This window comes from Hibiscus syriacus, unplaced genomic scaffold (genome assembly GCF_006381635.1).
Source record: "Hibiscus syriacus cultivar Baekdansim isolate YM2019G1 unplaced genomic scaffold, ASM638163v2 tig00110065_pilon, whole genome shotgun sequence".
Taxonomy (NCBI): domain Eukaryota; kingdom Viridiplantae; phylum Streptophyta; class Magnoliopsida; order Malvales; family Malvaceae; genus Hibiscus; species Hibiscus syriacus.
Window position 1 is genome coordinate 2,158,056 of NW_024062585.1, and position 72,089 is coordinate 2,230,144.

Below are 72,089 nucleotides of genomic sequence, written 5' to 3' on the forward strand. Positions count from 1 at the left end.
CTCTCTACCCCAACGAGAGAGTTTGAAAACTCTCTCTCTTTCCTCGGTTTGAAAGTGAAACAAAATGAAAATTGTGACCGGTTTAGGCCTTTAATTTGTTATATATATTGAACGCGAAACGACGTTGTTCTTGGGGGTCTTCAGCGTCTTTTCAGCGCATGGGCTAATTGTTGTTCAGGTCCCTCATCGTCTGTAACATTTTTTTAGCCATTAATGAAATTTGTGATGTTTTACTTTGAGCCTCTATTTTTCAATGTTTTCATTTAAGTCGCTAGTTTATATACTATGTTATATTTGCTGATATTCTAATCTGACCCTGTGATTTATGCATCTTTTATTTTGGTCACAATTTCATATGGTTACATTTTGGTATAATTTCAACGGATCCTTTCATATTTTCTTGTTTAGTTTATTTTGGTCCCTGGTATTATATATGGATTATTTTCATTTCCAATACCTTATTTGTTTAATATTTGCAATTGTGACTTTGGTTTATTTGAAATTTTATTTTGATCCTTCAAGTTTCAGTTAGTACCAGTTTGGTCCCTTAAATTTTCAAATATGTTTATTTGGTTATTTATATTTTGATGTGTAATGATTTATTGTTTTGTTTTAGTCCTTAATGGATATACGTATTTTGTATATTATGTATTTATTAAATAAATTTTGTTAATCCCATTTGTAATAAATATTTTGTTCTATATGTATATTATGTAAAAATATTCTAGTTCGTATTTATATTTATTTAGACTCCTTTGATGTGTTACTCGAAACCATTTTACAGTATGTTTATCATAGAATGGGTGTGAAAAGTGCCACCTTACAAAGGAGGTGCGATTTAATACAACATTCAAACGAAATGGAAACTTGAAATATATCTCGCTTATTTTACTAATTAAATCTTTTTTTACTCAAATAATGCAATGCATTTTTCTTTAAATGGAAATTTATGTTATTTTTGCAAATGTCGATTTTCAGTTTATATTCGATACGCATTTTTATCAAGGAGGGAATATTCTTCACAGATAAAAAATAGGCGATATAGCTTTTCCGATTGAGGATTGCTAATCTCGAGATTTCTTTTCAAGTTAAAGAATTTTCTCTAATTAAATAATTTGAAACAAATTAATTGACTTTAATAAATGGATCATATTCTAACTTTATATTCGATTTATATTTTCCACCATTTACGACGATGTGTAAGTGACTAAGTACCAATTTTTGGCGTTGTGGGGGTGCTAATCCTTCCCCACGAGTAATCGACTATCGAACCTGTAAAATTGAGATTTTGGTAAACGCATACAACTTTTGTCTTAAAAAATGATTTTCCTTAAAATTGTTTTAAAAGACGTTTTAGGTATTCAACCTACCTAACCAATAGGCCGATGGCGACTCCTATTCAATTTAATTCAAATTAATATAAAATCACCAATTTTTCAAGTAATAAAGTCATAATTGTTTTTTAAAACTAAATTTTTTTTCAAAAAAAATGGTTATAACAGCTTGGCAATTCCACAAGGACCTTTTTTTAGAGAGTTAGGCTGTAAGTCGCTTATACATTGTCGTTGTGGTGGAAATTATGAGTTCGAGTCTATAGTTAGCTTATGATCCATTTATTGAAATTTTGTATTCCTACATGTTTATCGTACTAACGTTTTAATGTATTTTCAGCTTTGTTGAGGTTTTTATCAAGTTTTTTCCTTTTTCCTTTTGAGTCAAAGGTTTGTACACTCCTCCTCATGCACATCACGTGCATTTGCATGACATAAGCTCTAGACCCGAGCTTTGATCCAAGTAAGTCGGGGTGAATGCTTTACTCTCGTAAGAATTTATTCTTCATATGAGTTTTAGCAAATAACCCATGGGATAGATGCCTTATACTTTCGTAGGGATTTATTCCTCGTATGGGTGGGTGAGGATCGAGGTTTTGGTAGCCCAAGGGGGCACCGACATCAAGGACAATTTGAGTACCCTTTTTCTCATAGAGCCGAAACCATGCATATAGTGAACCGTAGAACGGTCACCCTAGTTATACTCATACTGAACCTCTACCTATCAGTAGGTACCCAAAATAAGTATGCACAAATGAGGAGCGTTTCTGAACCTTTCCTTTTGGCTTTAAATCTTTTCAAATAAAAGTCTGCGAACCATATACCATGTGGTTAGGATTATTTCTTGAAAAATCATTATGGGTAGAAATCATGTATGGGTAGGAATACTATTTAATAAAAGCATGTTCGGGTAGATATAATGATGGAGTAGGTGTTATATTCATCTGTGAATAATATTTTTATCCGTATCAATTATTTTACTAACTTATTTCTTTTCTTTTGTTCGTGTCATTTTTCATCCTTCTTTGCATTGCATTGCATCGTCATAATGCAAAAGTGTTGATCCGCAAGGGGATATTTAAGAGAAAATTTTCACAAGAAGAGGTAAAAATTTTCAATCAAGCAGTCGCATATGCAAACATGCACCGAGGGCTAAAAGAAGTTCAGAGTACAAGAATAAGACTTGCTCGAAGATCGTGCAACATTCGAAACTAAAATGATGATCAACTGATCTGAGGAGTAATCCAGCATTAGAGTCTTATCTACGATCATTTCATCACTAACCATCAAGGAACGATGCACTGATTTCAACATTGTCAGGGCATTAACGGAGTTAGGTTACAGAACGCTTGAGGGGTATCATTTTCAAGGACGAAGGTCCGAGACGAAGCAGTGATTCATTTTAGACTCAACATTTAAGAGAAAGCATGTCTGTAAAATGGGCTATCTTGTAATGTGAAGGTTTTTATCTCTGGTGAAAATTGTTCTATGATATTCACTGTTGGGATTAACATTTTTTGCATCTGCATTTGCATCATTTCATTCTGTATAGCATTCATTTAAGTATTTTTACATGCATTAATCATGGATACATGGGCTTATCTCGTAGATGACTCTGAGGAAGTGTTTTTAACTATGCAACTGCATTCACACGGTATGAAGAATAGAAGCAAAATTTGAGAAATTAAAAAAAGAACTGGAAGAGAATTTGCAAAAGATACAAATAGAGTGGGAAGCTAAAATGGAGCAAGAGCAAAAGACCACCTTGGATCGTATCTTGCAAAACCAAGACCACCTAGTAGACCAAATTATAGCAAAACTAAATGGGATCAACGAAGAAAGAGACAAAGAGAAGATTTCCTCGACCAGAGTAACCTCCGAATGTGTGATGACCCATACTAATCCACCAATACTCATTTTGCCTGATAAGCTTCCAAGTCACTAAGTAGGATTCTCCGCCACTAAAACTCATGCAACTATGTTATATCCTCGGGATAATTCTACTGATCACAATATGTCTACTCCCAATGGAATGAAAAGAGCCAAGAATGAGATCTCTGAGAGCTTAAAAAATGGTGTAGAGAAACATTCAAGGGAATGAGAGGACAAAGCTCTCATAATGAAATGGATGCAAGAGAACTAGTCTTAGTTCCTGACTTGGTGCTCCCGCCCAAATTCAAAATCCCCAATTTTAAAAAGTACAATGGAACCAATTGCCCTAATGCCCATCTCACGATGTTTATTCAAGGGATGACTGGGTACACCAACAATGATCAGATGGTGATCAACTATTTTCAAGACAGTTTGACTAGACCCACTTCTAAGTGGTAAAATCAACTGAGTCATACTCAAATCCGCTCTTGGAATGATTTGGCTCATGCCTTTTTGGGCCAATACAAGCATATGACTTATATGGACCCTGATCGAATAATACTGTAAAATATGAAGATGGAGATTAATGAGAGCTTCCGACAATATGCACAACGATGGAGGGATATTGCATCTCAAGTGCATCCACCAATGATTAAAAGAGAGTTCATCACTTTATTCATCGATACATTACCCCATGATAGGAGTTGCCACTAAGAGTTTCTCTAACATCATCATGTGTGGAGAAATGATCAAAAGAACTGTCAAGAATAGAAAGATAAAAGGCACTAGTGGTACTAACATTGAGGAAAGAGCTGAGATTAACATAGTGGGATCTTATATAGCTAATCAGGGGACCAAACCTCATAAGGTGTTCCGTGAAAAGACTCACATCAATCCGATTCCAATGACGTAGGAGGAATTGCTCCTAACACTAGTTGAGAAGAACCTTGTGACTCTAGTTCAATCCAAACCAAGATAGACCCCAGTTCAACATTGAGAATTGTAAGGCCTTGAAGTGCAATGTCTAATATTTGATTGATTAAGGGGTATTGTCGTTCGATAAATGATAGGGCATTATGATCGAGAGTAGGTTGGGGCATCCATCAGAAGTTTTGTTGCATTCTCATGAAAGACATTTCATCTTCTTTAAACTTTTTTGTTCTTTCTATGTTTGAATGTTTGTAAGTCATCTGACGTTCGAACATTTAAAACAAAATGCTTCATTCTGAGGAAATGAGCAATAAGAAATTTTAATCTTGAAATTCTTTGAATATCAACTCAATTAAAAGCTCTTTAATAATTGAGGTTGTAAATCTTTGACAAATGACAAGATTGAACCCCTGTAAAATGAAAACCCTAATCATACTCCATAATTACGCCAGAATACATACCCTTCTCTTGCAGGGAACAAGCTAGCTTTCTCTTCACATGTAGAGTTAATAAAGGGCTTGGTATTCAGGAATATGTCAGAGCGGACAAAATGGGGCATCTTGCACATGAGATTGCAAAGCTAATTGGTTCTTACTTCTGTTGACGACATTTAATAATGATCTTGATCTTTACAGATAGAATGGTTGAATAGATGAATCTAGTTTAGGTTAGTTGGTTAACATATAATCATGTAAATACTTTTTATATCTTTTATAAGCCCATTTACATTACTGAGAACTTTAGGTATACGACTACTTGGAGGTTGTGCACACATATGTTGTCACCATAGCTCATATATCCACTGAGTGGCATGTGAAATCTATGTCCTGAAGAACTTAATCTATGTCCCGAATGACCTATGCAACCCTCTACTCTTGGCATGTCAACTATACCTATAGCTCTCATATCACATAACATGGGCACTATCATTATGCTTCATATATTCATGTATTCATATCATTTCTTATCTTCTGTCACATATCACATGTACGTGTAACCATCAATCTCATATCATATAACATATGTTATTTAAGTATATTCACATGAATCAAATAGCATGTATCGAATCATATATACATATATATAACTCATACATGTATCTAAAATGATCATAGCATATTCATGTTCATAACTATTGGACCATAAAAACTAGTATAGGAAATAAACTTATCTCAAGACTTATTTCCATTGAACTACACCTATAGTATGCACTCACCTTAGCCTCACTTAATTCCAAATCCACCTCTATGATTTTATCTATTTGGATCGATTCTAACTATGTGTTCATTCCGGAACTTGCTTGTGCTCGATATCTACACAATCATACATATATACATATCATCACAAATATCATGATTCGATCCTTAATTCCTTAAGCTAGAAGAAAGGTTTAATTTTATTTTTCATTTGAAGTAGTATCGGTACCCAAGGTATGATTCTGATACTTCCCTCGTTGTAGTATCGATACCAATCCAGGTATCGATACTCATTTTTCATTCGAAGTTTTTGTTTCAAAAATGGTATTGATACTGTCCTTATGGTATCGGTACCCCAGGTATCAATACTACCTTTCAAGTATCGATACCTCATGAATACGTTTGTCAAATTCAGACTTATTGTATAGATACTTTTCAACCAGTATCGATACCCCTATACCAAATATCACTATTTTACTCTTGAAGTATTGGTACTGGATAAAGCAGTATCGATATTCAAAGCTCATATTTCACTTTTAAACCTGAAAAATTCATTCTTATCAGCTCCAACGCTTTATCTCTTAATCTCTTTCATACTCTTAACTCAAGTATACATACTTAAACCAATTTCTATTCATTTAACACATCCTTCAAAATCCCCTCCATTGGAAATCAAGAATCACATCAAATTTTCAACATGTTCTAATTTCAATTCTATCACTTCCTATTTCTTAATTTAACTGATGACAAGTCAAATTTAGTTTCAAATTCCACTTATCAACGCTTTGCTAATATTTTGTTTAAAGACTCCTTATCTTTAATCCCTCCTAATTCCTCCATCTTATAGTTTTAAGATAACTTAAGCTTAAGTATCACCTAAGGATCATAAACCAAACTTAAATTCAATGAATAATCAACTAACAATAAAACTCACCTTTCCAACGGCTTTCACGTATGAAGAAGGAAGAAGAAGAAAAGCTCTTTGGATGTTTCCTTTCCCTTTTCTTTCTATCTCCACGTGTATATATCTCAATTTTTAATTCAATAATTGGTCAAATGACCATTTTTCCATTCCATTCATCATTCTATGCTATATAGTCCTACACAAAAATTTTCATATAAGTCCTTGAACTTTTCAATTTATCTACTTTAGTCAATCATTTATGAAGTTTTTTAATTTACTCACTAACTCGGTATTGAGGATGTTACAAATCTTCCCCCTAAACAAAATTCATCCTCGAATTTTCATTACACAAAGAGATGGGGGTATTGATTCCTCATGTCATCTTCATGTTCCCATGTTGCTTTCTCTATCTTGTGATTCCTCCACAATACTTTGACCAATGGAATAGTCTTATTCCTTAGTTGTTTTACCTCGTGAGCTAATATTTGGAGAATCATCTCCATTTCATGTGGCAAAGCTGATTGGTATGCCACTGGTCCTACTCTTTTAATGATATCATAGGGTCCAATGAATCGAGGACTAAGTTTTCATTTTCGTCCAAACCTCAACACCTTCTTACATGGAGACACCTTTAAGAATACTTTATCTCTAACTTGAAATTCAATTTATTTCCTCTTTAGGTCAACATATGATTTTTGTATATCAGCTGTCGCTTTCAAATTATTCTGAATCACTTGAACTTTCTCTTCTACTTCCTGAATCAAATCAGGATCAAGAACTTCACGGTCTTTAAGCTCATACCAATTCAAGGGCGTACGACACTTTCTCCCATATAGAGCCTCATAAGGAGCCATTTTGATACTTGACTGGTAACTATTGTTGTAAGCAAATTCAGCAAGTGGTAAAATATTTTTCCCATGATTCTTTGAACTCTATCACACAGGCTCTCAACATATCTTCTATAATTTGAATACTCCACTTGGATTTTCCATCGGTCTGAGTTCCTAATGCTCTATGCAAAGTCTTCCAAAACCTCGATGTAAATCTAAGATCTCGATCAGAAATAATTAAAACTGATACCCCATGCAATCTAATAATCTCCCTAATGTACAATTCATCATACTTATCTATGGAGAAATAAGTTTTTAATGGAATAAAATGAGTTGATTTAGTCAATCTATCCACTATCACCCAGATTGAATCTTTTTTGTTTGTAGTTAAAGGCAACTCCATCACAAAATCCATAGTCATGTTCTCCCACTTCCATTGAGGAATACACATTGGTTACAATAGTCCTGATGGAACTTGATGTTCAGCTTTGACTTGCTGACAAGTCAAGCACTTGGACACAAATTCTGTAATTCTTCTTTTCATTTCTGGCCACCAATATCGACTCTTAAGATCCATATACATCTTGTTTCCACCCGGGTGCATCGTCAATGGACTATAGTGAGCTTCGGTTAAAAGTTCATTCTTCAACTCATCATCATCCGGAATCACTAATCTCCATCAGTAATACAGATTCCCATCAGCTTTTATCTCATAATCATTAAGCTCTCCATTCTTTACTTGTTGTAACCGCTTTAGACAATTTTCATCTTTAGCTTGTAATTCTTTAATTCTATTTAACCTTGTTGGCTTAAGAGTCAATTCCGCACATATGGCACCATCATCATCCAATGATAACTTGGCATATAAAGCTCGTAAGGATGAAAACGTCTTCCGACTTAAAGCATCTGCCACCACGTTTGCTTTACCGGGATGGAAATCGATTACCACATCATAATCTTTTAAAAATTCCACCTATCTCATTTGTCTTAAATTTAACTCTTTCTGGGTCATTAAATATTTCAAGCTTTTATGATCGGTATATAAATAGCATCATTCACCATATAGGTAATGACGCCAAATCTTAAGAGCAAACACTACTGCAACCAATTCCAGATCGTGTGTTGGATAGTTCTTCTCATGCGATTTCAATTGTCTCGACGCATAAGCCACCACTTTTCCCTCTTGCATCAGCATACATCCCAAGCCATTATGGGACGCGTCGCTATAAACCACGTAGTTCTTGCCAGACTATGGTTGAACCAATACTGGAGCTTCTGTCAAAATCTTTTTCAACATTTCAAAAATTTCTTGACATTCAGGAGTCCAAGCAAATACTAGATCTATCACCGAAAAGTTCTTAACGAACCTTCGATAATAACATGCAACTCCCAAAAAACTTCGAATTTTAGATACATTCTTTGGAACCTCTCATTCTAGAATGACTTTTATCTTTTGAAGAGCAACGCGAATTCCTTCAGCAGAAATTACATGTCCAAGAAATGTCACCTCTTTCAACCAGAACTCACATTTCGATAGTTTGGCATATAACTTGTTATCTCTTAGAATCTGTAAAACTATCCTCAGGTAAGTACTATGTTCTTCATTCATTTTCGAATACACCAATACGTCATCGATAAACACCACAACGAATTGGTCCAGATAATGTTGAAATATTCTATTCATTAGGTCCATATAGGCAGTCGGTGCATTCGTAACTCCAAAAGGCATCACGATGAATTCATAATGTCATACCTTGTTCTAAATGTTGTCTTTGGAATATCTTTCTCCTGAATCCTCAGCTGATGATATTCGTATCGCAAATCAATTTTAGAGAAAACTCAAGCTCCTTTCAACTGATCAAACAAATCATCAATTCTAGGTAGGTGATATTTATTATTAATAGTCACCTTGTTGGGTTTCCTATAATCAATGCAGAGATGCATCGACCTATCATTCTTTCGAACAAACAATTCTGGAGCTCCCCAGGGCGGTACACTTGGTCTAATGAATCCTTTATCCAATAATTCTTGTAACTGAATCTTTACTCCTGCAATTCCTTTGGAGCCATTCTATATGGTGCCATTGCAATGGGCGCATTTCCAGGCATTATCTCAATATGAAATTCCACTTCTCTATCTGGAGGTAACCACGCAACTCTGCAAGAAATACATCAGGAAATTCTCTGACTATAGGAATTTTCTTCTAGCCATTTCTCCTTGGTTTTAATATCTAGTACATTGACCATGAAACCCTAACATTATTATAGTAATAACTTCTTTGCAGATATTACTGATATAATGTTTGTCAATGGATTCCAACTTTCACTGAACACTATAACTTCCAATTTATTTGAACTGATTAGTGTTACCCTCTTCAATCTACAATCAACATTCGTATGATAACGATATAACCAATCCATTCCTAGTATCACTTCAAATTCGTCAAATGGTAATTTCATAAGATTAGCAGGGAATTCAATTCCCTGAATTTGTATGGGACACCCTCGACACACTCTATTAACCCGAGCATTGTTCCCTAATGGATTTGTCACTATCACATCATTGCTAGTGGCTTCTAATTGAATTCCCCTCACAAATTTACTACTAATATATGAGTATGTAGACCCCGGATAAATCAATACAATAACACATTTATCATACAGTATAAAGGTACCTGTAATTATCTCAGGATCATTACGATCTTCATTGGTCTTGAGATTATACACTCGAGCAGTGGAGTGTACTTCCTATTTAGTAGAGGACTTTGGATGACTTCTTCCTTTACCTCTACCTCGTCCTCTCTGAGACATCGAAGTAGATCGCTTCGACTATGCAGGCTCTCCGGTTGGGCAATCTCTCAGGAAATGTCATGTTTCCCCACATCAGAAACAAGCTCCAAATTTTATTCTACATATCCCAATATGGTATCTTCCACAAGTCTGACATTGTCTCTACTGTGTTCTTCCTTCACCAAACCCCATTGACTAAGTGTTCCTAGCTCTCATCTGATTTGATCCTCTAGCAGAGGATGCCACCGATTCAGACCTCGTTTGAGATTGAAAACCAGAATATCTACCTCTCTTGGGTGGTGCAAAACTTGATGAAGCTCCAATTATTTTAGATGGTTGAGTTCTTGGTTCCCCAAACCGTTCATTTTGAGCTCTATCTAGAGCTTTATCACGATTTACTACTTTTTGAAACGAGGACAAATTCAACACTATCAACATTTCTTTTAACCTAAGGTGCAAGACCTCCACAAACCATTCACACACCTCATTCTCTGTTGGAATCAACTCAGTCGTAAAATGACTCAACTTGTTGAACCTGCACTCGTAGTCATACACAGTGTGTTTCATTTTCTTCAGGTTCAAGAATTCTTGCTTCATTTGGTTAATTAATTGATCTCCAATATACTTTGCTTAAACTCTTCGAGAAATAAACACCATGTTACTTAGTCACTTGTTATCCTCAAGGTGATATTCGTGTTGAAAACATTTTGATGTTTCGATATAACAAATAAAGTAATATTGAATTTTAAGATTTTATTCGATTTAAAATTATATATTTGATTAAATTATTCAAATATCAAAAATATTAGTCCAAGTTCTCAAATGAAAATTTTAATCCTTACTTGAGTTTAAAATTGTGTATGGGTCTTAAAATATTTTTGAAACAATTTTTACAAAGTATTTTGAACCATAATCATGCCAAAAATAATTTTTATTAAGGGATGTACTGATACACTCTTGGATATATCGATACACACAAACATCGAATGTATCAATACACATAAACATCGAATGTATTTTGTGTATCAATACACAGCTAATGTATCGATACACTCCTGGCTCTGAGAAACATCGAATGTAATTAGTGTACCGATACACCCCAAGTGTACTGATACACTAGGTCAACCAACGGTTGAAATATTTGAATTTTACACTGAGTGTATAGATACGCCTTGAGAGTGTACCGATACACCTACACTCCCAACTGAATTTTTAAATTATAATTACACCATAAAGACTCTATTGGCTTCATCAATGATCCCCTGTACTGATACACTAGGTCAACCAACGGTTGAAATATTTGAATTTTACACTGAGTGTATAGATACGCCTTGAGAGTGTACCGATACACCTACACTCCCAACTGAATTTTTAAATTATAATTACACCATAACGACTCTATTGGCTTCATCAATGATCCCCAACATTCAGAAGTGATCCAAGGTGTATTTAAATAAGCTCAGGAGCCATTAATCAATAACAAGAAACAAGAATTGATAGAGAATCAAAGAGAAAGCCTTGAACTTATCTTTTGAGCATTTTCAAGCCTATTTTCATTCAATATTCATTTTGCTTTAAAGAACACCATTGTGCTCAATTGTATTCATTCTTGAGTGTTCTTTCTTTGTTCTAGGATTGTGCAAACATCTTACCTTGTGTGGTTTTCTATAAGTTTGCGAAATTTGTAATTTTCTCTTTGGGAGAAATTGTTCTTAAGAATTTGGGGTATAATTCTTGAGGGAGTTGTAAGGTTACTCTTTGTTGTCAAAAGAAAGACAAATTAGTGAATTTGTGGAAAATCCTTAGTGTGGATAGCTAAGAGACTTGGTTGAGAAGTCAAACCACTCTAAATTTTTATTGCCAATTTACCCCCTCTTGGCCGATTCGTCAATCGATTAACTCAACAATTGGTATCAGATCCACACTCATTTGAAGGTTTAACCACCTCTTGATTCGATTCAGGAAGAGTTATATCGATATTCAAGTCATCAATGGCCTCCACTTTAAACTTCAACTTCGCTCTTGATTCATTGTCAGTCAACAAGCCTCTTTTCTTTAATGGAGCTAATTATGATTACTGGAAGACTAGAATGAGGTACTTCATTCAAGCATGTGACATGGTAGCATGGAATATCGTGGAAGACGGATACATCATACCATCCACTCATTCAAGATTGTGCAGTGAAGAAGAGACAAGAATGTTCCAGCTCAACTCAAAGGCTATCCATATTATATTTTGTTCTCTTGTACCAGATGAATACGGGAGAGTTTCATCTTGTACAACTTCCAAGGAAATATGGGATAAACTACAAGTCACTCATGAAGGCACATACGAGGTAAAAGAATTTGAAACTAGTCTTCTAACTCATAGTTATGAAAATTTCAAGATGAAACCGGATGAAGATATAAAAGCTATGACGGATAGATTTTTCATGATTGTCAATGGTCTCAAATCATATGGAGAGATCATTCCAAATCTAAAGCTTGTGAGGAGGTTAATATACTCTCTTCCTAAAGCTTGGTAATTGACGAAGATGGCGATCCTCAAAGCTAAAAACCTAAGGAATTTAACTCTCGATGAACTCATCGATTCTCTCAACACGCATGAAATGAAGATTCAAGATGCGATAGACCTCGAGAAAAAATACGATCCAAAGTAGGAGACGGAGAAGAAGAAGAAAACTGGAGTTGCTCTCAAATCCACAAAAGTTTAGAGTGATTTTGATGATGACGACGATGATGAAGAAATGACATTATTTGCCAAACGGTTTAGAAAATTAATGAAGCCCAATAAAGGATGAAAATTCAAAAGAAATGAAGGCTTCAAAAATGAACCAAAAGAGAAGGACCCGATCATTTGCTACGAATGCAAAAAGTTCGGGCATGTCAAATACGATTACCCGCAATTAAAGAAAAATTGTCAATCCAAGAACAAGCACAAGGCACACGTGGTTACTTCGAGTGACGATGATGAGTCATCAAATGAAGAGGAACAAGAAGTAGTTAACATGTGTTTGATGGCCACCGAGGAAGATTCTCAGGTAACCTCTAACTCATTTGATTTCGAAGATTATTCTTTTTGATGAGTTAGTAGAGAAATACAAAATGACGTTTTAAAATTGAAAAACAAAAATGATCTCATATCCAAGACCAAAAATGATCTTGAAAGTAAAATTTTAAAAAATTGCAAATCAAAATCGAAGATTTTGAAAAGAAAAATACTGATTTGTATAACTTACTTTCAAGAGTTCATGATGATCATCAAAAGAAATTGATGATCTTAAAGCTTCTTTCAATAAAGTTAGAACAAAACGTTTTGAAAATGAAGAAAGTTCAAAATCCAACTTTGTTAGAAAAAGTTTAAAAACTACAATCATAGAGGTCCCCAAAGAACCTCTAATGGTAAAATCATTAGAAGTATATGGGTTCCTAAAGAACTCATTACTACTAAAGATAAGGATATCCTACACAAATGGATACCCAAGCGGACTAGGATTTTAGGGACTAATGAATATAGACCCAAAAGAATTTGGGTACCAAAAATAAAAAATAAATCTATGTTTGTAAGAAATTGAGCATTGCTACAAGGCGCAAAACAAAAGTTCAAATTCATGGTTCCTTGATAGTGGATGCTCAAGACACATGACGGAGACCAGAGTCAGTTTATAGAGCTTAACGACAAAAATAGAGGAGTGGTAACTTTTGGTGGCAATTCAAAAGGTTACATTGAAGGTATAGGTACTATAGGTAATACATCTTCCATAAAAATAGAAAAAGCATTATATGTGAATGGGTTAAAGCATAATCTATTGAGTATTAGTCAATTATGCGATAAAGGATACAATGTCTTATTTGAAACAAATGGTTGTAAAATTGTTGACATTGCATCTAATCGGATTATGCTTGTTGGACATAAAATAGGAAACATTTACATGGTGCATTTAGATACAATAAAATATGACTAAATTGTTCCTAGTTTCTAAGGATGAACATGATAGTTGGTTATGGCATAGGAGACTAGGACACACTAGCATGAGTGTTTTACAAAGACTAATTCAAGGAGATTTAGTAAGAGGATTGCCAACGCTAAAATTTGATAAAGATAAAATCTGTGATGCTTGTGCTAAAGAAAAACATCAAAGAGCTTCCTTTAAATCCATTAATGATGTATCAACTAGTAGAGTATTACAATTGATCCATATAGATCTTTTTGGGCCAATTAGAATTGTTAGCTTGGGTGGAAAAAAATAATGTTTTGTATTTGTAGATGACTATTTTAGATATACTTGGGTTCTATTCTTAAGTATTAAAGATAAAAACATTAGAAAAATTCATCACATTTTCAAAAGTAATCCAAAACGAAAAAGGTTACTCCATAACTAGTGTTAGGAGTGATCATGGTACTGAATTTGAAAATCTTGGATTTACTCATTTCTGTAACTCTAATGGTATTAGCCATAATTTTTCAGTAACTAGAACCCCTCAACAAAATGGAGTTGTTGAGAGGAAAAATCAAACATTAGAAGAAATTGTTAGAACCATGCTTTGTGAAAAAAATTGCCAAAATATTTTTGGGCAAAAGCCACAAATATCGCTTGTAATGTTATAAACCGAGTAATGATTAAGCCAATTTTAAAGAAAAATCCATTTGAACTTTTCAAAAATTAAAAGCCTAATATTAGTTATTTTCTTCCTTTTGGATGTCAATGTTTTGTTTTAAACAACAGTAAAGAAAATCTTGGCAAATTTGATGCTAAAAGTGATGAAGGAATTTTTCTGGGTTATTCCTTAAATTCTAAAGCTTATCGAGTATCTAATAAAAGAACTTTAGTGGTAGAAGAGTCTATACATGTTGTTTTCGATGATAATCCCCTTCCAAAGAAGGATTCATGTGTTGATGATGACGTTATTGTAAATACAAATGACTTTAGACATGACATTGGAGAACCATCATAAAAAAAGAATTGAAAGATGAGGAAACTCAAGATGTTCTCGAGAATCCAACCATTAAAGAAAGGGAAGCCCAAGAGAATACAACTATGTCAAGGATGGTGAAATTATAGGTGATCCATCCAAAGGGGCAACAACTCGATCTTCTCTTAGAAATATATGTAATTATGTGCATTTATTTCATACATAGAGCCTAAGAATATCCAAGAAGCATTAAAAGATGAAAATTGGATTATGGCTATGCAAGAAGAGTTAAATCAAATTAAGAGAAGTAAAGTATGGACATTAGTCAAAAGGCCTAGTAATAAATCTACTGTAGGTACTAGATGGGTATTTAGGAATGAGCTTGATGAAAGTGGTAATATAGTGAGGAACAAGGCTAGACTTGTTGCTCAATGCTATACTCAAGAAGAGGGCATAGACTATGACAAAACATACGCTCCCGTAGCTAGGATGGAAGCAATAAGAATGTTATTAGCATTTGCATGTTTCAATGAATTTAAATTATATCAAATGGATGTTAAAAGTGCATTTTTAAATGGTTTTATAAAAGAAGAAGTGTATGTGGAACAACCTCCTGGTTTTGAAGATTCAAAATTTCCAGATCATGTTTTTAAATTGACAAAAGCACTTTATGGTTTAAAACAAGCTCCTAGAACTTGGTATGAAAGATTGTCAAATTTTTTAATCGAAAAAGGTTTTCAAAGGGAAGTTTGACACTACATTGTTTTTAAAACGAAAATGTAAAGATTTATTAGTAGTTCAAATTTATGTTGACGATATAATATTTGGTTCTACTAATGATGCTCTTTGCCAAGAATTTTCTAAGCTAATGCAGAGTGAATTCAAGATGAGCATGATGGGGGAGCTCTCATTTTTCTTGGGACTCCAAATCAAGCAAAGAAAAGATGGCATCTTCATCAATCAAGCAGAATATGTCAAGCATATGCTCAAAAAGTTTGGATTGGAAGATGGAAAACCCCATGTCACTCCAATGAGCTCATCTACAAAGCTTGACAAAGATGAATGAGGTAAATGTGTAGATGTTAAATTATAGGTCTATGATTGGCTCTTTGCTTTATCTAACCGCAAGTAGACCAGACCTAAAGAATCACATCTAAAAGCCATTAAGAGAATCTTTAGATACCTTAAGGACACTCCTAGTTTAGGACTTTGGTATCCTAGAGACTCTACCTTTAGCTTGCATGCCTTCTCTGATGCAGATTATGGAGGATGCAAAATATATAGGAAAAGCACCTCTGGTAATTGTCAATTCCTAGGAAATATGTTGATTTCATGGTTTTCATAGAAACAAAATGTGTTGCATTATCTACCACTGAAGCGGAATACATTTTAGCCGGTAGTTGTTGCGCACAAGTTTTATGGATGAAACAACTTTTAGATAATGGAATTGAAGTTAGTACTATACGTATCAAGTGTGACAATACTAGTGCTATTTGTCTCACTAAAAATGTCATCCAACACTCTAGAACTAAACACATTGAAATTAGACATCATTTCATTAAAGATCATGTCACTAAAGGAGATGTAGTTCTAGAATATGTTCATACTTTGCATCAATTAGCATATATTTTTACAAAACCTTTAGATAAAGAAGAAGTTTGGACACTTAGGAGAGAATTAAGTTTAACCAACCTACTTTGAGTTAGTGTTTAAAATAATTTTAGCACTTTTAATTAGAAATGAAAAATGCTTATAAAAATATTACTTTTGATTGCATTCTTTGCTAATAGTTAGGGGGAGTTTATGATATTTGATGAAAATTAATAATATGTTCAAATAATTTTTAAGGATAGATTGGATTGATTGAACATTGTTAATTTTCAATATATGAGTTGCCAATACAACTAGAGCTAATTAATTTAGCATTTTAAGTGTTAAAAATCAAATTTTTCCATTTTTACGATACACCCTCACTATGTATCGATACACTATGAATGTGTACCGATGCATTCCTTAAATGTGTATCGATACACTTTGCAGTGTACCGATACACTCGTCGGGTTTTGGCTTAAAATCCCTACCATCTTCACTTTTAACAAAACCCCAAAAATAAACACTCACAACCGTAAGCCCCTCTCTCTCACCCTACTCTCAAAACATTTCTCAAATCCAACGTTTCAAATCGGAATCTCTCCGTTCTTCAACATATAACCCTGCTAGTAATCATTAAATCGTGCAAACAACATCCAATCTCTCTCAATCTGAATTTTCAAGGTAAATTTTTCTAAAACCACTATTTTATTTATTTTGAACATATGACTAGTTTTAATTAGTTCTAGGTTGAATTATATATCGGACATTTGTTAGATTATAGTCTAGAACTATAATCTTCAACTAATTTCTTCAAAAACAACACAATTTTTTTATAAAAAAAATTTAAATTTCAAAATAAAAAAAATTGCTTTGATTTCAAAATTTGATATTTTTATTTAATTATGTTGCTTTGAAAACTACATATTGATTTTCAAACATTGTTTTCAAAAATAGTTTTTCAAATTTGCCCATTAGATTAATTTAGAGAACCTTGAATATTGCGGGCTCATATTGAGTTTTGGGATTTATTATATTTCATACATGTGTTTCAAATTTGCAGGTAATTTTACCCATTCTAATCCTTAAACATGTCTCATTCTAAACGCCCTATGTCATCCTCTATTCTGTCTTCAAACCAACCTCAAAATCGACCTCCTATTCCACCTCCCAATCCAAATACAAACCCAAACGAACTGGAAATGACTATTCTAAACTTTTTTTTAACCAACCTGGTCGTAGAAAATATCTCTACCATAGGTATGTTAATTTATTACATTCATATACAATCTGGGAAGAGCGTATTCCCTCTATCTAAGCTATAGTTGATATGAAATTCGAATATCTTCCTACTCTTAAATCTTGGAAATTTGATAAATTGTATCAGCTCTAGCCCATTTTTTATCACAACTAGTCTGCATTTTCTATTCCAATGCGGTGTGTGTCCAAAATGAGTCTCGTACTGAAACCATTGGTATTCAGTCTTATCTCTTAGGCCAATTTGTTTATATTCACTCAGACACAATCGCTTCCACATTTGGGTTAGATAACGTGTGATTAGATAATGAAAGAGAAATTATGGCTACTCCTTATAAAGCCAAAGCTAGTGCAAGTACATTGTTAACCTATCATGAGCGGTTACTTCACTTGATCATATTTTGGTGGTTTAGACCATCCGGAGGTAGATATTCTACACTTAGAGTACTAGACCTTTGGTGGATACATTGTATCCAAAATAAAAAGAAAATAAATCTGTCACAAATCATCTTTTTTGAGCTAGTCGAAACCGTGAACAATGTCCCGTCCAAATATGTTGAAACCTTAGTTTACGGTTGTCTTCTTAGTAACTTGTTTATCAAATCCAACCTTAGGGTCTCGCTTGATGCAGTCATCCCTCTAAAGAACACAATAAATTTGACAACCTTGAAGAAATCTAGATGGTCTGGGGATAAGGATCGTTGGGTTCGATCCACCGAGAAAACACCGGGAGCTAGCTCTTCAGAAGTTCCATCGGCACTGGCAGCGGACGAAGATCCAGAGTTTGAACAACTTATGTGTGACATTGTTGATCACGTACCCGATGGCGAGCCAGCACATCTAGAAAGTCAGATGCCTCCATACTTTCGATCGTTTATGGAGAATATTGACATGAGGTTTGCATCCATCGAGTCCCATTTAACTACTAACAACGAAGCGATGAATCATCGATTCAATGTTATGGACGAAAGGGTCGATGCGCTTACATGTGATGTGGCCAATATATGGGCACATTTATCACCTCCTGCTCCACCGATGGACGATTAAACCTTTTCTTGCTTTGTTTTCTTAGGTTGAATTAAACTTAATTGTTAAAACATTTTGGATGTTTTTGGATTGATATGTTTTGGGTGCTATAGATGATTGAACTTGAATGTTTATTTATATATATTTGGTTTTGACTGTTTGAATTTGGTTTAATTAATTTAAATTTAGTGTTTATTAATTTTTGCATCATTTCCATTATAGTAGAATATGACCAATTACCATTACACATTATTTTTGAATATTGATTTTGGAACTAATGGCTAATCTTTCTCTTGAATGTGATCTTAGTAGCTTAAGTTATATCTCTAAATATCAATTGGCTAATTTTTCAAAACCTTGTTTAAAAACGTTTTATAGAGTCTATTTAATTAACAAAAAGGGGGAGAATAAAGTAAAGGGGAGGAGTAATTATTCAAAATTGATTTCAAAAATTATTTTTCAAAGAAAATCTTAAAATTACTTAAATGTTTTGTTATATCAAAAAGGGGGAGATTGTTGAAAACATTTTGATGTTTCGATATAACAAATAAAGTCCTATTGAATTTTAAGATTTTATTCGATTTAAAATTATATATTCGATTAAATTATTTGAATATAAAAATATTACTCCAAGTTCTCAAATGACAATTTTAATCCTTACTTAAGTGTAAAATTGTGTATAGGTCTTAAAATATTTTTGAAACAATTTTTACAAAGTAATTCGAACCATAATCGGGCCAAAAATAATTTTTATTAAGGGATATACCGATACACTCTTGGATGTATCAATACACACCAAACATCGAAAGAATTTTGTGTATCGATACATAGCTAATACATTGATACACTTGTGGCTCCGAGAAACATCGAATATAATTAGTGTACCGATACACTAGGTCAACCAACGGTTGAAATATTTGAATTTTACACTGAGTGTACCAATACACCTACACTCCCAACTGAATTTTTAAATGATAATTACACCATAACGGCTCTATTGACTTCACTAATGATCCCCTCCAAGGTGTTTTTAAACAAGCTCATGAGCCATTGATCAATAACAAGAAACAAGAATTGAGAGAATCAAAGAGAAAGCCTTGAACTTATCGTTTCAACATTTTTAAGTATATTTTAATTCAATATTCATTTTCTTTCATGAACACCATTTGTGCTCAATTGTATTCATTCTTGAGTTTTCTTTCTTTGGTCTAGAATTATGCAAACATCTTGCCTTGTGAGATTTTCTGTAAGTTTGCAAAATTTGTAATTTTCTCTTTGGGAGAGAGTGTTCTCAAGAATTTGGGGTATAATTCTTGAGGAAGTTGTAAGGTTACTCTTTGTCCTCAAAAGAAAGAAACATTAGTGAATTTGTGGAAAATCCTTAGTGTGGATAGGTAAGGTAGTAGACGTAGACTTGGTTGAGAAGTCAAACCACTCTAAATCACTGTGCAATCTTTTTAAATTTTCTGCAAAAGCTTCCACCGAAATATTTACTGCCAATTCACCATCTCTTGGCCGATTCGTCGATCGATTAACTCAACAATTCGTCCACAAAATTCTCGCTTGTCCATGAAGCAATGAGACCACTGCGTCTAACTTCTCCAAATCAGAATAGTGGAGTCCATCCAATATGATCTTTACATCATTGAGCCAAAGGTCCGCAACAACAGGACCTTCCTCAGCTTCACCTTTAAATTATGGAGCTCCTAATCCCTTCAACTCCTTGCTACATTCATTCTCTGAGTTGAAGAGGCAGGAGGCCAGAAACGCGTCAAGATGGCGTCCAACGTCCTGAAGAAGACATCCTGATCTTGTACATGCACTCCATAAGGTGTCCGTTCTTCACCTTCCCTGGCCAGGGTAGGTAAATTACTACTCTCAGCTAGCCTATCATTCCCTCACTTCAATTCGGGAGCTATCTTGTCCGGACATCTAATAAGATATGATCAAATAACTCTATTAGCATAACAACATACTTATTACTGTTATCAAATCAAAAGTTATTACTAATATGTTGGCATGTACACGTTTAAAGACCCTCTAGACTCCGGTTTATGCCTAAAATCGGCTAAACCATAGCTCTGATACCATTAAATGTAACACCCCCAACCCGTACCCGACCCGGATACGAATATGATGTGTCACATCGACTATTCAAAACTTTTAAAGCTTATAAAAATCATGAAACTTCAAGTTTTCATTAATATAAAGTTAATGGTTTAAATAAGTACAACCCAAAATATTACAAAACTGATCAGAGCATATGTAAATTATACTTTTCTACATGCCAACATTTTTTATACAACAAAATACATATTGTGAATTTACTTCTGATATGATCTTCGAGTAGATGTATGTTGTCCTGCGGATCCTAAGCCTGATCGTCTTGCTTCTCAGTACCTACGTGTAAAACACTTACACACTAATTCATAGACTTAGTGAGGCATATAACTATAACAATGCATTTTCTTATGAGTATGAACATGCAATATGATTATTTAATACAATACTACTTCTCATATCATAATCCAATCATATCACATATGATTCAATGTAAACAATAATAACATAATAACATATAATCATGTAAATAATTTTTATATCTTTTATAAGCCCATCTACATTACTGAGAACTTAATGTATATGAGTACTTGAAGGTCGTACACACATATACTGTCACCACAGCTCGTATATCCACTGAGTGGCATGTGAAATCTATGTTCCGAAGGACCTGTCATACGTCCCGAAGGACCTATATAACCCTCAACTCTTTGTATGCCAACTATACCTATAGCTCTCATATCATATAACATGGGCACTATCATTATGCTTCATATATTCATGTATTCATATCATTTCTTATCTTCTGTCACATATCACATGTACGTGTAACCATCAATCTCACATCATATAACATATGTTATTTAAGTATATTCACATGAATCAAATAACATGTATCTAATCAAATAAACATATATATAAATCATGCATGTATCTATAATGATCATAACATATGCATGTTCATAATTATTGGACCATAAAAACTAGTATAGGAAATAGACTTATCACAAGTCTTATTTCCATTGAACTACACCTATTGTATGCACTCACCTTAGCCTCACTTAATTCCAAATCCACCTCTATGATTTTCTCTATTTGGATCGATCCTAACTCTGTGTTCATTTCAGAACTTGCTTGTGCTCGATATCTACACAATCATACATATATACATATCACCATTCTAAATATCATGATTCGATCCTTAATTACTTAAGCTAGAAGAAAGTTTAAATTTTATTTTTCATTTGAAGTAGTATCGATAACCAAGATATGGTACCGATACTTCCCTAGTTGTAGTATCGATATCAATCTAGGTATCGATACTCATTTTACATTCAAAGTTTTTTGTTTCAAAAATGGTACCGATATCGTCCTTATGGTATCGGTACCCTTGGTATCGATATTACCTTCCAGGTATCGATACCTCATGAATACCTTTATCAAATTCAGACTTATGATATCGATATTGTTCAACTAATATCGATACCCCTATACCAAATATCACTATTTTACTCTTGAAGTATCGGTACTGGATGAAGCAGTACCGATACTCAAAGCCCAGATTTCACTTTTAAACCCAAAAATTCACTCTTATCAGCTCCAACACTTCATGTCTTAATCTTTTTTCATACTTTTAAATCAAGTATACCTACTTAAACCAATTTCTATTCATTCAACACATCCTTAACCTCAAAATCCCATCATCCATATAGAAATCAAGAATCACACCAAATTCTCAACATGTTCTAATTTCAATTCTATCACTTCCTATTTTTTAATTCAACTGATGACAAGTCAAATTTAGTTTCAAATTCCACTTATCAACTCTTTGCTAAGATTTCATTTAAAGACTCCTTATCTTTAATCCCTCTTAATTCCTTCATCTTATAGTTTTAAGATAAACTTAAGCTTTCCTTAAGCTTAAGTATCACCTAAGGATCATAAACCAAACTTAAATTCAATGAATAATCAGCTAACAAGAAAACTCACATTTTCAATGGCTTTCACGTATGAAGAAGGAAGAAAAATAACTCTGGATGTTTCCTTTCCCTTTTTCTTTCCATCTCCATGTGTATATATCTCTCCCATATCTCAATTTTTAATTTAATAATTGGTCAAATGACTATTTTACCCTTCCATTCATCATTCTATGCTATGTAGTCCTACACAAAAATTTTCATATAAGTCCATGAACTTTTTAATTTATCTACTTTAGCTAATTAATTCTGAAGTTTTTCAATTTAGTTACTAACCCTGTATTGAGGATGTTACAGTTCAAGCCCAACTAGTAGGCTCAAAACCCATTAGGGTTTCTGGTGAACCCTCTCCCAACCGCTTTTATCCCAACCGTTAGATATGAACCCAAATCAATGGTCTAGATCAAGAATAATTTAGGGTTTTTAAAACCCTAACCTTATAGATTAACATCGCTTGAATGTTATTTCTGCCACCTCCAACCGCCTCTGACGCCGACGCTTCATCTACAGAGACAATGAGTCAATTTTAATATTAAAAATGACAACAATCAGTCTAAAAAATTAAAAAAAACATAATCAAATCCCAACACTATCCCGAGACATACATAACCCTCTCACAAGTCTATCTTCTCGGTAGCAACACAAATCTCTACCAAGCCATCACATACGAGAGGATAAAAAGAATAAGAAGAAATAGGAGATTAACAGAGGGAGAGGGGGAACAAAAATGGAAAACAGTGACAGAAAGCATTGAAAAGAAGAAAAAAGAAAAGAAAAATAGATTCAAATCCAAAAAGGAAAAAAATCAAAACAAAATGAGAGACTTTATTTTCTCTCAACCGAACAACAACCACGATCTTCACCAAGCCAAGGCCTCTAATTTTCGAAGGTAATCACTAGGCTTTTTAGATCTAAGACAATAGGCTTTGATTTAGAGGAGTATGGCTTGGTTTTTGGGTTGAGGGTGAAGAGGGTTGTCTTTTTAGGGTAGTTACCTCTCTCCGACCACTGTGGGCTGCCGGCTACGGCGACCTCTCTCTTCCCCAATGAGAGAGTTTGAAAACTCTCTCTCTTCACTCGGTTTGAAAGTGAAACAAAATGAAAATGGTGGTCAATTTAGGCCTTTAATTTGTTATATATATTAAACGTGAAACGACGTCGTTCTAGGGGTCTTCAGCATCTTTTCAGCACATGGGCTAATTGTTGTTTAGGTCCCTCCTCGTCTGTAACATTTTGTTTTAGTCATTAATGAAAATTGTGATTTCAAGCCTCTATTTTTCAATGTTTTCATTTAAGTCACTAGTTTATATACTATGTTATGTTTGTTGATATTCTAATCTGACCCTATGATTTATGCATCTTTTTATTTTTGTCAATATTTCATATGGTTGCATTTTGGTATAATTTCAACGGGCCTTTCATATTTTCTTGTTTAGTTTATTTTGGTCCTTGGTATTATTTATGGATCATTTTCATTTCCAGTACCTTATTTGTTTAATATTTACGATTGTGGCTTTGGTTTATTTATAATTTTATTTTGATCCTTTAAGTTTCAGTTAGTAGCAGTTTGGTCCCTTAAATTTTCAAATATGTTTATTTGGTTATTTATATTTTGATGTGTACTGATTTATTGTTTTGTTTTAGTCCTTTATGTATATATGTATTTTGTATATTATGTATTTATTAAATAAAGTTTGTTAATCCCATTTGTAATAAATATTTTGTTCCATATGTATATTATGTAAAAATATTCCAGTTCATATTTATATTTATTTAGACTCCTTTGATGTGTTACTCGTAACCATTTTCCATTACGTTTATCGTAGAATGGGTGTGAAAAGTTCCACCTTATAGAGGAGGTGTGATTCAATACAACATTCAAACGAAATGGAAACTTGAAATAAATCTCGTTTATTTTACTAATTAAATCTTTTTTACTCAAATAATGCAATGCATTTTTCTTTAAATGGCAATTTATATTATTTTGCACAAATGTCAATTTTCAGTTTATATTCGATACGCATTTTTATCAAGGAAGGAATATTTTTTACATATAAGAAATAGGCGAGATAAGTTTTTCGATGGATAATTGCTAATCTCAAGATTTCTTTTCAAGTTAAAGAATTTTCTCTAATTAAATAATTCGAAACAAATTAATTAACTTTAATAAATGAATCATATTCTAACTTTATATTCAATTTATATTTTCCACCATTTACGACTATGTGTAAGTGACTAAGTACCAACTAATCTTTCCACACGCGTAATCGACTCCTAGACCCGTAAAATTGAGTTTTTTGTAAACGCATACCAACTTTTGTCTTAAAAAACGATTTTTCCATAAAATTGTTTTAAAATATGTTTTTATGTATTCGACCTACCTAACCCAAAGGTCGATGATGACTCCTATTCAATTTAATTCAAATTAATACAAAATCGCCAATTTTTCAAGTAATAAAGTTATAATTGTTTTTTAAAACTTATTTGATTTTTTTTCAAAAAAAAAATGGTTATGACAATTACCATTTTGAGTGTTCCGACCGTAATAGCTATTAAAAAATTCCTTTATGCAACACATATCACATTCTAGGAAATTTTAGAATTTTATTTAAAAAAATTAAATTTTATTTCGTTAGCAATTGTTTAATGTTTTTTTATGGTACATGTTGGGAGATTCTACTGTTAGTCGTGTAAAATAAGGTTAATAAACGGTAATCAGTAAAAAGTTACAGATCAAAGGTGTTACCTATAATGTTTTAAATTGAAATCGAAAAGTTATTAGTTGGAATAACATAATAGGTTATACAGGGTAATAAAATGTGTTATAAACAGTAAATGTTATGAATACTACTAATATTTTAGGTTGCGCCTAAAAGATTACCATAGTTTAAGTTCATAGAGCCTTCGATATTCCAACAATAAGAAAATAAGTTAAAACCTGAAAATGTTATGAATATATATTAGAAATACGGTTTCGCCTAATAATGTCATGGTTCACTAAGAAATAAGTTGTGATCTATAATGTTAATAGTTTGATTAATAAAATAGTTTGCACTCAAGAATGTCATGGTTCATTAAGAAAGCATGTTACAATTTGAAATCTTAATATTTTTAATGATAAAATGGGTTGAGCCTAAAATGTTGGTAGAGTTTAAGCTAATAGAGCCTTGGATTTTCCCATGATAAGAAAATAAGTTAAAAGCTGGAAATGTTATGAATATATATAAGAAATAAGGTTTCATCCAATAAAGTCATGGTTCACTAAGAAATAATGTCGTGGTACATTAAGAAAGCAGGTTGTAATATGGAATCTTAATATTTTTAAAAATAAAATGGGTAGCGACTAAAATGTTATCACAATTTAAGTTGATGGAGCCTTGGATTTTTCACACAGCTAGAAAATAAGTTAAAAGTTGAAAATGTTATAAATATATATAAGAAATACAGTTTCACTCAATAATGTCATGGTTCACTAATAAATATGTTGTGATCAGTAATATTATTGTTTTTATTAATAAAATAGGTTGTTCCTAAAAATATCATTGTATACTAAGAAAGTAGGTTGCAATTTGTACTGTAATGTTACTATTTTTAATAAAATAGGTTGCGTCCAAAAAAATAAAAAAAGTTTGAAAATTTAAATATCGATACTAAATATATTATTGTCGTTAAGGTCCTTCGGGTGGTCTCGGGTTCGCGCTTCGATTTGGAATTGTGATGGAGTTGCCATTGATTATTTCAAATGAGGTAGATCGGACACCTTGATTTTGCCCATTTACCGAATCTGTGTCTTACCAGTGATTTTATTGGATTCGGGAGTCATTTAAGATCAAGGAAGGATTAGCACCCCTGAATCACCATTTCAGTACCACACAATTATCAGGTTATCTTAATTGTGAAAATTATAAATTTAAAATAAAATTTTAGATTCGATCCAAATTTATTTACCTTTGATGACCTTTGAATTATAACTGGATTACCTTTCAAAATAAATTAGTGAAAAAATAAAATAAAATAAATAATAAAATTGATAAATAAAATGCCACAAAACAAAACAAAAAGTCAGGGTACCAATTTATAAAATAACAAATAAAAATAGAAAAATGATCAAATTGAAATAAAATAAAAAATTGAGGGTGAAATTACAAGTGGTGATTGAATTGAATTACATTTCAAAATATCAAGGACCACACACATGATTTAACTTTCTCGTAATTATCCACATATCCCTCGTATATATAAACCCAAAAATCCCATTTTCACTCATTTCAACTCTTTATCTCAAAACACTCCCCTCACCCTCTTTCAAATTCTCTCGTCTCCTTTCCCCGTTTTTGGAACAATGGTAACTGGACCCAAATCTGACCTCTAATCACCGAAATAGGACCCACACCGAAATAGATCTACGTAAAGGCTCTCAACCTTTTTACCTTTTCACCAACAATGATTCGAGTTCTCCGGCGACCTTGGCTTTCGTCAAAGCTACCTCCGATCGGGAAAAAAAACTAAGTTCTCCCTCTCTCATTTCTCAATTTTTTTTGGTTTTCTCCCTTTTAATTTGATTTGGGTTTTTGCTTGTCTTCCATTTTTTATTCGGTTTATTTGCTTTGATTGTTCTGATTGGTCTCTTGTTTTAAGGAAAAGCTTTCCTTTTTGCATTCGATTGACTTTCATTACTGTTTTGGTGTGATTTGTTTGGATCTCCTCAGGAGTTTTCCTGAAACGAACAACATCATGCTCTAAACTTGAACACTTTGGTTGATAGATAGCCCTTATCGACTTAAGTCATGCTGGGAGCGACCTTTTTATCGTGAGTTGTTTTGGATTGTGAAGTAGTTCCCTCTTGCTAATTTACAGTCAATCTTGGGCCTTCTTCTAGACTTAAAGGACTTGGTTTGAATTTTGAATGAAATATGGTTCCTCTTTGCCACCATTCGGTCAATATACTCTTGAGTTGAGTGGAATCGAACTTGAAAGCTTTGGTCAACAGATAGCTCTTCTCGACTTAAGCTATGTCAAAATCTGGACTTGGAGATAGTTCTTTGTTGTTATATCGTAGCTGATTTGGGGTCTTCTTCTAGAATTAAAAACCTCAATTTTAATTTTGATTGATATGTAGTTCTTCGTTGCTACCATACGGCCAACATACTCTTGAGTTGAACGGATTCGAAAGTGAAAGCTTTGGTCGACAAATAGCTCTTCTCAACTTAAGCTATGTTGAAATTTGGGCTCGGAAGTAGTTCCTTGTTGCTAAATTGCAGCCAATTTGGGTCTTCTTCTTGACTTAAAGACCTGGTTTAAATTTTGACTAGAAGGTAGTTCCTCATTGCTACCATGCGTTCAATTCTCTCTTGAACTGAGTGAAATCGAACCCAAAAGCTTTGGTTGATAAATAGGTATTCTTGCATTAAGTTATATCAAAATCTGACTGGGAAATGGTTCCTTGTTGCCAAATCATAGTCAACCTAGGCCTTTTTCTTGTCATAAAGATCCAGGTTTAAAATTTGACCAGAAGGTAGTTCCTCGATGCTACCATGCAGTCTATGTGCTCTCAAACTGAGTGAAATTGAACTTGAAAGCTTTGGTTGACAGATAGTTCTTCTCAACTTAAGCTATGCTAAAATTCAGGCTGAGAAATAGTTTCTTGTTGCTAAATCGCAGCCGATTCAAGTCTTCTTCTTGACTTAAAGACTTCATTTTAAATTTTGATTAAAAGGTAGTCCTCGTTGCTATCATACATTCAATGCACTTTTGAACAGATAGCTCTTTTCGACTTAAGCTATGATGTAAATGATTCCTCTAAGTGAAGGATTCTTTGGATGGCTCTCATTCGTAGGGTCTAAGCCAAGTGAGATGACTCTCTTTCATAGTTCAAGTCGGTCTTGATTCCTCTTATGACTCCCTTTTACGAAAAAACTAGGTGAGATATTCTTCAGGTGGTTCCCCTTCGCGAGTCTAAATTAAGTGAGATGCTCTTTGTATGACTCCCCTTCGTCAGAAAGTCAAGTGAGATATTATTCTGGTCGAATATCCTCCTTCGTGGAGTTGAAATCTGTCTAAAAAGCTTCAACTGATAATTAGCTCCTCGTCATTGAGTTAAGCTAAATCATAGTTAACTTGAGGTATTCTTTTAGACTTGAAGACCTATGTTGAAAAATAACCCCTCATCGTTAAGTTGGACTATGTTGTAAACGGCTCCTTCATTGCGAGTTAAATCGATCCAAGGTGTTCTGAGTGTAATATCTTTCATCGTGAAGTTGAAATTGACTCAAACAACCTACAAAATTGTATATGCATGTATGATGTCATAAATGTAATGTCTTAAAATATGCCTAAATGCAAATGTATTATTTTTGGCATTTTTGTTTTCAAAGAGAAGTCTCGATCTTCTCCTGTCAATCTTGATATTCTCTCATGTTTCTTGGTGTCGATCTTGCCCCAACACTAACAGCTTCATGGAAAATATATGATCTTTGCATATTTGCTCACTCAATCTAGAGATCTTGTACTCTTTATTGCATGGATTAACTTTAATCCTGAGATTCTTAAGAGTATTTTTGCCTTGGTTTACTCAAGGGGTAAGGCTCTCTTGCATTTTGATTGACGATCAACTACTGGAATTGGTTGTATCGTCATCGTAGTTGACAAATCAATATTCAATGAAAGGTCTCTTTCCATGGCTCAGAAGCTCGAGTGAAAACCTCAACAACCAAGGATACCTCCTTCAATGTCCTCAGTGCTTCTTGTGATATCTCAGACTCTTGTAATCACGGAGTACTTTGAATTACTTGTATGAGAATCTTCGCAACAAAGCTTATCTCCACTTTAAATATCTTTGAATTATAAGACTGTTTTTCTTCTTTTCACACCCATTTAGGTGGTCTTTACTCTCAAGACTTGTATTCCTATTGTTTCTGTTTGATATAACATCCTCGAGTACAATAGTAAATTCATGTTTATGACCCAGAAGAGATCCAATAGTAAACTTGCTATCATAGGCAAAATTCTTTCCAACCAATTCATTGTTGTAGGTCTTTTGTACCTTACTCGGTGACCATCTTCATAGTAGAAAGACATTTCTTCATCAGTCTCGGACTTGACTAGGAAGTAAATTGAGAGGCATAAACATTCGGATGAAAAAGATTTTAGAGATGCCCCAACGCGTTCTTTGAGTGAATCTTCGAGAAAATATGTCTTATTTGAGAGATGTCTTTTCATAAAATATTGAAAAGTTTGGTGTAAAATTGATGTTAGAGTAATTAAAGCCAAAATACCAGTTCATTGAATATCAAATAAACAAATCACACATGTTGATTTAAAAAATTATAGCCCTTTGACAAGTGTCAAGATCAATGGGTGATCTGGGAAGGCAATGTAATTTGGTTTGGTTTTATTAGTGTTTCAGGGTTTTTGAATGTTTTTGGAATACCCCACAATTCTGTCATGACCTTCAAATAGGATGCAAACAAAATAGCGCAACTGATACACTTCATTGCTAGAATCCTTACAGAGCATTTCTATTTCAGTTCTCAAGAATCTTCCATATGTTTAAGTCTCATAGACCCCTCAAGCAAAGATAGCGCATAAATATTGATCTAAAAAAATTCTTGACTGCTTTTGCGTAATCGACTATAAGAGATGCTTCCTAACTCCCTTAGTGTAACAACCCAAAAATTTGAAAAAAAATATATATAATTGTAATTTGAGGTTTTAATTAAGTAAATTAGTGAAATTTGGGGACTAAATTGAAATATTTTAAAACTTGTAGCTTGTTTTAAAGATGAAAAAAATTCAGGGACCAAGCCCTGAGTTTACCCCTAGAGTGTCAGCATTCACGTATTATAAGCGTGAAATTCATTCTGAAATCAGAATGAATTTCACCAAATTTCCTCCCTCAAAGCCCCAACTTCCAACCACGATTTCGACGTCGTCCGACCTCTGATCGTCGATTTGAAAACACCACCGTGTTCATCATCGAGCGAGGAACAAATCCCTTAAATTAATTGAAGTGAAACGATGCCAAACGCCATGAATTTCAAGTCAAAGTCTCGACGTTTTTTTAGCTCCATCACCGAGAAAATCTTAAATTCATCGTCGATCGTTGCTCCATTTACGAAACCTCCCGCACCATCGTGTTCCTTGTATCGTTCGAGTCCGCCGGTGTCATCCTTGGTCTCTGTCGACGGCGACGCGTGGGGAGGTGAAGCAGCCAAAGTTTCCGATTTGTTGAAATCGAGCTCTTCGCCGTTCAAAAATTTGAACCGAGCTTTGTAAGTATCTCAAAATCGCTCAAATAATTTTTAGAAATTTTTCCGTGAATTATAGGACACCGGAGGAGGTCCCACGCGCCGCCACTGCGCGTGGGGAAGGCTCGACTAGTGTTGAAACCGGTTTGACCGGTCCGAACCGGTCTGACCCGACCCGACCCGACCTGTTGACACGACCCGACCCGACCCTACCCGTTGACCGTTGATCGTTGACCGTTGACCACCTTTGACCAGAACTTTGATCGGCTTTGACCGGCCATTAAACGACCGTTAATCTTTTTCGAGTATACCTATCTTGACATTTTTTGACATCCCAAATCTGCTTTTAGGGTCTGTTTCACAAAATTCGAACCCGAAAGTCTTCAAATTGTCAGTCAAACCCTTTGACTTTGACTTTGACCAATAATTTAAATATCCGGAAGGTCATACTTTTTGTTTTTCGACGTCCTGAATCTGATTCCGAAGTCCGTTTTGCCAAATTTTGACCTGAAATTCCCGAATCGAGCATGTGAATCCAAAAAGGCTTAGTATTTTAGTATTTTGATTATTTATTTGAGATTTGGTTAAGGAATTGATTCAGTAAAAATATTTTATGAAGGTACTCGTGTTTCACCTGAGCAAGGATCAGTTAGGTCCAGTGTTGTCCGTTCGTTAAATCATCCCGAACCTCGTACTACGAGAATTACCCGTAGGTTTTCGTATATTATTTAAATAAAGATTAAGATTATTTATATTAAGATTCCAATATGGATTTTTCTGATTCGTAGGATCTAGCGCTGCAGCGGAGCGTGATCGACAGACTTAGTAGTAGGCTTCCTTATCTGATTTCTCAAACTGTTGCAGGTGTGTTTCCTGACGGTGTTATCTTATTGTTTTAAACTATCATATGAATTGTTTCAAATTTATGATGATGTTGAATGTTATTACAACACGATACCTATTTTCTGAATATTGGTTACCCGATACCTGATTTACCGGATTTTACTGATATGATGTATGGTTTCTGTAATTTATGCATATGATTTTCTAGCATGAACCATTTTCATGTTTTAATGGATTGACATTTATTTTCACCTGAATACATACATGTTTATTACTGTCAATGGGGTATTATTGAGGGAAATATTTCAGGCTCCTTTGTTGTGTGCTTAGGGTAAGTCCTTACTGGTGTGCAGGTGGGTGTATGGTTCTGGGGAACCTATACATTTTTGTGATTGGAGTGATTGGATGGGAAAGTTATTAGCGCATGCTCTTCGTCTTTGTGCTCAGGGTAAGTCCTTACTGGTGTGTAGGTGGGTGTATGGTTCTGGGAAACCTACACATTTTGGTGGTTGGAGTGATTGGATGGGAAAGTTATTACCGCAGACTCCTCGGCTTTGTGCTCAGGGTAAGTCCTTACTGGTGTGCAGGTGGGTGTATGGTTCTGGTGAACCTACACATTTTGGTGATTGGAGTGATTGGATGGGAAAGTTATTACCGTTGGCTCCTCGGCTTTGTGCTCAGGGTAAGTCCTTACTGGTGTGCAGGTGGGTGTATGGTTCTGGAAAATATATAAAAAAAATAATAGAAATCAGAATGAGTGGATGGAAATAGTGTTCATAATTTTAAATAAAACAAACTTGTTGATAAACTGATTTTACTAGAATATTTTATTAGTATGTGTTTATATACTGTTGGAAGCACACTGGGCTTTTTGGCTCATTCTGTAGTTTTTACCCTTTTTCAGATAACAGTAGACCGCAAGCTAGTAAATTTAGCATCAGGGGAGATCAACTACTTATTTTGTACGAACGTACATCTCTATATGTTTTTCGGTTATGGTTTGGTGATATGTATTTGCTATCGTTTTGGATATATTTGTATTATTAATATTTTGTTCTATATTATATCTAATGTATTATAAGTTATTTAAAAAAAATCTCTGAATGGGATATGTGACCACTTAGGTTTGGGTCTAACTTACAGACCGGGTCTGGGGGGTTGCACTTAGTCTACCTTTCATCGAAACTCAGTCTCAAATCACATTTATCTCAGGCCTTAGCGCCTTTCTTTAAATTATATTCCATTAGGTTTGATGCCTTTACTGGGAGATTCATCTCGACACATAGAGACTAGTGTCATGATCTAAATGTAATTGTATCCATAAAGTTAAGGCTATTAACATGGTCCATTACTACATTCAAGTGTCAAAAAGTCTTCAACTTGACAACTCGAGCGAAACTCACTTCATAAAGCTCGGACATTACCTCTATAGCTGTTTCAGGCATTACCTCTGAAGATTAACAACTTACTACTTTCAGCGGAGTACCCCCAACAATGTTAAAATTCACTTTCATTAGTACCATATTATTCTTTAAGCCTTTAATTTTAAGATTTTCTAAACTTGTCAAGAAGAAATTGTTATAGTATGAGTGTCAATGAAAGTCAGGAAACTTCATCCTTATAGCTCAATTTCCAAGAAACTGATTTAAGCCAAATTAGTTTATTCCACCATTCCATTTGTGAAGACTATATATCGTCATGGAACATCCTTAATATATAAGCAAGCTAATGAGTCTTGCATTGTCATGCATCAAAGATGCACCATTTTGTCCTCTTCCAGACTTACCTGAGCGTTTGTGGGCTTCATGGTGTGGGGAAATGTTACCATTTTTTTGGGAGTCAATGATAAATGGATCTTGTCTTTCTGGAAATTTGATATCGTCGTATGTCCAAAGGCTATAACCTCGATTTAAATGTGCATTTCATTATATTTGATATTCACTGAATTTCACAAATGTTTCATTGCTCATTAAAATGATCATAAAAATGACAACTTTAAATAAGACATATTATTCTTTTGGGTATGATTGCCTCACAGTGAGTTGGCGAAGACCTCTTCTTGCTTTGTCCTAAGATGCCCCATTCCTCGGTTGTGTCATAACTCTGTAGGAGTTATTCCCCCTTTGACAGTTTTGATTCGGTCTCTCAATTGTCTCATTTTCTCCTCCATCTTCCGAGACTTGTCCTCTTCGTCAAGGTCTAGATTGCAATGGTCTTTCGGATTTGTTGCCGAAGCCCGTGCTTTCATGACAGAAGAATCTCCTAGGTACCCTTGAAAGTTTTCGGGTGTGATTACCAACTTTGATAGGGGTAGCGACGACACTATTTCTTATGATCCCTCTGCCTCAGGGACGTTCACAAAGTTTAATCTTGTCAGCCTGGCCACAATCTGACCAACCAAGCTATTTCTTCATGATGATGTCCTTATGGTTCTGGATCATTATGTTTTCCAGATCCTTTTGGCAAAAGTTTACTCGATCTCCTTTAGTCTAGCCTCCATTTGTTGGTAATTTTTTTTTGGTTCTTCATGATGGTGTCAGCCTATCCTTTTGGCAAAAGTTTATTCGTGATTACCAACTTTAATTTAGTGTTTGTTGATACTTTTTTTTACTAAGTTCTTCAAACAAGAATAGGGTAGTAGACAATTTAGGTATAAGTTATCAACCAATGGCAGCTAGTCAGATCCAAGAGGCAGCCTTTACTAGGAAAGTGTCGTGTATTATTTCATAACCTTGATGACCAGTAGGAAAGTGAAAAGACTAGGGAAGAAAACATGATGAGACTTGTTGCTTTGAAGAACTCGGCCGTGAAATATGGTCCATTAATGTACCTAACCGTCAATTAGGTATTAAACACACTCTTTGAAATATTCTACATTATCTAAAATGTAGAGGAGAATCATTTTCACCAACTATATATACAAATTGATTTTAATGTGCCATGCCAGCTTTTCTTAATATAAGTTGACAACAATGACAGTAATGAAAGTAATTTGTATTACAAATTTTAAAGATTTAGTGATTGTATTACAAGTTTTAGAAGTTTAGAGACCAACACACATACATCTTATAATATAACATCACTTGGATTTGTACATATTGGAGATAGAAAACGATTATCTTACAAGTCCCATATGAAATCCATTAACAATATATACGGCATCAAACATATGCGGGGAATTCTTATCTGCAATAAGACTGGAGAAGGAAAAGGAAAATCAAAATCATTATAAGCTTAAATTAAAAGAGTTCCAACAGCTTGTGTGTAAATTACCATCAGAATACATTACAGAACTGATGTGCAACAATAGAAAACAACAAAACATGCTTTAATCTAAACCAAAAATGTTTAAACCAGAAACCACAAGCATATCATAGCAACAGCAGCAGCAATGATAATAGATCGGAAGCAACGAATCACAGCCTTCTTCCTCGCCTACCACCCTTTCTACGAGTACTGTCGGTGGGAATGGGGGTAACATCCTCTGAGGTCAAAAGGTTGCAAATCAATTTACAATAGTAGAAATGAATAGACATGATGAAAACTCAAGAAACCGATGAATAAGAGAAAAAAAATATACCTATGCGTCCAATTTTCATGCCTGATCGAGCAAGGGCTCTAAGTGCCGACTGTGCACCAGGACCAGGCGTCTTAGTCTTGTTCCCTCCTGTTGCTCTTAGCTTTATATGAAGGGCAGTAATACCCAACTCCTACAATATAACAAACAACTATGAAATAAGTTCACACCGCGCAAAAACCATGTGGTGTGCTACAAGTCAGAGGGATTGAGCGATAAGACCTTGCAGCGTTGGGAAACATCTTGGGCCGCAAGCATGGCAGCATATGGAGAGGACTCATCTCTATCAGCCTTCACCTTCATACCACCTAATTTGAAAAATCAAAGGAATAAGTTCGAAAATTACTATTCATGGGAATTATTCAAACCTCAGATATGAATATTGACATACGCTGCAACATTAATGGACACACCAAAAAGCATATTCGAAAGATAATCATAAACCATACCAGTAATGCGAACCATTGTTTCTCTTCCAGACAAATCAGTCACATGCTGCAAATCAAATGACAGGATGTTACACAGAATGAACGACAAGAAAAAAATCAATGTAAAAAGTGTGGGTTATCGCTTACAATAAATGTGTCGTTAAACGAAGCAAAAATGTGAGCCACTCCAAAAACATACTCGCCCTCTCGAACAGCAGGTCCAAGGGTAGTAGCCTCCTCCTTGGGCTCCCTAACCTTTCTCCTTGACTAGAAAATACCACAAAATCATTGAGTAAATCAGTTACCTTAGAATCTCCTATTGCAAAATAAACCCTAAAAAGGAAGCCCCCAAGGCTCCATTTGAACCTAAATATCACCGCCAACATAGAATGCAAGGTTAAATCTAACCTAATAAGTAAATGGCTCCAACTTCAACTTTTCCATTTCAAGACCAACACACAGAATTGCACATATGATAATATAATTTGATTCAGTTTTTCAAGCAAAAAATCATGATAAAATTCAGGGAAAAGTAAACAAAACCAACCTAGAAAAAGATGCAATTTTTCTGAGATGCCAAACAGAATTGATCGTATGATGGAGAACACAAATAGATGAAAACGAGAGACTTACCATGGCTTCCGCGAAACGAAGAAGTGGTGAGAGACTAGGGTTTTGTGGGAGCTTAATCTGATGATTTGGCCTCCGACGACTCAAGCTTTCAAAGACATGCACAACAACGGCTGCTACTACTTTATAACTAGGTTTAACAATAACCCTAAACCTTAAATGACGAAAAAGACCTTGTATTTATCTTATATTTTGCATTCATGAGAGAACAATAGAATTTGGAATAAATATATGGGTAAACTACAAATTTAGTACTTTAACTACCACTTTTGTTCCATTTTGATCAATCAACTCTTTGTTTTCCCAAAACCATAAATAACATTGCTATTTGATTTCATTTTGATAATCAATTGTTAAAAAAAAAACAGAATTACTAATATGATTTGTTTATTTCTTTTAATAATGACGTGATATTACCTAATGATGGTACGTCGATACCACCATTATTCTTTTTAACGACCGATGATTAAAATGAAATCAAAACTGAACGCTAAATGTGATTTTGAAAAAATAGTTCGGTAACCAAAACAAAACAAAAGTAAGAATTGTGATACTAAATTATAGTTTGCTCTAAATATAATTTCTATTTTATTAAAGAAATTAGATATATTACGAATAAATAATAAATTCAATGAAAATAAACCCTATTAGATCTAATCATTATTATTTTATCTATTAATTTTAATACATTAATTATCATTATACATAAAGAGATAAGATTCAGTTACACAATGCAAAATTAAATAGCTTGATATTGATTTATAATCTTTAGATAAATAAAAACAAACAACTGAGATTAATAGTTTAAAATGAAAAAATATTTATTGAAAAAAACAAAAAAATAATTTTAGTTATCTATTTACACTTATTTAATGATCCTAAATTAATGTAAATTAATAAAAAATAAATAAATTCATGTAAAATTATTTTTTCTTTTATCTCATGTAAAACTTTTTTTATTAAGTTAAAGTGATTACAAAGTATTATATGTTATAAATACTCTTAGTTATTTGACAATGAACACTCAATCACCCTACTACAACTGCTGATGTTTGAACTCATGACTCCAAGGAACAACAACGAGGTAAGTTGGTTCGTGCCTCTCGTGTAATACTTTTGAAAATAAACATACAACTACTGCTTAACAAAGGGACCTGTGTGGTACTTTTACCCACGAAAAAGTTACAAATTGTTTCTTTCGAGGGGAAAATTACAAAGTGAAGGACTTGTGTCGTATTTCTATCCATGAAAAAAAATATACAAAATTAACATTCAAGATGTAAGATTTGATCCAACGCTCTTTCGTACCGAAGCCTATATCTGGCGCCTTGGACCACTCGGCCAAACTGTCTTAGTTAAGGCATTGTTTATTTTAAAACTATTAAAGCTAGAAACTCAATAAATCATAAGACAGAAACTAAAAAGAAAGCTAATAAAGCAACAAAAATCAATGTTAAAAACCAACAACTTTGAGACCCTCCGTAGCCTTGGTAAGGATCTGCCATCCATTCCAAGGCTTCTTTACCGTATTTCTTTCCCTCCGAAATCCTCACAACATTTTCCCCTTCTTCACATAACCTTATGTGAGACAATATGTGAGGGAAAACTTCTTTAAAAGACTCTTCACCGATCAACAAATCCGAATGTCCATATCCATCCACAACCACCCTTTCATGTCTGAACCCTGGTTGATGCATCTTCACATAGTTGTTTGCTAGAAAAGTGGTCTCCGGGGTCACCAGAAGACTTCGTCCCCCGGAGACGTATAACGTCGAGACCGCCATTCTCTCCGGATGAATCAAATACGAGTTGTTTCCGTTACTATCCACGATGAACCCTGACTTGCAGATTTTCCTCAGGTGAGGGAATGCTGCCAAGGGGATGTTTGTTGTGCTTTGCTTGTTTAACCAATGGTGCATTGTTGGGGTGACGTTTTGATGCCAGAATGCATTGCCAAATATGCCGGAAAAGACCTCGCATTCATCGCAAGTGCACCTTTCGTACCTTGGTAGCCAACGGGCTATCGCTATTAGGAGCCGATGTCTTAAACTGGCCTTTGATCTTGATGTCTCTAACAGTGGCAGAATCTTGTTCTCGCCTAGCAATGCCATTGAAATCTGCAGGTTGACTTGATTTAGATGGAAGCGTGAGGGTCAAGAAATATCGAATTGACATTAAAAGGGAAACTCACCGGGATCAAAGGGAGCCACATTTTGACAGTGGCTAAAGTAGTCACCTTGAAGAACATCGAAGAGTTGGTGCAACACAACGAAGCGATCTGAGTTGGAGAGATGTGTCCCCCCAAGAGAGCTATGTGAATGGACAATCCACCAACACAGTGCGCAACCACATGTACCTTTATGTTCGAACAGTGGAATTCTCGTATCTTGTCGATTACTGCAAATTAAATGCAGCAAGAAATCATTGAGATGTGTGAGTAAGTGATTATTACATCTACAGCTTTTTTTCAAATCTTTTTCGTACCAGAAGGTATATCATATCTTCCAATGTCTTCAATGGTGAAGTTGTTCGAGGGAAGTGATACGTGCAGTCGCGATTGAAGTAGCCATACTTCACGCCCTTCTGCCAGTAAAGTCCTAATTAAATCGTTCGGTTCCGTTGGCAGAAAGAAACTCTCAGTGGAATGGCCATTAAGTAGAAGAATTGGTTGCTTTTCTTCCTTGAGGTTCCATTTACTTTGATCACAGCTCCACTGCAGGCAACTGATGTTACATCCATCTTCTGCATCATATAGAGTAAGCAATCAAAATTACAACTTATAAACATGTTCATAGAAATGCTTAAATAAATCAAACAGCCAAAGATAACTGGATTATAACTTGTAAGGATCTTTAACAGGTTCGGACTCGTGCATACCTGTTTTTAACCGATGGAAAGTACTCTCTGGATAAGAAGAATAGTCGGAAGAATCGGTCAGGTACTCTTTGTTACTTTGATATGGTATCTGTAAAACATAGGTTCTAAGGAGATTCGATGAGAAAAGATCGATAAATCTTCCTTTTACGTTTCCTTCAAGACTAAATAGGCTTTTCAGTAGATCCATCATGGAAATTCTAAGCTCCCCTTTTAAGTTCAACCCTTCTTCCCCAGCAACCCTTTTGAATGTCACATACAATGTTGTTGTCTCGTTCCAAGAATTAAGTGCAAAAGGAAAAGGATTCATTATCTTCTTTCCCTCAAGGACATATCTGCATTTAGTCAATTAAACTTACAGAAATTTTCTAGGTAAAGAAAAAGGAGAATTTAGAGGAATGCAAATGGATGCCTTGTTGTACCTTGACCCGGAAGAAGCGGCAAGGAGAAGGCGGTAGTGAAAATACCGTGTGTAAGGGGTTCGGCAATCTACTTCAAACATGTCTACTTCCCCATCTATAATATGCATCTTATCCTTCTCTATTGCTCTGAAGACAAGGTAACCTCCAACTTTCCCTTTTAAAGTTTGATGAGTTTTTCTCGTAAACCTACTCGAAACATCGTTGTTGTTCCGGTTCTGCAAGTTTATCTTCATTATCAGAGAAGCTGTGCATGGCATACCCCCAATATAGCCTCTCATTGTTTCTTTGACAGATGCGTATGATGTCTCTTTGCTCTTCAAATTATCGTGTGTTTCTTTATATGGATTGTGATCTACCACTTTAGAAACAAAATCTGTGCAGTTTTGACTATTGTACTTGAGAATATCCTTCACAATGTGCTTACTAACATGCTCAGCGGCTGTTGCAATAGTAAGGCACGGGTTTACGCCAACCGAGCATGGAATTAGAGAAGCGTCACAAACATAGAGACCTTGATGCACTAGACCAGGAGCCTCTGGATCGAAAACCTTACCATTTGGGCTACAAACACCATTCGAGAAGTCTGAAGATGCATTGCAGCCACCTAGAAGATGTACCGACGTGCTTCGGTACTTGGCCATGAAGAGAATTCCCCCTAGTTTCTTGGTAGTCCTTTGGAAGGCCTCAACTTTTCTTGGAAGCAAAGGGTCATGGGGTGGATTAAAGCAAATTTTATTGGTTTCCTGTTCGAATGTGATATTCCCATCACCCTTGTCATGCCCCATTGCATTGAGCACCATTGCTTGGCTTGACTTAGAACCTATGAGATGTTTCAGCTTATCAATAACACCATGAAAGAACCAGTAACCAGTCGGCCATCCGAATGTTGTGATCCCTTTAAACAAGATGTAAGGATAAGCAGTAGGAAGTACTGCACTCTGCACCAAAACAAAAATGTGTAAACAAATGATCCTACAATCCTGTAGTACATTCTTGCAAGTTAAGTTTCTATCGATGGAAATATTCGAACCTGAATTGTGAAACCCAATGAAGAAGTGTAAGATGAAGAGATCGACGGTCCAGGCCTTGCTTGAATAGGTATCTTGGATAGTTGCTTTCCATCTAATCCATAGGCATTCAAAGGTCCTGAGCTTCCAGCAAGATAAGCAACATTATTACCATTACAACTGAATCCGGAACCAAGTGCATCTGAAAGTTTTAATCCTCTCATCTGTGATTTGAAAAGTATTGCAGCCGTGCCGAAAACTCCCGCTGTCGGACATGAAATCAAAGTTACCCTTAAGATTTTGCAAAACAGAAGTTTGAAGTTATTTCATATATATTCAGGTTTCACTATTACTGCTTCATACCTGACAGGATCACGAAATCAGCTTTTATGTAATCGATCTCGTTTAAGTACACAAACCACCTTCGTCCACGGATTTCATCGTCTCGGCCTGATTCGAATGGATTCTTAATGACATACTGAACTCCACACTCTGTCTTGATAATACATCCTGCCTGCAAAACAGATTGAATAAATGAAACGAGCCTGGTAACTCAAAGAAATTGTATCAAGTTAAAGAGAATATGCCTGAGTTGCTGATTCAAGATAATTTTTGTCTGTAGAATTCTTGGCATTATAAGGACAACCAGCAAGACAATTTCCGCAGGCTATGCAGGTATCCAAATTTTGATGCTTCGGTGATCTGGATGACGACTCTTCGAGATCGAAATTCATGCTGAACTTCAATGAATCTCGAACGATTCCTTCGACGTCTCCCACACCGATTTCTTCCATAACTTTAGCAACAGGGAACTGGATTGGAGCACTTTGTATTCTCAACATGGAAGCAGCAGAAGCTTGACAACTATCCCAGTCCCTTTCCCATTCCTTCGGCCACTTCGAATTTCTTCGAGTACGAACCGGAGTTGGCAGCATTACTCCGGCGTTTACTAGTGAACCACCACCAAGTCCACAAGCCACTGCTGCCAGTGAATCATTTTGTACATAAACCTATAATTCCATGTATACTATATTTAAAAGAACCCTTCATAGTAAGGACACATAAAATTATGTTGTGTGGAAGGAGATTGACCTGAAACAAAGCATCCCTTGGACCAAAGCTGACACCTAAGTTGTGATTCTCCATCCTTGTAGTTGACATCAACCCGAAACTGTCTGTAGGAAAATCCTTAGCTTCCCATTTTCGGCCCTTCTCGACCAGACATACCTTGACTCCCGCCTCGGACAACCGACAAGCGGCGACCGAACCACCGTATCCCGACCCCACAACAACAGCATCGTATCCATCTTCCCTGTCGAACATCGTTTGCTTTGAATCTATTGGTTTCTCCATTTCAGCTTATTAAGGGCTGTTATCCTGTTACAGAAACAATGAAAAATAATAAAGACGGTAATCAAGGAATCAACTACCCTTATATAACAATCTACTTTGAGGAAGTTGAAGTTTTTTTTTTCTTTTTTCTTCTAATTTTTAGAGTACTTTTGTCGATTGGTTGGAAATGTAAAACATACATATCCATCAAAGGAAGACCAAGATTACTTATTAAATACGATGCCAAACAAAGTCAGAAGCCAAAACCCAATATTGACGTATTCTGCTGCTTCCCCTTTTTAAAAGTAAACCACCAAAGTCAATGACATCAATAAGTAAGGAATTGCATTTATTAATAATCTTTTAACTACTCCATTATTATTATTATTATTATAAGGAAAAACTACTCCAGAAACCACTTAACTTTGTCGCTGAATCGTTTATACCATTGAACATTTAATTTTATCGATTATAACACTACACTTTAATTTTCGTTTCAATTATATCACTGTATCGTTAATAATTTAACGGCATAGTGACTTTGACGTGGTTGACGGCTGTCAACGTAGACACCACATCGAAACGACGACGTTTCTATGCAGCTATTTTGATACTCAAAACGTATCAAAACAACCACTAAGTTAACTTAATTAACAATTTAACAGATCATTGTTATAATTGAAGTGAAAATCAAAATTCCGTATTAAATTTGGTAAAGTTAAAAGTTTAGTACTATAACTGAATCGGGAATCAAAGTCAAATTTTGATGAAAATAAAATTTTAGTAATACATAATTGATGATAAATAAATTTTACTCTGAATCTGAATTTAAAATCGAATAAAATAAATCATACAGAACATGGAGTAAATTTTAATAAAAATATACGAAATAATTAAAATATTACATGACATTAAAAGTAATATGAACACTACATGAATATAAAGCATATATTTTTTTTTAAACTGACAGAATTCAACAAAGTTATTCTTTAATAAAAAGTCTATTTGTTTATTTTTTATTTTTACAGAAGTTATAGTTTGAATAGGATAACTTATAACCTAAAAATCCTAATTATTTATTATGATTAGTATTGTATGATAAAGTCTTGGTATGCTGCACTAACCTTGGGCTGGTTTCAAAGTTTTAGAATTATCATATTTTTTGTTATATGGTTTATGATTTTTACAGAAACTCAAATTTGAATAGGATAACTTCCATCCTAAAAAAACCTATTTATTTATTATAAATAATATTATATGATTTATCTATAATGTTTTTCAAAATATTTTTGAAGTCAAATTGGACCAGACAGCAACGCAGAAAAAAAAATACTTTTCAAAGTATTTTTGAAGTCAAAAATAATTTTTTGAACAATAAACAAAGGAGAATATATGATTTTTCAACTTGTGAATTGATTTTCAAAAGCTAAAATTTATAGGATTTGACTTTTCCAAAAATAATTTTGAACAGAACTTTTTTATTTGTCCTCACTAATTCTTTTATATTTTCAAAATATATATTTATTTATTTTAAAACATTTTTGTGATAGCAACTCAAAATAATTAAATTTTAAATCAATTTGTAATATCCTAATCTGATTTGGTTAAAATATGCATATTACATATAATAATTCCGAAAACTACATAAGAAATGTACATACACAATAAATATATTGAACTTTATATGTATAATAAAATAGCTATAAAATATTAAACACAATAATAATATAAATTATAGGTAACAAAGAAATATTATATATGTTAGAACCGAAATCATAATAAATATGAAAAATAACTAAGATCTAATAATGCCAAATCATTAAGAATAAAATACTAGATTTGCATAAGCGTATCTGAATTAATTGATAGATTAAATCTTTGAGTCTTTCTTTGGTTATGATCTTCCAAGAAGATAGGCTTGCTCTTGCTGTAAAAACTATATGGCATAGATAAGAGTAATACAAGTTAACTTATTTCTTGGGGACCACTACCTGTTTATATAAATAAAATATTAGGTCAATCTTTTAAGTATTTATAATTTTTCCTCTCATCAAATTATAAATACAATTTATGGTATCTACACTTTGATTCCGTGACAATTTAATACATATAACACATGTGACATAATTGGCCACTTAATTTTGTATCATATTGTATTTGTACATTATACATATGTGCCCAAAATATAGATTTTACTCCAACAATTTAAATATACTATAAATTATAAATATAAAAAAATACTATATAAGACATGATGGATGCAAATGAAACATGAATGACTAAATTAACCATAATGAAAATTGAAGACAACGAAATAAATTGCATAAGGAAATAAATAATTAGAATAAAATAAATATACATTAAAGGCTGAAATAATAAAAATGCATAAACTAAACGTGAGATTAAATTGAAGTAAAGAAAAATACAAGACAAAAATAAAAATTGTGAAAATTAAATATGCATAAAAATAAAGATGAAATCGAAATAAAATAAAATGTGAATGCTGAAATTAAATAAAGTGGAACTAAATAGAACCAAAATAAAATAATATAAAAATGATGAGACCCATATGGTAATTAATGCAAAAGAATCCAAAAAATATTAATCTTCCCCATTATATTTAGGTTCTATTTAGTTTAGGGGGTTTTGATTCATGAAAAAGTTCTTTATCAAGGGGAATAATATTTTTAAATTGTATTCTCACGTTTGGTTCATAAAAATTTATTACCAGGGAATAATCTTTTCCCAATAATTGCATTTTGGTTAAAATGGTGTGAATGTCATTACCTCAAATTCTTGATATTAGACAATTTCTACTACTTTGGACAAAAATACCCCTAGACTAATGAATTCTTTTTATAATGATCCTTCTCAATTCTTATTTTTTGCACTTTACACAAAATCACAAACATAATAATAATATACAAATAATAATTTAGTAAAATATTAATAAAATTTGAGTATTTAAAATTATTTTATATTTTTAATATTCAATATATTAATTATTTTAGTTTTATGAGGTGAAAATAATATTATTGTAAAAAATATAATTATTTAAATAATATTTAACTTTAAGTTATTAAAAAATATATCTTATATATTAAAAATAATAACTTTGTAATCTGATAGCAAGGATGCTATTGTCGTGCTTCAGTGCCAGCCCAGAGTTAATGGTATTTCTATGATGGCACCACATATTCACGATCTTGTCGGGCGCGAATGATGTCTTTAGTTTAATTATGTCCCCCCGGAAAGTAATCGAGTTGCTTAAGGTTTGACGCGCTTGGCCTGAAATCTCTCTGCAGATGTTCAACGGTACTTAGAGCTGCCAGTAGAAGATTTGAGTCATGTTAATATGGATGCCAATGGCATGGGGAATAATTAAGAGTCAAGCTCTTCCCACTATATTAAAAAATAATATCTATGTCTCACTAAAAAATGATCATTTTCCTCTTCCCTTTATAGATCAAATGATTAATAGATTAACTAGGAAAACTCATTACTGTTGCCTTGATGGTTTTTCAGTTTTTTTCCATATCCAGTAGCGCCATAAGACCAAGAAAAAAATGACTTTTACCTATCCATTCAGTACATTTGCATATCGGAGGATGCCAGTTGACCTTTGCAACGCACCAGCTACTTTCCAAAAATGTATGCTGAGTATTTTTTCTGACTATGTGGAGAAGGGCTCGAAGTCTTCATGGATGACTTCACGGTATATGATAATTCTTTTAATGAATGTCTTGATAATTTAATTAATGTGCTTAAGAGATGCTTATAATTTAATCTTGTCTAGAACTATGAAAAATGTCATTTTACGGTTGGCAAGGGATTAATTATGGGACATATTGTTTCGTCTAATGGAATTGCCGTTGATAAAGCCAAGACCGATATTATACGCTCATTACCTTACCCCACAACTATGAGAGAGATTCGTTCTTTTCTCGGCCATTCTAGTTTCTACCAAAAATTTATTAAAGATTTTTTAAATTTGGTGTGGCCGTTGTGTGATCTGTTATAAAAAGATAAAGTCTTCGACTTTAATCCTTAGTGCAAAGAATCGTTCGATGTACTTAAAAAAAGTTAATCACGACACTAATCGTTAAGGCACCAAATTGGGAATATGATTTTGAGTTTATGTGTGATGCATCAGATACAAGCGTTGGAGCCATTATTGGACAAAGAATCGGCAAAGAATCACATGTTATCACCTACATTTCATGAACTTTGGATTCGACTTAGAGAAATTACTCCACAACATAAAAAAATTATTCTCTATTATCTTTGCCTTAGACAAATTTAGATCTTATTTACTTAGAACTAAAGTAATTGTTTTTTCTGACCATACAACTTTAAAGTACATGATGATAAAAAAGGAGGTGAAATCGAGGATTATCTTATAGATCCTTATTTTACAAGAATTTAATTTAGAAATTAAATACAAAAAGAGATTGAGAACTTAGTTGTAGATCATTTGAGATGCATTCCACTTTCTTTAACCTATCCACCGCTTCGAGAAGAGTTCCTAGAGGAACATTTGATGTTGGAATAGAAGATGGTTTCATGGTTCGCATATATGGTAAATTATATGGTCTTAAGTAAATTACCCTTAGACTTGCCTAGATCTAAAATTAATCTACTAAAGTGTGAGTCCCAATATTATATTTGGGATGATCCTTATTTATGGAGGCATTGCTTGGATGAGGTAATTAGGTGATGCATCGCCAATGAAGAGGTAAATTCTACATTGAATTTCTGTCATTCTTATGAATGTGGTGGTCACTTTGGACTGAAGTGAACTTCCCATAAAATTTTGGAATGTGGTTTCTTTTGGCCTACTTTATTTCGTGACACTTATTTATTTTGTAAATCATGCGAGAAGTGTAAACGTGCAGGGAATTTAAGCCGAATGAATGAATTACCTCAAAATCCGATTCACATATGTGAGATTGTTGATGTGTGGGGAATCAATTACATGGTCCTTTTACTTCTTCATTCGGAAATATTTACATATTTCTTGTTGTAGATTATGTTTCTAAATGGGTAGAAGGTAAGGCTACCGAAATAATGATGCTAGAACTACTATTAACTTTTTGAAGAATTCTATATTTTCTAGGTTCGACACACCACGAGCGATAATAAGCGATCAAAGAACCCACTTCATCAACAAGGTAATTGACGCGCTCCTGAAGAAGTTTGGAGTGGCTCAAAGAATTTCCATTGCTTACTATCGTAGACCAACAGACAAGCGAAAGTATCGAACCGTGAGATTAAAGCAATTCTTGAAAAAATTGTAAGGTCGGATCGTAAAGATTGAAGTCTCAAGCTATCTGACGTATTGTGGGCATATTAGACTGCTTATAAAGGTCCCATTGGAATGTCACCGTATCGACTCATCTTCGGTATGGAAGTTAGACATTCAAGAGTTATAAGAAATCCGAAGGAACGCTTACGGCAATGCCAAGATATTTAAAGAAAAACTAAAAGAATATCATGATCGAAAGTTTTCTTTTAAAATCATTTGTTGTCGACAAAAAATTCTTTTATTTAATTCCAAATTAAAGCTTTTTGTAGGTAAGCTTAGAACAAAGTGGCTCAGACCATTATCGGTGGTTCAAATATTCCCTTAGGGCGCGGTCGAAATTGAAGATGATTCATGTGCTCAGTTTAAAGTTAACTGCCAAATATTGAAGTCGCATTATGCTAACGCTATGGTCTGATTAATTGAAAATATCGAATTTGAGGAGCCTGAGATATAGTAAAACAGGTCATCGAGCTAACGACGTTAAAACTAGCGTTTTATGGGAGGCAACCCATATTTAATTTTATTTGTTTCAATTGTTTTCGATTATTCATTTAATATCGTTCGATATTTTATTTTTATTTTTTAATTTTATAGGAACCTCGTTCCGACCTGAATTTGAAGCAAGATGGAATCAAGAATTATTGGAATCAAAACTGAGAAAATTGCAAAAACTCGACCCTGAGGCGTGAAGACATTCATGCGACAGCAACCAGATTTCTAAGATTTGGTGGTGTGCACCATTTCATTAACGGCGCACTATAGCAAGACCCAATAAAATTTCTTATGGGACCGGTACACCATAGCCAAACCCACCCTAATTTTTCTTCCAATTGCTACATACCCCACACCATTTCCCCCTCAAACCCAAACATTCCCCAATTTTGTTTATTCAGGCACCCAAGCAACCTATCCCTTTTAACTTCTTTTCTTATCACCTTTTAATTTTCAAACCCAATAATTATCCCATTATTTTATTGTTTTAACCAACAAAAAAGAATCCCTTTGTTTTCAAACTCTTCCCTCTTATATCACATGTGAAACTAAAAAAATAAAAAATCCTATTCTCCTTTATAAAGTCGTACGCTGTTCATCTCAATCATCAAGAATTTCTACAGCTTCGTCTTTTCTCCATTGCCAATCGTAGTCACCATTTCAAACCAATGTTGGTTACTTTTCCTTGCATTTTCCATATTTCTTTCCACTAATCTCTTGCTCTTCAACAATGGTGCAAACTAGGAATCAAACCAGCAACCCAACCACCGATCACTCTCGATGGAGGTCACCAGTACTTCAAGGCACCACCCAGTCGTCAAATTGCCAAGCAGGTCGGACTCGCTGGCACAGCAGTCTCCTGCTCCTACAACCATGCTCGCTCTCGCTGCTCGATGTAGTGGGTGTCATGCGTAGCAACCGCGTGTGCGTTCTCCCACCCCATAACCAGTCTAAATGCATGGACCGTCTGCTTTCGCCCTAAACAAGTACTCCTCAGTCGATTTCCTTGTGTCGCCACAAAGCTCTGTCGGTCCATCAAGACCACAGTCGAACCATGCTTCATCATCGGTGACTCGAACATTCTACACGATACCTTTAGGTTCTCACTCTCACTCAATGCTGGATGCTTCTCCATCATTTTCTTCTCACTCGAAAATGCACGAGCCACCTGAGGTAAATTATGACCCAATAGATATTGAACCATTATTAATGTGTTACCCTATTTTGGCTACTCATAAGACTTTCAGAGTGGATTTCCATTCCATTCAATGTACCACCTCAACCGAGTCCTGCATCATCACAGGCTCCCGAGCACTCTTCATCATCTCGGCCAGTTTCCAGGTAGCCCCATGCATTACACTTTGTTGTAAATTCGGATGAACCCGACGAACAAGGTGATGACGCTTTGAATCCTTTCAAAGAGCGAAACTGACGTGGCCGAACTTATTCCATCCTAGGCGAAGAAGTGTTGCAAGGATACCTCAACTTTGATGGTGTTAAGGTGTGGCCATTTTGATAGCATTCGTCACCGTAAGTTTCAGGTTTGCAAGTATATTCCATCTCGCACACTTGACACTTTACATTTACGAGATGTTGTGATGCATTATTTTGATGCTTTGGCTGGACTCCTTACTCCGATATTAGATATGATACTTATTATGAGTTAGTATTAGAGTTTTATGTCACTTTTACTTTTCAATAGCGTTGTGTTGTTTCTATCGATACACCTGATGTTATTTCTTTTAGGTTGATGGGATAATGTTTTTGAATTAAGTTAAATGATTTCAATTTTTAATGGGGTTTGTGACGGATTTCACGGACCATGGTTATCTAACATCTTTACTTGAGATTCCGTAGGATTTCGACAGTGATATGGCTTACGAGACACTTACCAGTTTTGCAGGAGCTAAGCTGATTCTCGTACGAAAAAAGCATGGTACATCCATGGCCTATCTCTCTGTTACATCCACTGATTCATCATATACAACTACTCTTGACATAATGATACTACGTCATGTTTAAGTAAGGTTGAATTATTTTACTTATGGTGTATGCAAACCGACATGAAGGTAAATTTGGTATATTGGTTTGCTCACGACTTTGAGCATGTTGTGTGAACTAACCGTCCCTTGATTCTTGACCCTTATATTATGCATCTAGCTTTTCTTTTATTTCCATTTACCTTTGACACTGTGATTTTTACTTATGCATTTGCTATGGATGCTTTAGATTCTAGATGCTTGGACTCAATGGGACTTCTCACCGGCACTCCCGCTGCCTCACAAATTGTACCTCACGACACCATTACACTTCACCACGAGTGAGTATTCGTGAGGAGGAACGAGCCACCACTTATACCGGTGGTGAGTGCACAACCGTGTGTGCAAGAGGAGATGCAAGGTGTTCAAGATCGCTTTGCTTCCATCGAGACCAATCTTGTTGAGATCCTTTCCTACCTTTGTCTGGGCTCGTCTCAAAGTTGCCGCAACCACGACCATCACTAAATCAGGGAGTATTCTTTTTCCCTCTCTTCTGCTTTAATTTTGAAATACGTTTTGGGACAAAATATATTAAGTAGGGGGTGGAGGGGAGGATAGGATGCGAATTTCACCTTGATTGTTGGATGGTTGAATTTGAGTTATTTTGATTTTGATATGTTTGAATTGTTTATTGCATATTCTTTATTTACTTGATTGTTTTAATTTTTTTTGAGGAATTTTTAATCTTAGTTTGAATTGAACATTGCATGATGGTTAGTTGGTATAACTAGTGAAATTTTCATGAAATTTTAGACATTCCATGGTTTATTGGTTGAATTGATGACATTGAGCCTATTCTTGTGAGCTTTAAGCCCAATGAGCATACATTTTTCATTCTTGCTCTTTGTTTCTTTGTTTGTATTGAACTAGTTCTAGAACTTGTAGTGTAATGCTTGTAGAGACTAAATGTATGAATTTGGTGTGTTTGTATGATAGAGTCAATTAGGATTAACCCTTTCACTACCCAAAAATGCCCACCCTTTTGTCCCTTGTTGAACCATGTTTGAGCTGATTTTCCGTCTTGTTTGATTTTCACCAATCAAATTAAATCGAAGCCTTTTCTTTCATCGTCTTTCTTTTTCATACCCTTACCGAGACTTAGAATATTTTCATGTGCCACAAAAACAACAGTCGAAACAGGACAAAATGATGAAAAATACTACTAAAAAAATTGTTCGAATAAAAAACAGTTTTGAAAAAAATAATGAACAGTGCAGTGTTTCAAACAACAACAAAAAATAGAAGTAAAAAACAGCCCCTTGTTTGAATAAAAGAGAAAAAATTGGGTTTTTGAATTATTTTACTCTTCTTCCTTGCGCTTCACTATTATTTGTGGATTTTCAATTATTTTATGTTCTTTGTCTTCGCAATTAAACCATTTCTTTTTGGGCTTTTTCCTTACCCATACCTTAGCCACGTTACAATCTTGTTCAAAGGCCTCGTGACTTTTGCATCATATTCATTTTTAAGTAGTGGAGATTGGATTTTATTACAAGCTTATGGTAATGCTTTAACTTGTTTTGGCTTGAGCATTTCTTTGTATTTAAACACTTGAGCAGAATGATTGAATCCCTTATAATGGTATTGAGTTTTTCATCATGAGATTAGTGAACTATTGGAATGTCTTGTTTTTCTTTAACTTATTTCCTAGCTTTTCCACTTGCTTGATTGTTTTCTAGTTTCAATTAATTGCTTTGATTTTGGTTCATTAGATGATTAGAGTATGATTTGAATTAGAGAATGAAAACTTATAATTTTGGCATATTGATTGAGAAATGCTTGAGGATAAGCATTAGACAAGTGAGGGGGAATTTGACTAGTGTATATTTTGTGCAACATTTTATGCTTAAATACTCATTGGTTGTTCATTTTTATTGCTGATTTTTTCATTTTTACACGATTTCCGTACAGGAAAATGACTTCTGGAAAATGTGCTTAAAAGGCCTGAAAACTGCACTTTTTATTATGGAATCAAGGCTGAAATAGTGGTCATGAAATTGGGCATGAAATGGCAGTTCATCAATAGCTTCTAGAAGGTCCAATCAGCAGTTTCTAGAAGGTCTAGTCAGCAATTCTAGAAGGAGGATGAATAACTTACAAAAGCTTCTTAAATTGCTCCAGTAGTCATAAAGACTTTCTTCGTTCTTTTGTGGATTAAGAGAATGCTCTGCGTAACTCTCTTGCTTTGGCTGCTGGGAAGTACATATCAAGAAAAAAATGTTAACTCATGGATTAACTAAATTTGGAGGTAAATGAAATAGCCATTCCTTATCTAAATCGACTAAGGAAAAAAGGAAAGCTCTAAGTTTTATTTGGTCATTGAAAATCCCCGTGGTTTCATGCTAGAGAAAACCATTTGGAATTCCATCAAGTGTTTGTGAGGATTTTCATTGAGAAGATCGCGAAAGGTGGGAAGAAGATGAATGAGTTATGTCTTCAATTGGAATGGAGTTCTACCCTGAGGAAAGGTTCTACACAACGATGTTTGAGTGGTAGGAGCTGTAACTAGCTCACATATAATTTTTCTACTTCTTTTTCCATCGACATATGATCTTTATTATTTATCTCGGTATATGCATCAATTTCAAAATCTTTCTAGATCTGGATCTGTTTCTGAACTCAGCGCTTGTTCTTCCTATTTTTCCTTTTTTCTTGAAGCGTTAGTGCGTGGATCCTTCATGCTCGTGCTTTGATCTCCTGATCAAAATCTACTAATTCTCCCTGATTATTCTTGGTCATAAATTAAAGACAAAGAACATAAATTAGTAACTTTTCGTTAGTCCCTGACAATGACGCCAATTTAACACGCGTCATTTTTTGCGTCGATCCCATGGAGACTATGGAAACTTCTTGATTTATGGTCGTTTTAATCTCTGAACTAAGAAGTGAGTGGAGTAGTATTTTAGTAAGGTGGGGGATTCGTAGATGAAGGGAATAAAAAAAGTAAAACAATGATGAAGGTTACAAAGGAAATTCAAAAGAAGTAGATTTAAAGAAAAATAAATTGAAATTCAATTAATGAAAAATCACCCTTCTGCTTTCGCTTTGACTCAGTTTCCTCGGATCATCGAAAAAAGTTTTTACTTTGGGATTCATGTCGATTACTTGTCTTTAAGGACCAATCCTTTTGACTATGCTCTGTATACTGAATACCCAAGTGCAACCTTTGATATCGATTTTAGAAATGGATCTAATTAACAACAATGTTGTAGATAAAAAACATATAAGTTCGTAAAAGACTGACTCAAATTATGTTGTTTCAATAATTACTGATTCTGATCTCAGCTTCCGCTTAGCGAACAATTTTGCTAATTGTTTTTCTAGAAGTCGAATATGCTTTCAATAAGTTGGTTCTTCCTCCCACGTATTTAACCATAACAACATCCTGACCAATGTAAATATTTGGTTTTAAAATCGTTTTGATTTTGAAATTAAGCTCTGAAAACTGAGAAATGTATCGAAATTTGTTTAAGTGCTTTTTAATTCTGACGTTGGAATTGAGTCATCACTTTAGCCCTTAGCTAGAAAAAAATTAGCTAAGCATAACAAATGTCATACTTAGTATTAAAAATAAAAACTTAAAAAAATAAACAAAGTAAAAACTAAAAGAAAAAAAAGAAAAGGTTTTGATCAAAATGATCTAAAAATAAATGAAGATATGATTTGATAATTCGATGCCTCGATGCTTGTTTTTGCTCACCCTAAGAGGGTATTTATAGCCTTTAAAAACCCTAAAATAGGCTAAAAATACAAAAGATAATTATTTTGAATTTAAAATCTTAAAATAAAAAGATAATTCCTAAAATATTGAATTTTAAATGCTTGAAATGCTACAACTGTATGTCCTCTTTCTAGAATTGCTGACTGGACCTTTTAGAAGCTGCTGACTGGACTACCACATCAGCCATTTCATGCCCACTATTCCAGTCTATATTCCATAACAAAAGCGCAGTTTTCAGGCCTTTAAGCATATTTTCCAAGTCATTTTCCTGCACAAAAATCATGTAAAAATGCAAAATCAGTAATAATAATGAACAACCAAGGAGTATTTAAGCTTAAAATGTTGGATAAAATAGACAATAGTTGAATTCAGCCTCACTTGTCTAATGCTTGTCCTCAAGCATTTCTAAATGAACATGCCAAAATCATAAGTTACGATTCTTTAATTCACATCATACCCTAATCATCCAATGAACCAAAAACAAAGAAATTAATTGAAACTAAACAGTGAAGCAAGTGGCAAAGGTAGGAAATAAATTCAAGAAAAAAAAGACATTTCAATAGCTCAATAATCTCATGATGCAAAACTCAATACACTCATAAGGGATTCACTCATTCCTCTCAAAGTGTTTAAGGAAAAAGAAACGTTCAAGCAAAAACAAGTTGAAGAATTACCATAAGCTTGTAATGAAATCCAATCTCCACTACTTAAAAATGAATATGATGCAAAAGTCAAGAGATCTTTGAACAATGTTGTAACGTGGCTAAGGTATGGGTAGGTGATAACTCCGTAAAAATGCTACTTTTAAGGCGATTTCACTTAATTTATTGTTTGTCTAAGGGTTCATATAGGTCATTTTAGATTCATATAGTTGCATGTAGATGCATTTGTGGTGGTTGTGTTATTTTTTCTTTGTTAAGGTGCTATATGATGGGAAAGGTATGGTTGGTTAGTGATGTGCAGGAAACAAGGAGCATATGAAAAGCTAAGAAGAATATTGTGGCATCACATGTTGCTGAAGCAGATTGAAATGCCTTCGCATTTCTGGTGCAAAAAAAGAAAAAGAGATATTTTAACAGGAGTACAACTGTCAAAGCACGTGTCTCCTACTGGTAACTACTAAAATGGGGTTTACTACCACCTATGAAGATAAACGTAATGCACAAGGAATGAATTTGGGGGTATGATGAGTATTTTGAGTGCAAAATTACCTAAGAATACCCTTAGATATTTTATTTATAAGGACACATCGCAAGAGAGAGACATTCTTGGGAGAGCTAGGGAAAAATCCATCATCCTCTTCTCCATTTCTCTACCTCCATTATCGTTCCTCTTTCTCCATTTTTTATTGGTGTTCCTCCATTGGTGAAGCTCAAAGGAGTGGCGTAGTATCCGAGAGGAGCTCACGCTATAGTTGTTCGTGGTGGTTTGAGAGAAGTACCAGTCGTGCACACCTAGTGCTTTCTTCTCCAACATTTGTTGCATTGTTAAACCTTGAAACTTTATTTGAGTTGTAAGGTCAAATGAACGATTATTTATACTATATGGTTTGTTTGAATCCCACCATGAACTAAGTTATATTTGGTGAGGTTCATTCGATGGATGTTTGAAACTTTATTTTAATGCTTGATGAATGTTTATCTTTTGTTTTACTTGTTTTGTTTATTTATGCTTCATCTTCTAAGATTGTTGGAGGCATGAGAGTGTCCATTTCTTAGATGAAGACTAGATGTTCGAGAGAAATCTAGTCATTAATTCTTAAGTATTTTAGAGAAACTTAAGTATGATTAACATAAACAATGGGATATAGTTAATCACTATAGCCTAATATCTTAGTACTTGAGAGAGACTAAGTGTAATACCCCAAATATCAGGTCAATGACTTTATTGAAAAGATTTAAAATTGGAGGATTAAATTGAATAAATGAATTTAAAGAGGGTATTTTGGTCCTTTAAGGGGAAATGAATTTAAAATCAATTTTTAATTTAGGGATTTAAGAAGGGGAAAAAGGGGAAGTGAAAGTTAAAATAGTTATTTCTTTTTCTTCTTCTTCTTCTTCTTCTTCTTCTTCTGTGTAAGTGCTCTCCTCCATAGCTAAAGGTAAGGCTTCATTTAGCTAGCTTTTATTTTCGTTTTTGGTTTGTTCTTGAAACATTGAGTATTATAGATGATTAAGGAAGGGTTAAATAAGATTAAAACTAGGAGATGGATGATATATTTGAGATTTAATAAAATGGGTTTTTCAATGATATGTTGATATATGAGTTTTTATTGAAGTTTATTAGTATGTTTGACTTGTCAGAGAAGTAAATAAGAGATTAGAAGCCTTGAATGTGATTAAAAATGTTAGAAAAATGGTATGATTCTTGGTTTGAGATGTTCTTTGCAGATTTTAGATGTTATAAGTAGCTAAATGAAGGAATGTGAGTTGGATAAGTAAATAAGAGTTTAATAGTATTGTTGTAGGTAAAAGTAAGGGAAATTACTAAATTTGTGTAAAAATCGAGCTGAAAAATGGAAAATATGGGTAAAGGTATCGATACTGGAAGAACAATACCGATACTATAGGTTCAAATTTGAAGAATTATGATGAATATATTAATGCTAATGCAATTAGTATCGATACTGATGTGGGTATCGATACTAAAAGGAAGGTATTGATACCATGGATTACAAAAAGAAGAAATGGTATCGATACTAAAAAGTGGTATCGATACCATTATATATAAGTATTGATACCATGATAGGGGTACCGATACTATTGAATCTGGAAACTTTAATATAGGATGAATTTTGATAGAAATTGAATATAGTAGTACTTTTAAGTATTATTAAAAGTATAACTGTTACAGAAGTATACTGACATTTAGTATGATATGTGTACTTATTGGATGCTTGTGTAGATCGTAACCAAGCTCCCGAGTCAATCAAGAAAAAGGGCAAAGATAAAGTTGTCGAAGAGCTGGACATCCTTAAAGCATATTAACGAGTCATACCAGGTGAGTGCATATATGGTAATTATATTGATTGAGATAGAATCAAAATAAATTCACCTCAAATATTTAAATTAATGCATGTTTTGCCTTATATGATATATTTATAATGGGTGTGGAATTGATAATATGAATAATCTTTAGGGTATAAACTGTTCTAAAATAAAAGACTAATAGCCTAGTTGTGCATTTGACAGAAATGTGTCAATCATGCCAATTAGATGAAATGTTAAATACCTTTGAGTAAAAGACTAATTTCCTAGCTGTGCATTTGATAGAAATGTGTCAATCATGCAAGTTAGATGAAAGGTTAAATACCTTTGAGTAAAGATTAATTACCTAGCTGTGCATTTTACAGAAAGGTTAAATACCTTTGAGTAAAAGATTAATTGCCTAACTATGCATTTGGCAGAAAGGTGCCAATAATGCAAGCTAGATGAAAGGTTAAATGCCTTTGGCATGAAAGGATGCCATAAATGAAAATGAATAACAGTGCATTATCAGCATGAAAGGATGTCATAAATGAAAATGCATAACGGTGCATTATAGGCATGAAATGATGCCATAAAAGAAAATATATAACGGTTCATTATCAGCATGAAAGGATGCCATAAATAGAAAATACATAACAATTTATTATCGGCATGAAAAGATGCCATAAATGAAAATGTATAATAGTGCATTATCGACAAGAAAGAATGGCATAAATAAAAATGCATAATGGTGCATTATCGGCATGAAAGGATGTCATAAATAAAAATGCATAACAGTTCAATATAGGCATGAAAGGATGCCATAAATGAAAATGCATAACGGTGAATTATCGCATGAAAGAATGTCATAAATGAAAATGCATAATGGTGCATTATATGCATGAAAGGAATGCCATAAATGAAAATGCATAACGGTGCATTATCGGAATTAAAGGATGCCATAAATAAAAATGAATAACGGTGCATTATAGGCATGAGAGGATGCATAAATGAAAATGCATAATGGTGCATTATCGACATGAAAGGATGCCATAAAAGAAAATGCATAACAATACATTATAGGCATGAAAGGATATCATAAATGAAAATGCTTAATGGTGCGTAATTGGCATGAAAGGATGCCACCAATGAAAATACATAATGGTATCTTAACGGCATATAAGGTGACCTCATGATGATTATAAAAGATAAATGACCATTTGGCACTTTGATGCAAGACATGTAAATTACTTTCTCATTTAACATACATAGAACAAACAAAGAATAATTAGGAAAAATATACAATAGGATAGATATGTTGGGCATACTAAGAATAATTTCGATTAGTGTATGAAAGAAATCTGATTTAACTAAAAAGGATTTATTTGATCTTTAGGGAGTATGCGATTTAATTCGTCATTAAATAGTCATGATATACTTATGTATAAATTGCAGTTTCTTTACAATATTACGTCTCACTAAGTAAATACTTAACGTGTGTTGATTTCACGCGTAGGTAAAAGCAAAGACTAGCCGATTAAGGGGTGTAGTAGCAGCTATCATCAATCTAAGGTTGACTCTCATCAGTAACAATAGGACAATCACGTTTATTTTGAAAATTTTCTGGCATGTAATCGAAATTAAGAAAACTGTTATGTAATGTATTCAAAGTGATAATTTTGATAATATGTTTCAACGACTATTTTATTGTTGTACTAAAATGTCTTGTTCTAAATTTTGAAACAAAATTTTATGGGTTTTACAAATAGGTGAATGTTTTAAAAAGTCATGTGACACCTATGACTTGTGTACGAAAACGTATATGGGAAATGGGTGTTATATTTATTGGTATCAGAGCTATAGGTTTAGCTGATTCTCGGCCAAAATCGAGTTCAAATTGAATTGAGAAAAAGGATTATATGTCATTAAGATTGTCAAAGTTACTGATATGGTGTTAGTTAGAGTGTGATTGATGTCACTCTTATTAACTTGAGTGTTATTATTATGTATGTCCTAATAGATGTTAGAAACTAAGGACAAAGATAAGAAAGTAGATAATATTGAAAAGAATGTCGAGATCAAAATCGACCCAAGAGAAGTTGAATTAGATGAGAATCCAAAGGAGATTTATGAATTTAGTGATGATTCCGAGGTTTCTTCAAGCAAGCTTAAATAATTGAGAAATATTTAAGTGAAAAGTTAAATTGTTTAAATTATTGTTAATGTGAGTAAGAGGAAATGATTAAGTGATAAATACATTGACCGCTAAAAGCTTATAAAAAGATGAGTTATTAGTGGATCAACTGATTATTAGTTTGTTTAAGAATAAATGTTAAGTTTTATGGACCTAATAGAGTTACTTTTAGAAGGTAATTTGTGAAAATGGATTTTCTACTCATTTCATACTTCAATAAATTATTATTTAAAATCGAGATTAATTCTCGAGAACTTGGAAAAGTGTCAAGTTTGTTATGATAGGAAAAAGAGTAAAATTTTGTTACTAGTGTAATTTTAACATTAACATTATCGTGGGAGACTTTGTACTCCCTATGATTAAGAATTTAGAAAAAATATTCTCTTTGAGGCATTAACTCCATTGATTATGCATTCAGTGGAACAAGAGGTACCAAGATTTAAAGAGTTGGGTGGGTGGCCTGGTTTGAAAAGAGCCATAACGAAAATTTTAGCAAATGTTTGACATACTATTAGAGGAAAAGTTGAATATCAAGTATCTTCTAGATTGTTTCAATCAATCTCGATTCATGAATGGAAAATGGATCATGAGAAAAATATTTTCTTTTAGAAGAATTTGCTTGCAATAACATTATTAATCGAACAAAAGATGGTTGTATACGATGCATTATATGGGAGAAAATGTTAAACGCCATTAAATTGGTTTGAGATAGAAGATAGAAATCTAGTTGGACCTGAACTAATGAAAGAAATGGAATATAAAATGAAAGTTACCCAAGATAATTCTTAAGATCACTTCCGAGTGACAAAAGTCTTAAACTGGTGTAAAGAGAAAAGAGATTGAATAACAAGAAGGTGATAAAGTTTTTTTAAAGTATCACCTTAGAAGGAAGTATTGAGGTTTAGACTGAGTTCGAGAATTTTATAACCGTATGATTTTATCAGTTAGCTTTTACCTCCCGAAACGAACAAGACCTATATTGTTTTCATGTGTTGTTACTTATTAATTATTGATCAGATTTGAATTAGGAAAAAAAGCAATACGGATCTGGACTCGAGAATCAAGAAACTGCGTAAAAAACGATTCCTCTCGTTGAAGTGTTGTGGTAAAAGCATAAAGTCTTCAAATTCAAGGATGAATTTTCTTAAGGGGGAGAATTGTAATACCCCAAATATCAGTCAGTGACTTTATTGAAAAGATTTAAAATTATAGGATTAAATTGAATAAATGATAAAGGATAAGAAATGATTTAGAAATAGTGTTTAAGACCAATTAGTAACAATGGAAGAATGAAGAGGGTATTTTGGTTCTTTAAGGGGAAATAATTTAAAATCAATTTTTAATTTAGGGATTTAAGAAGGGAAAAATGGGAAGTGAAAGTTAAAATTGTTATCTCTTTTTCTTCTTGTTCCAGTGTAAGTGCTCTCCTCCACACCCATTTTCCTTTCGTTTTTGGTTTGTTCTTGAAACATTGGGTATTATAGATGATTAAGGAAGGGTTAAATAAGGTTAAAACTAGGAGATAGATGAAATATTTGAGATTTAAGAAAATGGGTTTTTCAATGATATGTTGATATATGAGTTTTTATTGAAGTTTATTAGTATATTTGACTTGTCAAAGAAGTAAATAAGATATTAGAAGCCTTGAATGTGATTAAAAAATGTTAGAAAAAGTGGTATGATTATTGGTTTGAGATGTTCTTTGGATATTTTAGATGTTATAAGAAGCTAAATGAAGGAAATGAGCCAGGATAAGTAAATAAGAGTTTAATAGTATTGTTGGAGGTAAAAGTAAGGGAATTTGACTAAATTTTTGGAAAAATCGAGCTGAAAATGGAAAATCTGGGTAAAGACTAATTTCCTAGGTTTGCATTTGACAGAAATGTGTCAATCATGCCAGTTAGATGAAAGGTTAAATACCTTTGAGTAAAAGATTAATTGCCTAGATGTGCATATGGTAGAAAAGTTTCAATCATGCGAGTTAGATTAATAGTATTTTTGGAGGTAAAAGTAAGGGAATTTGACTAAATTTGTGGAAAAATCGAGCTAAAAAATGGAAAATCTGGGTAAAGGTATCGATACTGGAAGAACAATACCAATACTATAGGTTTAAATTTGAAGAATTATGATGAATAGATCAATATTGATCCAATTAGTATCGATACTAATGTGGGTATCGATACTAAAAGAAAGGTATCGATACCATGGATTACAAAATGCAGAAATGGTATTGATACTGAAAATGAGTATCGATACCATAGTATATAAGTACCGTTACTTTCATATAGGATGAATTTTAATAGAAATTGAATATAGTAGTACTTTTAAGTATTATTAAAAGTATAACTGTTAGAGAAGTATACTAACATTTAGTATGGTATGTGTACTTATTGATGCTTGTGTAGATCATAACCAAGCTCCCGAGTCAAGCAAGAAAAAGGGCAAAGATAAAGTTGTCGAATAGCTGGACATCCTTAAAGCATATTAACGAGTCATACCAGGTGAATGAATATATGATAATTATATTGGTTCATATATAATCAAAATAAATTCACCTCAAATGTTTAAATTAATGCATGTTTTGTCTTATATGATATATGTTTATAAAGGGTGTGTAATTGATAATATGAATAATCTTTAGGGTATAAATTGTTCTAAAATAAAAGACTAATAGCCTAGTTGTGCATTTGACAGAAATATGTCAATCATGCCAGTTAGATGAAATGTTAAATACCTTTGAGTAAAAGACTAATTTCCTAGCTGTGTATTTGATAAAAATGTGTCAATCATGCCAGTTAGATGAAAGGTTAAATACCTTTGAGTAAAAGATTAATTTCCTAGCTGTGCATTTGACAGAGGGGTTTATATAGGTCATATTAGATTCATATAGTTGTATGTAGATGTATTTGTGGTGGTTGTGTTATTTTTTCTTTGTTAAGGTGCTATATGATGGGAAAGGTATGGTTGGTTAGTGATGTGCAAGAAACAAGGAGCATATGAAAAGCTAAGAAGAATACTGTGGCATCACATGTTGCTGAAGCAGACTGAAATACCTTCGTATTTCTGGCACAAAAAAAGAAAAAGATATATTTTTATAGGGGGACAGTTTCAAAGCACGTGTCTCCTGCTGGTAACTACTGGAATGGGGTTTACTACCACGTATGAAGATAAACTTCATGCACTAGGAATGAATTTGGGGGTATGATAAGTATTTTGAGTGCAAAATTACCTAAGAATACCCTTAGATATTTTATTTATAAGGACACCTCACAAGAGAGAGACATTCTTGGGAGAGATAGAAAATGTTTCAACTGCTCGAGAATATTTTAAATGGATCCGGAAAAGTTACATGGATTACCTTAAGAAGGAAATGAAAGATTTTAAAATAAAAATATTATATTCAACTTAATCTCGAGTGAGATGATAGCGGTAAACCCTAGTGTGTCATGGTACAAGTGTGAGTTGGATACGTAGTAATCCTTTATAAAGATTTTAGGGGCTATGTTCCTGGTGAATCTGATGGATTTATCATTGGATCAGTTAAGATCATAATGGGTATAGGTTGTTTGTCTCTAGAGACGGTTAGTTCAGAAAGATGCGGAGGGTATGAAAATTATAGTTGTTGAGAAAACATTTTGATATTTTGATATAACAAAAGTGTAAATGAATTTTAAGATTGAATTTTAATATTTTATATTCGATTCAAAATTATATATTCGATTCCATTATTCAAATATAAAAATATTACTCCAAGTTTTCAAAGATCAATTTTTACTCCTTACTTAATGAAAAATTATTGTTTATGCTTAAAAAAATTTTGGAACAATTTTTACAAAGTATTTCAAAGTATTTCGAACAATTTTAAGAGGTATCAATACCCCTTAAACATCGAATGCAATAAGGGTACGGATACCCCATAGGGTACCGATACCCCTATGCAAAAGGTACTGATACCTATACTAAAGGTATCGATACCCCTTATGATGATTTTGCCTCTGAGAAAAATAGAATGCCAAAAGGGTACCAATACCCTTGGTCTTACAATGGTAGAAATATTTGATTATTACACATGATATATTGATACCCTTTGAAGATGTATTGATACCCCTACGCTCCCAATAGTTTTTTGAAGTAGAATTCACACCACAACGGCTCTATTGACTTCACCAATGATCCTCAACGTTCAGAATTGATCCAAGATGTATTTAAACAAGTCTAGAAGCCATTGATGAATAACAAGAAACAACAATTGAGATAGAAACAAAAGAGAAAGCATCAAACATCAAGTTTGAGTAATTCAAGCCAAATTTTTTTCAATATTCATTTTGCTTTCAAGAACACACTTTGTGCTCAATTGTACTTATTCTTGACTTTTCTTTCTTTGTTCTAGAATTGTGCAAACATTCTACCTTGTGAGGTTTTTCTGTAAGTTTGTAAAATTTGTAAGTTTCTCTTTGGGAGAGAGTGTTCTCAAGAATTTGGGGTATAATTCTTGAGGGAGTTGTAAGGTTACTCTTTGTCCTCATAAGAAAGACAAATTAGTGAATTTAATCGCTGCGCAAATATTTTCAATTTTCTGTCAAAGCTTCCACCGACGTTTTAATTGCCAACTCACCCCCTCTTGGCTGATTCATCCGATCGATTAACTCAACAATTGGTATCATAGCTACACTCATTTGAAGGTTTTACCACCTCTTAAGTAGATTCGGGAAGATTTCAATCGATATTCCAGTCATCAATGGGCTCTACATCAAACTTCGACTTCAGTCTTGATTCTCAGCCTGTCAACAAGCCTCATTTCTTCAATGGAGCTAACTATGCTTATTGGAAGAATAGGATAAGGTACTTCATTAAAACTAGTGACATAGGAGCATGGAAAATCATGATGAACTGATACTCAGAACCATGCACAAATCTGAATATGTGGAGTGAAGAAGAGACGAGATTATTCAAGCTCAACTCAAAAGCTATCCATATTCTTTTCTGTACACTTGGACCAGATGAATACGGGAGAGTATCATCTTGTTCAACCGCCAAGGAGATATGGGACAAACTTCAAGTCACCCATGAAGGAACCAATGAGGTAAAAGAATCTAAAATTAGTCTTCTTACTCATAGCTATGAAAATTTCAGGATGAAACCAAATGAAGACATCAAAGCTATGACGGATAGATTCTCCATGATTATCAATGGCCTCAAAGCATTTGGGGAAATAATCCCCAACGAAAAACTTGTGAGGAAGATAATTTATTCTCTTCCAAAAGCTTGGCAATCGAAGAAGACAACGATTATCGAAGCTAAAGACCTAAAGTATTTAACTCTCGATGAACTCATTGGTTCTCTCCTCAATCATGAAATGATGATTCAAGATGAGGTAGACCTTGAAAAGAAGGATGATGCAAAGAAGAAAATAGAGAAAAAGAAGAATGTCGATGTTGCTCTCAAATCCACAAAAGATGAGATTAATTCTAATGATGATGACGACGATGAAGAAATGGCATTATTTCCTAACTATTCATAAAATTAATGAAGCCCAATAGATAAAGAAAATTCAAATGAAATGAAGGCTTCAAAAATGAATCAAAGAAGAAGGACCCTATCATTTGCTATAAATGCAAAAAGCCTGAGCATGTCAAATATGATTGCCCATAATTAAAGAAAAAGGGTCATTCAAAGAAGAAATAGAAAACACACATGGCTATATGGAGTGATGATGAATCATCCAATGAAGAGGAACAGAAGTAGTTAACTTGTGCTTGATGGCCACCGGGGAAGATTCTCAGGTAACCTCTAACTCATTTGATTTAGAAGATTATTCTTTTGATGAGTTATTAGAGGAATATAATGGGTTGGCTTCGGAGTATGAGAAATTGTTTTCAAAATAGAATAAATATATTTCAAAATTGAAAACCGAAAAAGATCTCATGTCCAAGACCAACATTGATCTTGAAAGTAGGATTAAAAATTTGCAAATCAAAGTATATGAGTTTGAAAAGAAAAATATTGATTTGTATAACTTACTTTCAAGAGTAAGTGATGATCATCAAAAGAAACTTGATGATCTTAAAGCTTCTTTCAATAAAGTTGGAACTAAACGTTTTGAAAAAGGGGAAAGTTCAAAATCTAACTATATTAGAAAGAATTTTAAATCTTACAATCATAGAGGTCCCCAAAAACCTCTAATGGTAAAATCGTTAGAAGTATATGAGTTCATAAAGGACTTAATACAACTAAAGATAAAGATATCCTAAATAAATGGATGCCAAATGGGACTAGGATTTTAGGAACTAATGAATATGGACCCAAAAGAATTTGGGTACCAAAAATAAAAAATTAATCTATGTTTATAGGAAAAGGAGCATTGCTTCAAGGAACGAAATACAAGCTCAAGCTCAAGACACATGACCGGAGACAATAGTCGGTTTATAGAGCTTAACGACAAAAATAGAGGAGTGGTAACCTTTGGTGACAATTCAAAAGGTTACATTGAATGTATATGTACTATAGGCAATACCTCTTCCATACAAATAGAAAAAGTATTATATGTGAATGGGTTAAAACATAATCTATTGAGTATTAGTGAATTATGTGATAAAGGATACAATGTCTTGTTTTAAACAAATGGTTGTAAAATTATTGACATTGCATCTAATCGGATTATGCTTATTGGTCATAGAATAAGAAACATATACATGTTGCATTTAGATTCTATAAATATGACTAATTTATGCCTAGTTTCCAAGGATGAACATGATAGTTGGTTATGGCATAGGAGACTAGGACATACAAGCATGAGTGTTTTACAAAGATTAATTCAAGGCGATTTATTAAGAGGGTTGCCAAAGCTAAAATTTGATAAAGATAACATCTGTGATGCATCTTCAAAAGGAAAACAAAAGAAAGTTTCCTTTAAATCCAATAATGATGTATCAACTAGTAGAGTATTACAATTAATCTATATAGATCTCTTTGGGCCAAGTAGAACTACTAGCTTGGGTGGAAAACAATATGCCTTTGTATTGGTAGATGACTATTCTAGATATACTTGGGTTCTATTTTTAAGTACTAAAGATGAAGCATTAGAAAATTTCATCACGTTTTCAAAAGTAATCCAAAATGAAAAATGTTACTCCATTTCAAGTGTTAGGAGTGATCATGGTACAAAATTTGAAAATCTTGGATTTATTGAGTTTTGTAATTCTAATGGAATTAGCCATAACTTTTCAGCACCTAGAACCCCTCAACAAAATGGAGTTGTTGAGAGAAAAAAATTGAACTTTAAAAGAAATGGCTAGAACCATGCTTTCTGAAAATAATTTGCCGAAATATTTGTGGGCGGAAGCCACAAATACTGCTTGTTATGTTATTAATCGAGTAATGATTAGGCCTATTTTAAAGAAAACTCCATAAGAAATTTTCAAAAATAAAAAGCCTACCATTAGCTATTTTCATCCTTTTGGATGTAAATGTTTTGTTTTAAATAACGGTAAAGACAATCTTGGCAAATTTGATGCCAAAAGTGATAAAGGAATTTTTTGGGTTATTCTTAAATTCTAAAGTTTATCGGTATTTAATAAAAGAACTTTAGTGGTAGAAGAGTCTATACATGTTGTTTTCAAAGATAATCCCCTTCTGAGGAAGGATTCTTGTGTTGATGACGACGTAGGGATTGTAAATGCAAATGACGTTGGAGAACCATCATCAAAGGAAGAAGTGAAGGATGAGGAAACTCAAGATGCCTTCAAGAATCTGACCATTGAAGAAAGGGAAATCTCATACCCAAGAGACTACAACTATGTCAAGGATGGTGAGATATTAGGTGATCCATCCAAAGGGGTAACTACTCGATCTTCTCTTAGGGACATTTGTAATTCTGTTGCATTTATCTCATGCATAGAGCCTAAAAATGTTAAAGAAGCATTAACCGATGAAAATTGGATTATGGTTATGCAAGAAGAGTTAAATCAATTTGAGAGAAGTAAAGTATGGACATTATTTGAAAGGCCTAGTGATAAATCTACTATAGATACTAAATAGGTGTTTAGGAACAAACTAGATGAGAGTGGTAATATAGTGAGGAACAAGTCTAGACTTGTTGTTCATGGCTATACTCAAGAAGAGGGAATAGACTATGATGAAGCATATGCTCCTATAGTTAGGATGGTAGCTATTAGAATGTTATTAGCATTTTCATGTTTCAATGAATTTAAACTATATCAAATGGATGTTAAAAGTGCATTTTTAAATGGTTTTATAAAATAGTATATGTGGAACAACCTCATGGATTTGAAGATTCAAAATTTCCAAATCATATTTTTAAATTGACAAAAACACTATATGGTTTAAAACAAGCTCCTAGAGCTTGGTATGAAAGATTTTCAAATTTTTTAATTGAAAAATGTTTTTCAAAAGGGAAGGTTGACACTACATTGTTTATAAAAAGAAAAGGTAAAGATTTATTAGTAGTTTAAATTTATGTTGATTATATAATATTTGGTTCTACTAATAATGCTCTTTGCCAAGATTTTTCTAAGCTATTGCAAAGTGAATTTGAGATGAGGATGATGGGGAGCTTTCATTTTTCTTGGGGCTCCAAATCAAGCAAATAAAAGATGGCATCTTCATCAATCAAGCAAAGTACGTTCAAGTTATGCTCAAAAAGTTTGGATTGGAAAATGTGAAATCCCAAGCCACTCCTATGATTTCTTTAACAAAGCTTGACAAAGATGAAGAGGTAAATGTGTCGATGTTAAATTATATAGGTAAATGATTGGTTCTTCACTCTATCCAACCGCAAGTAGACCAGACATTATGTTTAGTGTTTGCTTATGTGCTAGATTTCAATCATGCACTAAGAAATCACATCTATAAGCCATTAAGAGAATCTTTAGATACCTTAAAGACACTCCTAGTTTAGAACTTTGGTATCCTAGAGACTCTAGCTTTAGCTTGTATGCCTTCTCTTATGCATATTATGGAGGATCCAAAATAGATAAGAAAAGTACCTCTGATACTTGTCAATTCCTAGGAAATATGATGATTTCTTGGTTTTCAAATAAACAAAATAGTGTTGCATTATCTACCACTGAAACGGAATACATATCAGCCGGTAGTTGTTGCGCACAAGTTTTATGGATGAAACAATAATTTTTAGACTATGGAACTGAAGTTGGTACTATACCTATCAAGTGTGACAATACTAGTGCTATTTGTCTCACTAAAGATCCCATACAACACTCTAGAACTAAGCACGTTGAAATTAGACATCATTTCATTAGAGATCATGCCACAAAAGGAGATGTAGTTCTAGAATTTGTAGATACTTTGCATCAAATAATGGAATTTTGACAAAACCTTTAGAAAAAAGAAAGATTTTGGACACTTAGGAGAGAATTAGGTTTAACTGACCTACCTTGGCTTAGTGTTTAAACTGATTTTAGCACTTTTAATTAGAAAAAGAAAAATGCTTATAAAAATAACATTTTTGAATGCATTCTATGCTAATAGTTAGGGGGTGTTTATGATCTTTAGTGAAAATTAATAATTTGTTCAAATAAAATTTAAGGGTAGATTTGATTGATTGAACATAGTTAATTTTCAAAATATGAGTTGCCAATACCACTAGAGATGATTAATTTTTCATGCTAAGTGTTTAAAAGTAGAGTTTTGACATTTTTGTGCACTAGGTATCGATATATGTCACCCAAGTACCGATACCCCCTTGCTAGGTATCGATACTTCAACATGTATATACCCTTTGAATATGTATCAATACCCCTCGATGGGACCCCCTATCGGGTTTATGCTTTAAATCCCCAAATCTTCATTATTTTACCAAAACCTAAAAACACTCTCTTCATGCCGTTCCCTCCTCTTCTCACTCAAAATCTCCATATTGCTCATATTCAACGTAATCAAGTCAGAATTCTTTCATTTTTCATCATCTAAACCTGCTATAATCATCAAATCAGTGCAAACAACAACAAATCTCACTCAATCTTCAAATTTTCAAGGTAACTTTTCTAAAAATACTATTTTATATATTTTTTAACATAGGACTAGTTTTAGTTAGTTCTAGCTCGAAATAAATGGGCATTTGATAGATTATAGTTTAAAACTAGAATCTACAACTAATTTCATCAAAAACACAATATTTTTTCAATTTTTTTAAATTTTTGAAATAAAAAAATTATTTTTTTAAATCGTTTTTATTTAATTATGAAAACTATACATATAATGACTTTTCAAACTTAGTTTTAAAAAAATATTTTTCAAAATTGGTCATTAGGTCAGTTTTTAGAGAACCTTGAATATTGAGGACTCGTATTAAGTTTTGTGATTGATTGTTGCATACATGTGTTTTTAAATTGCAGGTATCATTATTCCTATTCCGATTTCGTAAATCATGTCTCACTCTAAACGCCTTGGACATCTTCGAGTCGATCAAACCGTCCTCCATACTCACCTCCAAACCCACCTCCAAATCCACCTCCTAATCCCAATCCAAATGAACCCGAGATGACAATTCGAAACTCGTGTTTTAACGAACCTAGCTGTAGGGATCTTTACACTAGGTTTGTTCATAATTTTGAGTCGTATAATATTCAAGAAGAACGTATCCCTTCTCTTTAAGCCATGATATATATGAACCAATCATGGAAATTTGATAAACTATTTCAACTTGAACCAGATATTTACCACCAACTTGTTCGCATTTTCTACTCTAATGTGGTATGCATCCAAAACGAGTCCCAAACCGCCACTATAGGTATTCGGTCTTATCTCCTAGGCCAATACATTCATATTGACTCAGAATCCATCGCTAACGCATTTGGTCTAGATAATGACGGCTTAGATAATGAGCGAGATATAGTGGCTACTCCTTATAAAGCCAAGTCTAGTGCGAGCATTTTAGATCATCACGAACATTTCCTTATCTGATCATCTTTTGGTGGTTTAGATCATCAAGAGGCAAATACTCCACTCTTAGAGAACTTGACCTTTGGTGGATACATTGTATCCAGAAAAATAAGAAAATAAACATGCCACAAATTATCTTTGCCGAACTCGATGAAACAGTAAACAATGTCTCTTATAAACGCATAAAAACTTTAATTTATGGATGTCTTCTTAGTAACATATTTATTAAATCCAAATTTAAAGTAGAGCTTGATGTAGCCATCCTCTTACCACCCAAATCAATCTTACATCTTTGCGTAAATAGGGATGGAGTGGTGACAAAGATCAATGGGTTTGTTCAACTCATAAAACTCCGGGTGCTAGCTCTTCACGAGCTGCTCTAGCTCCAGCTGTTAATCCAGAGCTTGATGATATTTTATGGGATGTCAACGATCCCACAAACTTGCCCAAGGATGAGCCAGCTCAGTAAGAGAGTCAGATGCCTATCATCATGGAGACATTTGACATGAGGTTTGCATCCCTTGAGTCCCAGCTCACTGCTCAACATCTAGAGAACAGTGGGAAAATCAAGCACTGAACACTAGGATCGATGATCTTGTATGAGATGTGGCTACAATTTGAGACATCTATTTCCCCCTGATCGTCCAATGGATGATTGAACTTTTCTTTCTAGTTTTCTTCGGTTGAATTTAAACTTAAATTGTTAAAACATTTTGAATGATTTGGATGGTTGTTTGAATATTTGTTTGGCTTTTGGATATTTGTGTGTTTGGTTGAATGATTATTAGTTATTTGAACTTAATTTTATGTTGGTTTCATAATTTTTGCATTATTTTCATTTTAGATCATTTATGACCAATTACCATTACACATTGATTATGAATATTGATTATGGACTAATGGCTAATATTTCTCTTGACTTTGATCTTAGAAGCAATATAAATCAATTGGCTATTTTCTTTAAAATCTTGTTTAAACATTTTATAGAGTATTTTTGATTTAACAAAAAGGGAGAAATGTTATAGTACGGGGGAGTATTTTTCAAAATAAATGTTATAGGAAGGGGAGTATTTTTCAAAATGATTTTCAAAGAAAATCTTAAAATTTCTAAAATGTTTTGTTATAAAAAAAAACGGGAGATTGTTGAGAAAACATTTTGATATTTCGATATAAAAAAAGTGTAAATGAATTTTAAGATTTTATATTCGAATCAAAATTATATATTCGATTCCATTATTTGAATATCAAAAATATTACTCCAAGTTTTCAAAGATCAATTTTCACTCCTTACTTAATGAAAAATTGTTGTTTATACTGAAAATATTTTTGGAACAATTTTTACAAAGTATTTCGAACCAAAATCGAGTCAAAATTACGTTTTAAATAGGGAGGTACCGATACCTACTTAATTGGTAACGATACCCCTCAAACATCGAATGCAATAAGGGTACATATACCCATAGGGTACCGATACCCCTATACAAAGAGGTACTGATACCTATACCAAAGGTACCGATACCCCTTATGATGATTTTGGCTCCAAGAAAAATAGAATGCCAATTGGTACCGATTCCCCTGAGAGGTACCGATACCCTTGGTCTTATAACAATCAAAATATTTGAATTTTACACAGGATGTATCGATACCCTTTGAAGGTGTACCGATACCCCTACGCTCCCAACAGCTTTTTGAAGTAGAATTCACACCACAACGGCTCTATTGACTTCACAAATGATCCCCAACGTTCAAAATTGATCCAAGGTGTATTTAAACAAGTCTATAAGCCATTGATGAATAACAAGAACCAAGAATTGAGATATAAACAAGAGAGAAAGTATCAAACATCAAGTTTGAGTAATTCAAGCAAATTCATTTCAATATTCATGTTGTTTTCAAGAACACACTTTGTGGTCAATTGTATTAATTCTTGAGTGTTCTTTCTTTGTTCTAGAATTGTGCAAACATTCTACCTTGTGAAGTTTTTCTGTAAGTTTGCAAAATTTGTAAGTTTCTCTTTGGGATAGAGTGTTCTCAAGAATTTGGGTTATATTTCTTGAGGGAGTTGTAAGTTACTCTTTGTCCTCAAAAGAAAGACAATTATTGAATTTGTGAAAAATCCTTAGTGTCGATAGCTAAGGTAATGGACGCAGACTTTGGTTGAGAAAGTCGAACCACTCTAAATCGCTGTGCAAATATTTTCAATTTTCTGTCAAAGCTTCATTGACGTTTTAATTGCCAATTCACCCCCTCTTGGCTGATTCATCCGATCGATTAACTCAACAATAGTTTTTGGAGAGAAATTAAAATCATCGCTCAAGGTGATATCGATAATAATTGTGAAGAAAATGATGTCAGAAAGATATATATAGCTTTTATGGCTAATGTGATAGATACTCAAATAATAAATATGAAGTCGA

General features: G+C 33.6%; 2 protein-coding genes across 2 annotated transcripts; both read right to left on the reverse strand.

Annotated features, from left to right (window-relative positions):
- Positions 1-35,181: 35,181 nt before the first annotated feature.
- On the reverse strand, positions 35,182-36,540 carry LOC120214457 (40S ribosomal protein S14-like). Its single transcript, XM_039212344.1, has 6 exons — positions 36,404-36,540; positions 35,918-36,037; positions 35,792-35,837; positions 35,565-35,650; positions 35,346-35,475; positions 35,182-35,249 (listed from the first exon to the last, which is right to left on the reverse strand). Exons 1-6 carry the CDS (start codon positions 36,404-36,406, stop codon positions 35,182-35,184), a joined length of 453 nt encoding a protein of 150 aa, XP_039068275.1. The 5' UTR covers positions 36,407-36,540.
- A 1,157-nt stretch (positions 36,541-37,697) lies between these two features.
- LOC120214525 lies at positions 37,698-42,202 on the reverse strand. The gene is made up of 9 exons (XM_039212409.1): positions 41,796-42,202; positions 41,291-41,713; positions 41,067-41,217; positions 40,727-40,968; positions 39,697-40,634; positions 39,278-39,609; positions 38,885-39,142; positions 38,592-38,797; positions 37,698-38,517 (listed from the first exon to the last, which is right to left on the reverse strand). Exons 1-9 carry the CDS (start codon positions 42,054-42,056, stop codon positions 37,804-37,806), a joined length of 3,525 nt encoding a protein of 1,174 aa, XP_039068340.1. The 5' UTR covers positions 42,057-42,202; the 3' UTR covers positions 37,698-37,803.
- Positions 42,203-72,089: the final 29,887 nt, after the last annotated feature.

What these genes read in the sequence shown, in the direction of transcription:
- LOC120214457 (XM_039212344.1), bottom strand. An exon ending in CGTTTAACGACACATTTATT is followed by an intron (nt 35,838 to 35,917) that starts GTAAGCGATAAC and finishes TTTGATTTGCAG; the next exon opens with CATGTGACTGATTTGTCTGG. An exon ending in ATGTTTCCCAACGCTGCAAG is followed by an intron (nt 35,476 to 35,564) that starts GTCTTATCGCTC and finishes GTTATATTGTAG; the next exon opens with GAGTTGGGTATTACTGCCCT.
- LOC120214525 (XM_039212409.1), bottom strand. Translation starts at nt 42,056, where the DNA reads ATGGAGAAACCAATAGATTCAAAGCAAACGATGTTCGACAGGGAAGAT. An exon ending in CAAGGGATGCTTTGTTTCAG is followed by an intron (nt 41,714 to 41,795) that starts GTCAATCTCCTT and finishes ATGGAATTATAG; the next exon opens with GTTTATGTACAAAATGATTC. An exon ending in TTTCCATCGGTTAAAAACAG is followed by an intron (nt 39,143 to 39,277) that starts GTATGCACGAGT and finishes TATATGATGCAG; the next exon opens with AAGATGGATGTAACATCAGT.